The sequence below is a fragment of the Nannobrachium achirus genome (genome assembly GCF_963921795.1).
Source record: "Nannobrachium achirus genome assembly, chromosome: 23".
Classification (NCBI taxonomy): Eukaryota; Metazoa; Chordata; class Actinopteri; order Myctophiformes; family Myctophidae; genus Nannobrachium; species Nannobrachium achirus.
Genome location: NC_137830.1, coordinates 7,877,295 through 7,949,383, shown reverse-complemented (window position 1 = coordinate 7,949,383; position 72,089 = coordinate 7,877,295). Strand labels below are relative to the sequence as shown.

General features: G+C 43.4%; 2 protein-coding genes and 1 long non-coding RNA gene across 3 annotated transcripts; all 3 read left to right on the top strand.

Annotated features, from left to right (window-relative positions):
- Positions 1 to 29,083: 29,083 nt before the first annotated feature.
- Positions 29,084 to 33,833, top strand: LOC308308524 (uncharacterized protein; the record flags this gene model as incomplete). Its single annotated transcript, XM_080753935.1, has 5 exons — positions 29,084 to 29,140; positions 30,226 to 30,530; positions 31,374 to 32,150; positions 33,246 to 33,499; positions 33,540 to 33,833. The coding sequence occupies exons 2-5, from the start codon at positions 30,272 to 30,274 to the stop codon at positions 33,831 to 33,833; spliced, it is 1,584 nt and encodes a 527-aa protein (XP_080610061.1). The 5' UTR covers positions 29,084 to 29,140; positions 30,226 to 30,271.
- Positions 33,834 to 42,131: 8,298 nt separating this feature from the next.
- LOC308308522 (uncharacterized protein) lies at positions 42,132 to 50,866 on the top strand (the record flags this gene model as incomplete). The annotated part of the gene is made up of 9 exons (XM_080753933.1): positions 42,132 to 42,244; positions 45,794 to 45,904; positions 46,421 to 46,534; positions 47,285 to 47,398; positions 47,772 to 47,885; positions 48,906 to 49,019; positions 49,501 to 49,611; positions 50,128 to 50,241; positions 50,863 to 50,866. Exons 2-9 carry the CDS (start codon positions 45,813 to 45,815, stop codon positions 50,864 to 50,866), a joined length of 777 nt encoding a protein of 258 aa, XP_080610059.1. The 5' UTR covers positions 42,132 to 42,244; positions 45,794 to 45,812.
- Positions 50,867 to 50,993: 127 nt separating this feature from the next.
- LOC308308392 lies at positions 50,994 to 52,708 on the top strand. Its single transcript, XR_013963288.1, has 3 exons — positions 50,994 to 51,107; positions 51,481 to 51,594; positions 52,615 to 52,708. It is a non-coding gene; the product is annotated as an uncharacterized lncRNA (long non-coding RNA).
- Positions 52,709 to 72,089: the final 19,381 nt, after the last annotated feature.

The following is a 72,089-nucleotide window of genomic DNA, read 5'->3' as shown; positions in this document are numbered from 1 at the left end:
CTAAAAACCTGCGGGTGGGTCCCCAATGGACCGAAAGTCTCCTGGACTGGGCGCCTGGACTCCGAACAGGATAGACGTCGAGGGTCACCAGCTGAGATCTCCATAATGGGCATAAAGGGACACAGACAACAGATACAGAGATCTCCATATGGGCATAACATGGATGCAGACAGACAGATACAGATATCTCCATATATGAGTATAAATGGACACAGGCAAACAGATGGTCAATACGGGTCCTACAGATAACTCCATATATGGGCATAAATGGACACAGGCAAACAGATGGTCAAAACAGGAACTACAGAGATCTCCATATATGGGCATAAAATGGACGTAGACAGATATCTCCATATATGGGCATAAATGGACACACGCAAACAGATGGTCAAAATGGATCCTATGACAACAGGTATAATGGGGTTTGCATTAAAGGGCGGGGCATTAATTCCCTATTTACATTGTTCCCGAGTTGGCCAAGGCGCCGACTAGACGCTCGGCCGCCCATCTCCATATATGGGCATAAAATGGACGTGGACAGACAGATATCTCCATATATGGGCATAAATGGACACACGCAAACAGATGATCAAAACAGATCCTATGACAACAGGTATAATGGGGTTCGCATTAAAGGGCGGGGCATTCATTCCCTATTTACACTAGACGCTCGGCCGCCCATCTCCATAAATGGGCATAAAATGGACGTAGACAGACAGATATCTCCATATATGGGCATAAATGGACACACACAAACAGATTGTCAAAACAGATCCTATGACAACAGGTATAATGGGGTTTGCATTAAAGGGCGGGGCATTCATTCCCTATTTACATTGTTCCCGAGTTGGCCAGGGCGCCGACTAGACGCTCGGCCGCCCGAAGGGCGGCCGAGCTTCTAGTACTTCTAATTGTCCTGATAAACATTTTGAACCAGTATACATAGAATTTGGGTAATCATTAATTCATACGAGCACATTCGTGCACTTAATTCCTCTATTGTTTTCACATAACTGTTAACTTACATGTGGAGAGGGTTTTTTTTTTTTTTTTTTTTTTAATCACATATCCCAAATACATTAATTTTGCTTCTGAATGATTTCATAAATTATTAGGTGGGACACCATGGCCAAAATAAAGCAGTGATGAATGTTGGGGCCTGCAGTCCCCAACACTATAACACCCTCCATTCAATCTATAAAGTATAACAGTATCGTTATGTTGTTTGAATTTCACTCAATCATGCATTAACACTACACATACAAGGTTTTGTTAGTGACAGGAGGAATGCAAAGGAGTCCTCCCCCTGCTCTCTCTCTCTCACACACACGCATGCACTCACACACATCAGTAATGAGTGTCTCTCTCTCTCTCTCTCTCTCTCTCTCTCTCTCTCTCTCTCTCTCTCTTTCTTTCTCTCTCTCTTTCTTTCTCTCTCTCTCTCTCTCTCTCTTTCTCTCTCTCTCTTTCTTTCTCTCTCTCTTTCTTTCTTCATACCACTTGGACACACTCAAACACAAATACACACTCTGACTGTAGGCCTACACACACAAACATTTAACACTCAACAAGACTTTTACATGACAGACACATGTATTGTGTGTTCACCGATCTTCGAGATTCACATGTGAATTTCAGTTCAGATACCCAAAGAACCGTTCTCACCCATTTTCAAAACGCAACGACACAACGGATCTGGTGGCATTTGACCTTGCTAAACCTCTCCTTTTCTCCTGCGCTCATTAAATGCCAAAACCCTATCTCTTACTTCCAGCAATAAAACAAAGGGGCCACTATGCCCTTCTTGCCTGTCCTCCCAACAGCTGTGTCTCAGGGTTATACACCTACGGTACAGTCTACTAAAACAAACAAAAACGAAGGGAAAAAAATCACACCCAATGTGAAGCGAGCGGTGTTCGTGCCTGCATAACATCCTCAGACTTGGACCTAAGTCCAGGATGCACAGACTACAGGAAAAAGGCTACAGACATACGCACTGCCTCTTATAGGAGCGGTTTGCACCGCTCAAAAATACCAAAATCCTATAGAATCTAACCCATAAACATTTCCCTCGTCACTTACCCCTCAAAGGGACCACACCCTAAACTGGTTCTCTAAACAAGGTCAGGAACTCAGCATCAGGCATGTGCTTGTCTGAAAGGTGGAAGAAAAAACAGAAAGGAAAAGAGAAAAAAAAATATCACTTATCTTTTTACTTCGAGGCTGAGCGACTAGCAGTCTCACCGTTCGCACTTCATCTCCAACGTAAAGAGCATATGTTTTTGATCGAGACAACAACTTTAAACGTCTCACCGTTCGCACCTCTCCAACGTACAGAGCATATGTTTTTGATCGAGACAATAAGTCTCACCGTTCGCACCTCTCCAACGTAAAGAGCATATGTTTTTGATCGAGACAATAAGTCTCACCGTTCGCACCTCTCCAACGTAAAGAGCATATGTTTTTGATCGAGACAACAGTCTCACCGTTCGTACTTCATCTCCAACGTAAAGAGCATTTAACATCTGTTTTTGTTCGAGACAACAGTCTCACCGTTCGTACTTCATCTCCAACGTAAAGAGCTAAAACAATATATTATTGACACAGGAAGATTAAATGCCTTAGGTTTGCACAGAAGTTATTCAAATGCTGTAAAAAAAATCTATACCACACCTTGTCTAAGCATTTAACTCAAATTTGACCTTTATCTCAGACTTCACCGGGCAAATCTACACCCTATGACCTCAAAGCATTACTGGTAAATGTGATCTCAAACGTCACCATCCAAATCCACACAAGAAATCAGATGCTGTTCATAATTCATGTCATTATCTCTACACTTTAAAAATAATACTATCATTGACCTAAATTTGGTATAATGCAGTTTTCGTACAATACTTTACATGGTACAATTAACTATACTAAGCATATAACATGCATTTTTCAGGGATCCCTAAATTGTACCATCAAATATTGCTAAAAACCTGCGGGTGGGTCCCCAATGGACCGAAAGTCTCCTGGACTGGGCGCCTGGACTCCGAACAGGATAGACGTCGAGGGTCACCAGCTGATGCGTCGTTCTATATCCTAAGAGTCCAGTTATGAGACGTTACACAGGAGCACCAGTTCAGCTATTAAAACTCAGCATTGTTTAATGATTACACAGGCTAGGTTCCCCACATGAATATATAAACATATGAACAGCAAATGCATGAAAGTAAATAGAATACAAGCCTGATATTTCACAACATAAAGTTGCATCCACAGCAAGCTAGAAGACAGTGTCCAACCGAAACCAACAAGTTTCAGCTGCACTCCGGAGAGATCTCTGAGTCACTATCTAACAAAGTCTATCTATCAATGCTGTCCAGCATGTGTGCTGGAGCGGCCCTTCTTCCTCTGATTGGCCAGTAGTGCTCAGGGCACACTCTAAAGAGATATGGTTGTTTGAGGCTTAAAGGAATAGTTCACACATTTTTACACATTACTGCAGACCAGGGGGCAAGGGCGAGGAACCCGTTTGCCCTGGTGGTGGTGTAGCTGTTCCAATGGACACTGGAGCAGCCCAGTGCCACACTATAGTCCTGGTCGTGCGGGCACCTGGGCTGCCCGTGAAACCGCTCTTCCAGGGCGATTTCATACTGATAAAACTGCCAAGTTGCATCCAAGCCCCCCCCCCCCCCCCCCCCCCCCCCCCGTTGGGCCCTGGTCTGCAGCAAGTGCCTCAGCTCCTGAACCATGGGGGTCCCTTGACGCACATGGTGGGTCCCCTTGACCTTGTGGCAAGTGTGGGGGAGATGTCTGGCACCTCGTGGGTGCTGATGTGCGTCTGGTCAAAGTCATCATAGGGGTCCTGTTGGTAATCACACTGGGAGAAGCCCTCGCCAAACGTGCAACTCCCTGTCGGTATTTGTCCGGAGACGCTTCCGTTCGGCGAAAGAACAAACGCCAGTCCCAGAAACAGTAACAACGTATCCATGTTTGTTTGAAGTCGTGTCAGCGTTCTTTAAAAAAAAAGAAACAATAGTTTCCCCACAGAGTCCAGAGAGGGCCTCCCCCTGGACCTTCAACACCGGCACCTTCAGTTGAGGTGCTGGCTACAGGCTCTGCCTCGCTGCTTTCATCATCACCGTCTTCAGTGTCAGAGTCAGAACAGATATAAACTGGCAGAGTGTGTTAACATGGTGAACACTTGTTGTTTGTGATGCTCCACAGTCCTCTACACCAGCTTGTGTTTTCATGTGTTCAGTTGAGGTGCTGGCTGTCTCTCTGTTTTCATCATCTTCACTTCTCACTGCTAGTAATGTCAGCATTGACCCAGCAGCCTCCTCTGGTCTTTGAAGTAACTCGTCTTTAATCTGTGGAGTCTTTTAGCAGTGCGCCAAGCACAGGGTCAGAGGCTCTAACCATAGGCGGCTCCACAAGGGGGGCACTGGGGGGCAATGCCCACCCAGATTAGACTTTGTGCCATACCCCACTATTATTTTAAGATGTTTTGCTGGTGTTAATTATATATGTTCTTTTTATGTTCATTGTGATTATTATAAATATATATATCTTTTCAAATTAATTACTAGTTTAATGAAAATGCAATAATAAAAGGTAGCCTTCACTGTCACTGCACCGAGTTGGTTTTGTTTTGATGTCTATTCTTATGTTGTTGTGCATGCAGCATGGAAATGAAAATCTTATCAGTGAGGAAAACTTGTAATGGACATTACTAGCTTGGCTCAAAAAGCAGCAAAAAATCGGCTTGCTATATAAGGGTGTGTTGAAAAATAAAGTGCCCTTCTTTGGAAAATGTAAGGCCCCCTTGTTATTTTTTTCCTGGAGCCTCCACTGGCTCTAACGCTGTCCACCATGCGCCAGATGCTCTGGACCATCTGCTTGATGGCTTCCGTTGTGCCCCATTGCTCAAATCATTTTAAATGAGAGGTTAAAAAATCGGGCTTTGACACATCCCTTTAAAATGCACTCCACTATAAAAGGAGCACTGCCCCTTAGTCATTATAGAAAAGAAAAGATGAGTGTTTAAATGTTTTCATTTACTGCTTTCTATTGTTTTAGCGATTTTAGTATTTAGATTTCAGTGGTTGGGGGCATGCGTACAAGTTGCTAAATATGTCTTTGTAGACACAATAAGCTGACCATTTCTTTGTTACTATTTACACCAGCCCCCATAAGTCAAATCTGCCCATGAAAGATTTCGGTGCATCTTGGGAATGGACTTATTGTGTCTAAAAGTACATATTTAGCCACAAATCAAAATTGTTAAAATCACTAAAACGATAGAAAGAAGTAAATGAAAACATTTTAACACTCATCTTTTCTTTTCTCTATTATGACTATCCAAAATGTGAACCCTTGTTGTAAAAAACTAAAGTTGTCCTTTAAACACTATTACAATGTTCTTATTTTGATCAAACATCCCAATTACTGAATGTCAAGTCTACAGGTTTTCTTCAGAATATGAATGACACTGATTTACTATGACACTATGGCATATTAGGAGTCCACTAGTACTAGTTCTCAAATGTTTTATTTGCAAGGAGCACCATAACTCAGAGAGGGTACAAATGGAACCAAATGGACCAATGTGTACGCTCAGAGTTACTGGCCTCTCGTTAAGTGTTTCATCTCATTTTGTATGGATTTTGACATTTTCCACCACAAGCCAGCATAGCGATGACCCCTGATTGAACTATGTGTATAAAAGATTAAACTAGTTTATATTGGAGAGGGGCATTGACTGATAAAAGGGAATATGAAATATTTAAATATTGAATCAAGCGAGAAGCCACTTAAAAAAAATTACTGGGGTGAAACACAAAATTAAGTTAAATCTCCACAGAACAGTTTTAAAGTGGAGTATCTCTTTATTAAGTAGTACACCTATCCCCTCAGCTCTCACACTCGGTATTATTTATAGACACCTACATTTTGTGAAAGGTTTTTAATATATTTTATACACACCTACTGTACCTGGCTACATTTATCATATTACCAGTAAGACGCCCTAGAAGGGCCATATTATGATGCTGTTATTAGTGTATTGCCAACAAGGTCAGCAATACTCTTATTGCTCTTACTGTCAAAAGGGGGAAAAAAAGGTTCAAATGAAACTCTTAGCTAACACTGCCCTCTTGTGACGTAACATGGAACGGTTTGTGTTTGTATTACAAGTGCTGTTGCTGTAAGACTGTTTTATGAAAACATTCATTCATAACCATATCGGAGACATTTTTTTATTTATTTTTTCATTGGTCATGTTTTCAAACTCTCCTTGGGTGGTTATGATCTGTGGGAGAAGTATATGTCTCTGATGTCTTGGTACTAATGTATCTCTCTCTCTCTCTCTCTCTCTCTCTCTCCTCTCTGATTATATCAGAGGCCAGCGAAGAAGAGGATGATGACGAAGATGATGAAGATGATGATGAAGGTGAAGTGCAGCGCATGGCCACCATGCAGAGGATGCTGCACTCGGCCTCCTGTCCCAACCCGGAGACCCTGGGCCTGCGGGGGGGTCTCCCCCCACCACCCCTCCAGCCCCCCCTCTCCCCCCTCCTGCTCCTGCCCTCCCCCTCCTCCTCCCCCCGGCCCCTCCCCCACTGGAGCAGCAAGGTGCCCGGCCTGATGCAGGTCAGTGTGTTGCCATGTCTGCTTAGTATAAGCCACTTTGGGCTCGTTCGTTTTCGTGCCAGGCAAACTAACTTTACTAGAACCTCCAGAAACAATCACACCTGGTGAGTTGATTCGCGAAGTGTTCCGCAAAGCTTGGCCGATGTGACCCTGAGCGTGCAACAAGCTTTGAGCGCTTTGTGCCAAGATGTAGGCCTGATGTAGGTCAGATGTAGGTCAGATGTAGGTCAGATGTAGGTCAGATTTAGGCCATGCATGCTTCGTGACGCTTTGTCTGGGACGAAGCTTGGCCAATGTGACCCTGGGCGTACAACATACTTTGAGCTAAGGTGGAGTCTGAAGAGTGGAAGCTAGGGAGTGAGTCTGCCGTTCTTAAGTGCAACTGGGAGTTTATTCCACAGTTTGGGCCCCAAACTATTTGCCTTCCTGGCCCCCAAACTTTGGGGGCCAGGAGGGCGAAGAGTCTAGGGCGAGTGGATCGTTGTCCTGGGTTTTTTAGCGAGGGTCCAGTCAAGTCTGCATGGTCGGTCAAGGATATAGGTCAAGGGCTATAGGTCAAGGGCTATGGGCTGAGATATTTCATATGCAATGTGATGCGAGAGAGAATGTGGTCTAGCCAACACCAACTTGGGACAAATATAACATTATATATGAAATACATATTTCATATAAAAGCAAAGGTGATTTCTCCACCTGGTTGGCAGTATGTACAGTAGAACAGCAGGTACAAAGATCATCACAATTTCACATATTATTGTGTTAATTGTTTAGGAAACAGCGCTAGTTTGTTTGGGGACACATTCATTCATTCTGTTCACAGTTCCTACATTTTGCCTTGGCTGGGACATTTCGTTTAGTTTTTTTAATCCATGCTTATGTCCTTTATCTGATGTCCAATCAGCTCTCTAGGAGGAGAGGCTCCGCTCTGGCCAGTCTGCTGAAGAGACCCAAGGTGAGCGGAGGACAAGAAGAGACCAAAGGACAGGGGGACAGAGAGGTGGAGGCGGAGCTAACCAGGGAGGCGGAGCTTCATCTCTACTCCGTCTCCAAGACCTCCCACATCTACCTCCACCTCCAGAGCTCCTGGAGCAGCTACATCATAGTGAGTGGCCTCAGAGGAGGAACTTCACAAAGATATGCGGCGAAAAAAGAAAATAAGTTAACATAACTCCTTTTCTTAAAATAGCAAAAATAGTGGATCTACAAGATCTCAACGTGATGCCAAGCGGCATGTTGAGAGCTTGTAAATTATTACAGGCGGTAATGGGGCTTTTAAGCCGTGACATCATTTTGTAGGCAGAGGAGAACTCTGCCCCCAGAGCATTTTCTGTCCCTCGCTATTTCAACAGATCCGATACAAAAATAACGATAAAGTATAATTCTAACACTTTCCTTTCAACAACAAAGAGAAGAAAAATGTGTAAATAGTAAAAATAGTAAAAATATTCACGGAAACTGGGGGCAGAAATTCTCCTCTGCCTATGTAACAGGGTGGTATCTACTAGTCGCCAGACAACGCCACCTGGGGGATTACGCCCCAGGAAATAGTTAATTATGGAAGTATCTAATTCAACTACACCATGTACAATATAGTTACTCCCCGCCAGGTTCGTTCACATTGTATAAAGTAGGGCAGAAACGTGGTTTAAACAAGTACAAAAGCTTTATTTAATTAGTCTAGTGTTATCAAAATCATCATCATAGCAACAATAATAAGGAATGCATTCGCTGGTTTAAAAGTCAATCATCACATTGAGCACAAATAGATTAGAGATATAGATATACAGACAGGCCAACACTAGGAGGGAAGGAGAATTGGGATGGCCAATCAACCCAGGATAATGGTCCCCAACTTAAGACACAGCAAACTCAAAACACTCAAAATAAGTAAATAACAAATGAATAAAGCAAAACCAAAATACAGAAAAGGGGGGTTACCATACCCTAGGTGGCCGCCACCACATCCCAACAGAGAACTCTCAGTATTTAACCTGTTGGAGTACTATAAGCTAAACCAAGTACATCAATATAATGTAGTAAAACCGTTATTATTTGCAGTAGTCAGGGTGATGGGCACTGGACAAAAGGGCAGGCTATAGGTGCCCAGTGACGCCAAACAATTGTAAGCTAAAGCAAATATAAAACAATAAACAGACCATTGGGCAACAGCCGTTTGCAGCCCTAGTAGGCTAGGTGCACGCAACGGCCGAGAGCGAGAGGAGAGTGCCGTCCACACCGACAGTGGGTGGGAGACGTGAGTTGTGTGTGGCACTTCAGAATGGGCACTGTATCAGGAGGGTGAAACACCCGGACAAAACAGCAGACTGTGTCGCTGGCCCTGGAGGGACAAGCGGCCGTGTTACTACTAGTATTTATAATTAACATGAACACTGAGACAAGAGCAGAGAGAGAGACATTGAATAAACCTACCACGTTGTTGAGCGCCGAGCGCACGGCGCCGGTTATAATGCTCACCGCGGCGGAGACCAGGTAGGAGGAAACTGAAATACAAATTAAGCCCACGTTTACACTCGGTGAAGACACCGGAATAAACAATGCTGCGGAGAGGGAGGATTACCAACTTACCTAGTGTGCGTGGTGAGTTATCCTCACACACTAGTGCAGGAAGCTCAACAAGAGCGTTTGTAGCCGTAGCTATAAAGGAAAACAATAGAAGGTCAAGTTCAAGTCCAAAACATAGCAGTGCAGGAGATCTCTTGAACAACAAGACGGAGAGACATACCTGCGCTGAAGCAGAGTGAACATGGGCTGTAACCCAACGGGTCAGCCCGGTTCGGAAAGCCAAACTTTAATTCAAACACAGAGGCCAGCGTGGCGTGGCACCCACAGCAGACGGAGAGACAGACAGCTAACGCGGGCCGGAAATGCACCGCTTTAATACTGGTACAGGTTAGTTCACTGATAGGTGGAGGAGGGGCCGTGGGAACACACGCCCGTCCTGCCACAATCCACCCCCGACAACTGCATCGTCGCCCCGACGATGACTTGACTACCCCTAATTCCAGGGTCTGTATAAAGCGGAGACCGCATTTGATGCGGACACGGAATTAGGAACCGGACCTCTATCCACTGTCTGTGGGAGATGGTAAGGATTTGAGTGTTGTCCAGCTGTGGACCTCAACGTTCTCCGTTGTCCAGCCTCGCTACTACCAGCTGTATCGTCCAGTGATCTAGGGAGTGGAAGTGAACTGTTGGACTCTACTACCTTCGAGTCCACAGTCACAACCGCAGGTGGTTCGATCGCCCCCAGAGCAGTGGGGATCGAATCTCCATCGTAAGATTCCCCCTGCTCTGGACTCACCTGTTGATCACTGTCTCTACGTTCGAGTGGTTCGTCCTGAGAACTGGGTGGTTCGGAGGCTAATGTTGCCTGCGCCGTAGAGTGCTCCCTGTCGTCAGGCTCAGCCAAGATATGGTCTTCCTGGCCAGAAGGACCCAAGGGGGCCCCTGCTGGAAGTGGATCCGCAGGCAAAGGTAGATGGGTCTGCGGTATTTCGGAGTTCAGAAGGAACCAGTCCCCATCATTGCGATCTTCGTCTACCAAAGGGGATGACCTCTCGGTCCGTTGGTCACTTGGGGAGTCGCTGACCGGAGACTCTCCCCCAATCCGTTGTTTAAGGAGGGTGCGATGAACATGCTTCACTCGACTGGGTTCCTTCTCTGGTGCGATGGTGTACACTGCCCCGCCAGGCCCAGGAGCTCTAACTACCCTATACACTTCGGAGTGCCACAGGTCGTGGATTTTGTGGCGTCCTCTAACACCAAAGTCACGAAGATAAACTAACTGACCCTCCACCAAGGCCGGGTCACGGACTTTGGGGTCATGACGCGCTTTTCGACGTTCAGCCGCAAGCTTCAACCGATCCTGGGCCCCCTCAAAGGCTATCTGAAGTCTGGTCTGGTGTTCAGTGACCCAGTCATTCACACTACCTGCCACTGGTTCCGGGACCCTCCCCAACAGGAAGTCCACAGGTAGACGTGGTTCCTGACCGAACATCAAGTAGTAAGGTGTTTCGCCTGTGGCCTGATGGGGGGTGGTGTTATAGCAGAAGAGCTTCTGCGGAAGACAGTCCACCCAGTCCCTCTTACGGGAGGAGGGCAATGTGCGTAGGAGATTGTGTAATGTTCTATTGAATCTCTCGCACTGTCCGTTACCCTCAGGATGGTACGGAGTAGTGCGAGATTTCTGAATCCCGTATAAACTGCAGAGCTGTTGGATGAGGGACGCCTCAAAGTTCCGGCCCTGATCCGAATGAATACGGCCAGGGACTCCCAGTTTGTAGAACCATTCGTTCACAAGCACCTGAGCGACAGTGGATGACCGTTGGTCCCTAGTGGGAATGGCTATAGTGTATTTGCTGAACACGTCAGTTATAACCAAGACGTTCTCCACTCCCGTCCGAGACGGTTCCAAGATAGTAAAGTCGATGGCGATGATCTCGTTGGGCCGGGAAGCGAGTAGGTGACCCATAAAGCTTCGTGCAGCAGGTCGGGTGTCCTTTGCCACTTGACACCGCTCGCATTCCAGGCACCAGCGGGCGATATCCTTAGACATCCCCGGCCAATAACACCGCTGGCGGACCAGCTCGGTGGTGCGCTCGACACCTTGATGCCCATGTTCCTGGTGTAGCTGAGTCAGGACATCATCCCGCAGAACAGCAGGCAAGACCAACTGAAACCACTCCTCCCGTCCGTCTGGACGAAAGACCTTACGATGAAGCACCCCTTCTCTCTCCACGAAACGGTCCCATTGATCAAGCAGTGTCGACGTTGACTTCGACAATTGTTTGCGCTCCTTAGGACCTGGACGGGTCCCCTGCCTCCAGTATCCCAGAACCTCCTGAATGACCACATCCGCCATCTGTAAGCCCCGTAAGTCAGACACGCTCTGGCCAGGTAAGGCTGTCATCGTAGCCTGGGTAGCCAGCGCTACTTGCTCCGGTGGCACCACCAGCTGTAGCGCAGTTGGAAGGACTGTACCCGGCATCAACCCCTGCAGGTCCGTAGGCCCAAATGGGTGCTGTCGGGAAAGGGCATCTGCATTTCGGTTACTCTTGCCTGAACGGTACTTAAGCTCGAAGTCGAATTGCGCCAGTTCGCTGGCCCAACGCTGTTCTATCGCACCAAGTTTGGCCGAAGACAGGTGAGCGAGTGGATTGTTGTCGGTATAGATGACACACCGATGTCCCAGTAAGTATTCGCGGAACTTTTCAGTCATGGCCCACTTGAGCGCCACAAACTCCAACTTCATAGAACTGTAGTTTGACATGTTGCGCTCAGTGGGACGAAGACCACGGCTAGCGAAAGCTACCAGGCGCACCTCGCCTTCCTGCTCCTGGGAGAGGACAGCGCCCAACCCGCTGTGGCTTGCGTCCACTTCCAGAATGAAGGGTAAAGAGAAATCTGCGTACGCAAGAACAGGGGCGGATGTAAGCTTCTTCTTCAAAGCCTCAAAGCTGGATTGGCACTGCTTGGACCATAAAGAAGGAAATTTTCTTTCAGAGGTTCTAAGGGAGGCCCTCTTAGCCTTAGTCCCTGCCAGCTCGGCTACCAGAGCATGCAGGGGGGCGGCCATCTTGGCAAACCCCTCCACAAAACGGCGGTAGTAGCTAGCGAAGCCCAAGAACGAACGCAGATCAGCCACCGTGGCAGGTTGACGCCAGTCAGCAACCGCCTCGATTTTACTGGGGTCCGTGGCGACTCCCTTGCTGGAGATGACATGGCCCAAGTAATGAACTTCGCGTTGGAAAAACGCACACTTTGACAGCTTTGCTTTCAAGCCTTCGCGCTGCAGGCGACCAAGAACGACTTCCATCCGTTCCAAATGCTGAGCTACGGTGGACGAGAAGATCACAATATCATCAAGGTAGAGGAGTAAGGTTTGATATTGTTGGTCCCCGAACAAGCGTTGCATCAGTCGCTGAAAAGTCCCAGGAGCATTACAGAGCCCAAACGGCATACGATTCCACTCAAAGAGGCCGAATGGGGTGCAAAAAGCGGTCTTCGCTCGGTCCTTCTCAGCAACCGGAACCTGGTTATATCCGCTGGCTAGATCCATAGCCGAGAACCAACGAGCTCCGGCTAGGGAGTCCAGGGACTCCTCGATACGAGGCAACGGGAATGCGTCCTTCCTAGTCTTGCCATTAAGACCCCGGTAGTCCACACACATGCGGAGACTCCCATCTTTCTTCTTTACCAATACGATGGGGGACGCATAAGGACTGCAACTCTCACGGATGATGTGTGACTCAAGTAACTGGTTGATGTGTGCTTTAGCTAACTCATATTCAGAGGGAGGAATGCGCCGGTACCGCTGTCGAACAGGAGCATCATCAAGTAATGGTATCTCGTGGGAGATCAAGTCAGTGCAACCCAAATCGCCTTCGTGAGTTGAGAAGACTCCACTGTACCTTTGAAGAAGGTCTCTGGCTGGACCTTGGTCTTCACTCGATAGAGCTCCCAAGTCAAGTGCCTCAATCTGTTCCGAAATGGAAGTCGACATGGTTTGAGAAGAGATCGTAGCTGTGACCAATCCGACCTCGGTAATGCCTGAAGGCAGGGTGACCACCTGAGTATTACTCACGTGGCCCACAATAGTCCGTGGATACAGCAGCACGTCTACAGTCCCTACGTTGACTACTGGGACGTAGACTGTGCCTCGAGTGACCCTAAGCAGTGCTGGGGAAGCCAACAAGCCAGCAGGTAGACCCGACTCGGGGGGCTCAAAGAGAACAGAGGTGGGAGTTTGTTGCTCGGTGCACGTTGCGGCAACCAGCTTCATCGTGCCCCCAGGGATGCGGCATGCACGCTTACCACGGACCATCACTCTCCCAAGGCCAACGACAGTAGGTTGTGTTTCAGCCCGATGGCATTGTTGTAAAGCATCTACAATGGGACTAGGGGCCTGTAAGACAGAACGTGTTTTAAAGAGCGCAGTCCCATGTTGCCCAAAGAGCTCCCGATAGCGCCGGACCAAGACATTCATCCCCAGAACTCCAGGTGCCTGAGACGTGAGGGTAGTTGGGGGATCTTTGACGATTAACACCCCGCACTGTGGTACAGACTTCCCACAAAGCTCAACATCCAGTTCTATGTAGCCAACGTAGGGGATAGGAAGGCCATTTGCGGCGCTCAGCCGCAACCAGTGACAAGATCGAAGACGGTCCTGACCCAATGGTTCAAAGTGCTGGAGAAAGAAGGACTCGGTTATTGTAGACACCATGGACCCAGTGTCGATCAAGCAAGGAACCCCTACCCCACCCATACAAACATCCAGGTGTGGACAAGATGACATCAAGCTTGATATCATCCCTGCATCAGTAATAACTTTGGAGCCGGTAGGGTCCCCACCCGAACTGTGGCTCTGCAGTTCGGGGGGTGTCAGTTTTCCGCCTGGTCACGTGGACGAGACTGCCTACCCCCATTAGGGGGAGGCTGAGGATAGGGGGGACGCCATTGGGACCTACACTGGTTCGCATAGTGTCCAGGCTGCTGACACTTCCGACAAATCACCGGTCCACCACTGGGTGGATGACTAGGCGGTTGAGTGCCATGTAGGAGCGCCACCGTCTGTGTGAGCTGGTTCAACTGCTCCTGTTGTCTTTTAAGCATCTCTTTCAACTCTGTGAATTCTGAGCGCTGTGGTGAGTTACTGTCCGATGAACGCGCGGTGCCATGAACAGCGTACTGAAGACCATGTGCCGAAGGAACGGAATAGCTACGACCCCTTGCACCCCCTGGCATGCCCTCTCGTTCCCACCGAATGGCTTCCTCTCGAACCTCCAACAAAGTACTGGTGGGGCGACGACGTACCAGTTGCTTCAGTTCCCGACGAAGGGAGCTGTCCAAGACGTGTTCAGTGAACTGATCACGCAATAAGACCTCGGCATTGGACATGCCGGCCGGCGCGCGCTGTCTGACTCTCTCCATTAAGCTCATGAGAGCAAGAGAAAATTCTTGCAGTGTCTCTCCGTCTTGCTGTTTCCTGCAGAAAAATGCCTCCTGCAAAGCTACGTAGGACTGTGAACACCCATAAAGGTCTCTCAAAATGGAAATGATTTTCTTGGGATCCTCCCTCTCCACAGCAGGGCGATACTTTATCTCCTCTCGTGCCTCCCCCTCCAGGTGATCAAATAGAAAAAAAGATTGGTCTATGGCCGAGAGATATCGAGCGCGCATGCAAGCCTGTGCTTCCTCAACCCACTCGTTGATACTAACACCCGACTTGCCGCCGAAGTACGGGCACTTCCTATCTCTCGGGACAAAGACCAGTCTCTCGGGTATAGCACTAGCACCACCCAAAGAGGGTGTAGGAGGTGGGACGGGCACATTAGAGGTAACTATACTAGTACCTGGTTCTACTTCTCTCTGCTCTTGTCTCAATGAACAATTGTCTGCTTTTAGCTGAGCTACCAGCTCTCTGAGCTGTTGTAGCTCCTCCTCCATAGCAAACACTGAAAAGTTTCAAGACTTACGACCAATTTGCGAAGTACCTCCAGGACCTGAGGCGGAGACCAGGGATCCAAGTTAGTTGACCAATGGGTACTCACACGTCCACTGACACAGACTGCTGCTTTGTTTCAAATAAAGAAGATAACAAATTATCCAAAATACACAACACCACAACTCCTCTTCTTTTTTTTCTTTTTTTTTTTTTTTTCTTTTTTTTTCTTTTTTTTTTAACTAAACAACTGGTCTAATAGAACAATAATAGTAATAATAGTGATAATAATAATACCAATAACCAAATAATATAAGGACAAGGGGGAAGAAAAAAAAGAAAACAAAGAAAAAAAAATGACCACGTCTCTGCCTTTTTTTTTCGTTTTGTGTCTCCTGCCGACCCACGTCAATTTGTAACAGGGTGGTATCTACTAGTCGCCAGACAACGCCACCTGGGGGATTACGCCCCAGGAAATAGTTAATTATGGAAGTATCTAATTCAACTACACCATGTACAATATAGTTACTCCCCGCCAGGTTCGTTCACATTGTATAAAGTAGGGCAGAAACGTGGTTTAAACAAGTACAAAAGCTTTATTTAATTAGTCTAGTGTTATCAAAATCATCATCATAGCAACAATAATAAGGAATGCATTCGCTGGTTTAAAAGTCAATCATCACATTGAGCACAAATAGATTAGAGATATAGATATACAGACAGGCCAACACTAGGAGGGAAGGAGAATTGGGATGGCCAATCAACCCAGGATAATGGTCCCCAACTTAAGACACAGCAAACTCAAAACACTCAAAATAAGTAAATAACAAATGAATAAAGCAAAACCAAAATACAGAAAAGGGGGGTTACCATACCCTAGGTGGCCGCCACCACATCCCAACAGAGAACTCTCAGTATTTAACCTGTTGGAGTACTATAAGCTAAACCAAGTACATCAATATAATGTAGTAAAACCGTTATTATTTGCAGTAGTCAGGGTGATGGGCACTGGACAAAAGGGCAGGCTATAGGTGCCCAGTGACGCCAAACAATTGTAAGCTAAAGCAAATATAAAACAATAAACAGACCATTGGGCAACAGCCGTTTGCAGCCCTAGTAGGCTAGGTGCACGCAACGGCCGAGAGCGAGAGGAGAGTGCCGTCCACACCGACAGTGGGTGGGAGACGTGAGTTGTGTGTGGCACTTCAGAATGGGCACTGTATCAGGAGGGTGAAACACCCGGACAAAACAGCAGACTGTGTCGCTGGCCCTGGAGGGACAAGCGGCCGTGTTACTACTAGTATTTATAATTAACATGAACACTGAGACAAGAGCAGAGAGAGAGACATTGAATAAACCTACCACGTTGTTGAGCGCCGAGCGCACGGCGCCGGTTATAATGCTCACCGCGGCGGAGACCAGGTAGGAGGAAACTGAAATACAAATTAAGCCCACGTTTACACTCGGTGAAGACACCGGAATAAACAATGCTGCGGAGAGGGAGGATTACCAACTTACCTAGTGTGCGTGGTGAGTTATCCTCACACACTAGTGCAGGAAGCTCAACAAGAGCGTTTGTAGCCGTAGCTATAAAGGAAAACAATAGAAGGTCAAGTTCAAGTCCAAAACATAGCAGTGCAGGAGATCTCTTGAACAACAAGACGGAGAGACATACCTGCGCTGAAGCAGAGTGAACATGGGCTGTAACCCAACGGGTCAGCCCGGTTCGGAAAGCCAAACTTTAATTCAAACACAGAGGCCAGCGTGGCGTGGCACCCACAGCAGACGGAGAGACAGACAGCTAACGCGGGCCGGAAATGCACCGCTTTAATACTGGTACAGGTTAGTTCACTGATAGGTGGAGGAGGGGCCGTGGGAACACACGCCCGTCCTGCCACACCTACAAAATGATGTCATACTTAACAGCCCCATAAAAGTGTGTTGTGTGTGTGTGTGTGTGTGTGCGTGCGTGCGTGTGGACATCTCTCTCTCTCTCTCTCTCCAGCGAGCCACTCTGATGTTAGACCCCCTCTACAGGAGAACATGCAACATTGCATCCAGCCCTTCTTCACACAAACAACCTAACATAAGGTAACAACCTCCTAGCATCATGCTAACAACCTCCGCTCAGGGGTAGAGTTGCCGTCTTAGAACACAGAGTGTTCCCAAAGGGGTCCCAGTTCGATCCCGGGCTCCCCCAGAGTTAGTGTTGAAGAGTCCTTGAGCAAGACTCTGAACCCCTAGTTGCTCCCGGTGAGCAGGTTGGTGCCTTGCATGGTTTCCTCTGCCATCTGTGTATGAATGTGTGTGTGAATGTAATGCACAATCTCTGTAAAGCGCCTTGGATAAAAAGTGCTATATAAATGCACCATTTACCGTGTGTGTGTGTGTGTGTGTGTGTGTGTGTGTGTGTGTGTGTGTGTGTGTGTGTGTGTGTGTGTGTGTGTGTGTGTGTGTGTGTGTGTGTGTGTGTGTGTGTGTGTGTGTGTGTGTGTGTGTGTGTGTAGCTGGGAGAGGACGTGTCATCTCTTCAGTCAGCTGAGAGGAGAGCTGCTTCAGGAGAACAACAGTGTGGAGAGTGTGTTTCTGCTGCTGCAGGAGCTGCACACTGCTGCCCTGAGAGACCTGACGCTGAGGACGCTGTTCTGGAGGGTTAGAGCACGCACACGCACACACACACACACACACACACACACACACACACACACACACACACACACACACACACACACACACACACACACACCAATCATCACTAACACACATGCACAAACACGTGCACACTCTCTCTCTGTCTGTATTATTTTTTATTTTATTATTTTATTCACTTCTCTGTCCTTGTTTTTTTTCCCCAGTCCAGTGACCTGTGTGTGTTCCTGGTCCAGACACTAGAGGGCGCTCTCCACAGCTGTACAGATGACAGTCCTAGATGTGTCAACACTGAAGATCAGCTACTGTAAGTGTGTGTGTGTGTGTGTGTGTGTGTGTGTGTGTGTGTGTGTGTGTGTGTTAAATGATCTGTGCTGCTGGTCTGAAGTTACCTTGGAGTGTAGGGTCTAACTCTGACCCCAGTATAGTGGGTAGGGTCTAACTCTGGCCCCAGTATAGTGGATAGGGTGTAACTCAGAGGCGATAGCTGTCTCAGAGGACTGACCTCAGGATCTCTGACTGTGTGTGGAACAGAACACCAACTCCACTGACAAATGCCCCTGGTCACCCCCTATGGGCACAACAGCAAGAGTGCATGTCTCCCTGCTGTGGACCACTCTGTATCTGTTTTCTTTTTTTTTTGTTGCTATAGACATGTGCATTGTTGTCTTTACTCTGAAAGCGAGGTTTCAGTTTTTACCATCTAAACTTGTTCTCAAATTCTGTCAGAACCCGATCTTACCCTACTTGACATTTAGGGTAGTGCAGGGCCTAAAATGTATGCTGGGCCTCAGGCTCCAATTGTTCCCAAACTCGACCCGACGTTTTCGGGCCGGGTAGGGCCTAAAATGTAGGCTAATTAGTCAGGCAGTTAGGACTCAGTGGGGCCGGGCCTTAATTTTCATGCCTGTTGAAAACTCTACTCTAATCTCTCCATTTGGTTTCCAGACAATCATTCCTCCTTACTGTATACATCATGGTCACGAACACATAGCTGAAACCATGTCCAACATCTTAAATGGGTGCCATACATATGTAGGCATGACAGAATAGTGGATTTGATATCAAAATAGCTCTTCCATCGTCAGGTCCTCCATCATATGCTCTATAAGCATTCTAATGACAATAAAACAGTAGTAACGTCATTGTTAACGTCATATTTAACCTACTGTGTGTGTGTGTGTGTGTGTGTGTGTGTGTGTGTGTGTGTGTGTGTGTGTGTGTGTGTGTGTGTGTGTGTGTTACAGATTGTGTACTGTGGTCGTTCAGACTCTGGCTCTCATGTTCAGAGAAACGGAGGTGGAACCAAGTAGACACGCCATGCTGACCTGCAAGAAGTGAGTCTGTCTGTCTGTTTGTCTTTCACTCTTTCTGTCTTAAGACTGTTTTTTTCCCCTTCCCTTTAGTCCAACATAGTAGCCCTTCATAATAATAGTAGTTCTTCATAATCTCATTTGTTTTATTTATTGTTTAACCCCCTTTTTTTGCTCCCCAATGAAGTTAATGCGCCGTTAATTCCTGGCATAATGAGTTCCACTCACATTTCACACAACAGTTGTCAGTGCTGTTGTATCCTATATACTTACTGATATACTGACTCACCTGCCAGTGAGGAGCCCCCACCGGGAGGACGTAAGAACTCCGCCCCCCCTGCCTGTATAGTCGGGGGCCTTAGGGAGATAGAATGGTAATTTCGCGCTAATCAGTCTAAAAGCGCCAAATTTTGCACAGATGTATAATAGCCCAGGGCTTGCTCTAATGATTTAGCCAGGGCTACATCTGTCCAAAATTTGGCGCTTTTAGACTGATTAGCGCGAAAAAACCCTGAGGCCTCCGACTAGTATGTGCTGTGATAATTATCACTCTCCTCCCCGCCCGGCTTCCCTTCCCCGAACACCGATCGATTGTGTTCGCATAGACGCCCGACAAAGCCGGATGCACCACGGTGGATTGGAACCCACAACCTCCATGCATGCTGGTGGGCCCCTGGGTAAAGAACACATATTTTATAAGTTAAATGAATTACTGTTATTTTTTACAGCGGTGGTCTGACCAGCAGAATGCTGCTAGCGTTGGTCTGTGATCCTCACTGCTACCACAACTCTGCTCTGAGCGCTGAGGTGAGACAGCTGTCTGTCTGTCTGTCTGTCTGTCTGTCTGTCTGTCTGTCTGTCTGTCTGTCTGTCTCTGTCTGTCTGTCTGTCTGTCTGTCTGTCTGTCTGTCTGTCTGTCTGTCTGTCTGTCTGTCTGTCTGTCTCTGTCTGTCTGTCTGTCTGTCTCTCTCTCTCTCTCCGTCTCTCCGTCTGTCTGTCTGTCTGTCTGTCTGTCTGTCTGTCTGTCTGTCTGTCTGTCTGTCTGTCTGTCTGTCTGTCTCTCTCTCTCTCTCTGTCTGTCTGTCTGTCTGTCTGTCTGTCTGTCTGTCTGTCTGTCTGTCTGTCTGTCTGTCTCTCTGTCCACTCCGAGTTTAGACATCATCTTCATTCATGCAACACATTTAAAAACAACAGTCATTGACCCAAAGTGTTTACCAATTAAACATCAACCAGCAACAGCATTACATCCATAAAAACAGTAGCAAATCACAGCGAGTAATACTAGGTCCTATCAATCGCTATATTCCTTTTTCCCACCTCTACGTCAAATATCTTTGACGTAAAATAACCGATCTAGACATCTGGCAAAAATAGCCAATCTTTGACTATTTTGCCGGATGTTTGCTACTGTGACAGGGAATGCTATGGTTCATGTACAGTACTTAAACTACTGTTGACCAGTATTTACTGTAATGTATGTTATGTGCCATTCAAACTCTCTCTCTCTCTCTCTCTCTCTCTCTCTCTCTCTCTCTCTCTCTCTCTGTCTCTCTCTCTCTCTCTCTCTCTCTCTCTCTCTCTCTCTCTCTCTCAGTATCAGGATGCTGCTTGTTCTCTGTTATTTGAGTTGGTGCTCTTATGCCAGGAGGTGAGGTTCTGCACACACACACACACACACACACACACACACACACACGCACGCACTGAATACTACAAATGATGGAGTTTTCAGAACAAAATAATTTCACCCATTTCTTAACACCCGTAAACTTTTGTGATGTGACAATACAACTGATGGTGTGTGTGTGTGTGTGTGTGTGTGTGTGTGTGTGTGTGTGTGTGTGTGTGTGTGTGTGTGTGTGTGTGTGTGTGTGTGTGTGTGTGTGTGTGTGTGTGTGTGTGTGTGTGTGTGTGCGCGTGCGTTCATCAGGTCAGTAGGTGCTCCTCCGTGGAGAACTTCCTGACTGTGGCTTGGATCCTCCGAGTTCTACAACCTCATCCACACCTGGTAACACCTGTGTGTGTGTGTGTGTGTGTGTGTGTGTGTGTGTGTGTGTGTGTGTGTGTGTGTGTGTGTGTGTGTGTGTGTGTGTAAATGGATATAGATTGTGCATTACATTCACCCATTCACACATACATTCATACACCAATGGAGGAAACCATGAATTATAACAGCTGAAATCAATACTATATCAGTATTCCCATATTAACCTAGTGTTAAGTGAAGGTGAGGGGCCGCATGTGGCCCCCGAGCCGCCAGTTGCCCATGTATAAACTAGAACAAGGGGTCCTTGGGATGTACGGTACGTAGTTCCAGGGGATCCCTAGCACAGATCTGACAGATCTTATCTCATGATGCTCCCATGGAAAGCTTTTCAGATGAGGATCTGAGGCAAAATGAATACATACGTTTGGAGGTCCTTGACATGAAAATGTTTGAAAACCACTGACCGACAACACCTCCCCTGCCCCCCTCTCTTCATCCCACTCTCTCTCTCCATCTTTCTCTCTCTTTATCCATCTCCCCCCTTTCTCCATCTCTCTCTCTCCACCCCCCCCCCCCCCCTCTCTCTCTCTCTCTATCTCTCCATCTCCAGTGTAGTTTCCTGGACTACCAGGCCCAGCAGGTGGTCAGGGTGTGGTCTGACGGTGACCACCAGGGGGCGCCCCCGCTGAGCCCGGCGCAGGCTGTGCTGCTGTTCCAGCGCTGCAGGGTGCTGGTGGTCTGTCTTCAGCACGGAGGACGGCTGGCCGAACACCTGAGGAAGAGCTTCAGGGAGGAGTTCAGGTTAGTGCTGAAAATAGCCGATCTACAAGCTCACATAAGAAGCGGCCTGCTCACTCCTCATGCACTGAAGGAAGCATGAGCTCAGTTCGGGGCTCTCCCCAGGTTGGCAGAGGGAGAGCAGAGCCCAGGATTACAGCTTAGGCAATTGGCACTGAGTGGAAAATGGGTTACAAAATCGTGAAAATACATATCATTTTGGGGGTCCTTGCCTTGGCATGAAAAGGTTTGAGAATCACTGATTTAGAAGGAACTTGTAGAATGGAACCAAATTAATGGACCCTTACGAGTCCATTTGGTTCAATTTGTACACTTGAGTTTGAGACTTGACGTTCAGTAATTGGGTGTTATGGTCAAAATAAGAACATATAATGGTGTGTAAAAGAGAAGGCCGATATAACGGACAATAAAGTGTCTCTTCATCTTCTTTCTCGATGTTTTTCAGGTACTATGTGAAGGGGGCGTGTCTCAAGGAGAGGTTGTTACATCACTACCCCATCAGCCAACCGGCTGCCAGATTAGTCACCCAGCTCCAAGCACTCATGCTGCAGACATGACTGCACGCGCACTTACATGCACACCAGACCTGCCAACCCTGGCAAATTTTTTTGAGTACTCATGCGCGGGCCCGCGCAGCGCCCGCGGTGCAAATTTTGTGGTTTTCCCGCACAAAACAGTGTATATTTTGGGGGGTTCCACGCGCCTTTTTGGGTGGGACCTTTACAGTTATGTTAACAAAATTTCACACTAGAAATGTAGCACATTGCATGTCTTGACTTACACTAATAGGAGGAGGCAAGATCAACCTTTTAAATAAAAATGCCATTTGGTCTGGAGAAAAAGTAGGCTAGTATTACCAGGCAATACAGTAATGTTGCTTTGGCAATATTGTTGACAAATCCTTAATAAAATATATTAACTGCACTTGCTCAGAGTTAGTTAACAATAGACTAGCAAAACAGTCTCACCAGTGACTTAATGAATGAACATACATCAACATAATCATGTTATTCAAATAGCAAAATAGCTTTACATTGTCAGGTAGGCTATTTACCTTTAAATATTTACCTGTGTCTTTGTTAAACATTGTTAATTGAGCAGCCTAAATAAAACCACCTTTCTGTGCATGATTTGCATGAAGTTGAAAGTATTCAACTCATGTAGGTTTCTATTGCATTCATTAAAATAGGCCTACATTGTGTATAGATCAAATACCGTCTAGTCTGTATATTCATTCATAGAGGATTAGTGGGGCTGTTAACCAAACCAATTGTGCATTTTATGACAGAAGCATGAAACTTTCTACAGTGTTTCTATATACTATGAAGTTTGTTTTCAGACGTGGAAGCACTTCTGAATTGACCTCTGCGGCCCCCGAAATCCAAGATGTCCGTCCAAAAAAGTGTTTTTACCTTTATAACTCCAAATGCATTGATTTTAAGACCAATAAATGTATTAAAGTTGAATATAAAATCAGGCATTGCGGACAATTTGGTACCAGGTACGTGTCTGTATCCATTTCAGTTCTTGAGATACAGCATATAGGTACACCTGAGTCTGTAAACGTACCTATATGATGTATCTCAAAAACTGTAATAGATACAGACACATACTTGGTACCAAAATATCCGCAATGCCCAACTTTATATTCAACTATAATATGTTTATGGGTCTTAAAACCTATGTTTTTGGAGTTATAAAGGAGAAAACACTTTTTTGGACGGACATCTTGGATTTCGGGGGCCGCCATCTTTGATTTTCACATGGCTCGGCTTCTTAATTCAAAGAGTGGCCTCCAAAGATGATGTGTACCAATTTTCACGCTTGTATCACCGAGTGAACGATTGCTCTTATTATTTCCTGTACTATGAGGCAGTTTCTTCATTGTCAAATTTGTTTTTTGTACCAAGCTGCACAGGCACATCCATATGCTCCACTTCAGTAAAGCCCTCTTTTATGACAGAGACAATGCCCTATACTGCACTGGTTTACACTTGCCTGTAAGTGGAAACCACTGCACAAACTGTTCCAAGCATCTGGCCTGAAGAGGTTCTTAAGTTAAGGTTCTGGGGGACCAACCTGCCTTCTACCATGTGCCAGCCACAATTCATTGGTGAGGGGTTTGTGAAATTCCAAACGTATTACTGCTAATGTGGTAGTGAAATGAAAATGCAAGTAGCAAAGCAAATATTAGTTGATGCTGGCAAAAGTGATAATGAATATAATTGTCTTTGGGTGTGATGGAGGATATGGCTGATTCTGTGTGTGCAGTCATACCTGGTTGTCAGGGGGCCAAAGCTGATATTGACTTGACCTAAGATAACACCTCCTGGTTGTATTCTGACAAATCAGTACTGACCATTTATTTTAAATTTGCTGCAATAATGTTGAGCAAAGTTGCATATGTAAATGTACTGCTAATGTGGTAATGTAATGGAAATGCAGGTAGCAAAGCTAATAATAGTTGATGCTGGCAAGAGTAATGGTGAATATTATTTCAAGAGCATGATGCCCTTGTTTGCTGCTTATGATCACAGACATGAGACACATTATAAACCGTTGGTCCATCACCTACAATGAAGGTGTTTGTGCAACCTTGGCAGAGGATACCAGATCATGTTTTGGACTGACACATGATGATGAAGACACCAAGAATCAAAAGATCACATCTTCCAATAGGAGAATGTTTATGATCTAGTGTCTCTTACAACTGGTGATGTTGATTCAGAAGATACACTGAAGGACCTTGGAAATGCTGCAGTCTGGCGAGATAATTATCACTTAATTTGTTGGTAACCAACTGGTAATAAAGAATAAAGACTTCCACGAAAGACTTCCACGACAGCCTCTCCAAAAACGTCCTCAACCCCAGTGCAGAGTGCTCTCACTACCAGTTCACTATAGGAAAAAAGAGAGCCTGGAAATTGTTCCAGCCCTCAACTTCTCCATAACTTTGGTGAGGATGAAGTACCAAGTACAGCTACTATCTCATTGGCAGTTTGTATGCACACTCTATGACCCCAAATCAACAGCAAATCAAGGGTATCCAAAGCCCTCACCAATGAATTGTGGCTGGCACATGGTAGAAGGCAGGTTGGCCCCCAGCTTTAAACTTAAGAACCTCTTCAGGCCAGATGCTTGGAACAGTTTGTGCAGTGGTTTCCACTTACAGGCAAGTGTAAACCAGTGCAGTATAGGGCATTGTGTTGTCTCTGTCATAAAAGAGGGCTTTACTGAAGTGGAGCATATGGATGTGCCTGTGCAGCTTGGTACAAAAACTAATTTGACAATGAAGAAACTGACAATGAAGAATTAGATCTTGATCAGGAGTCTTGCCTCATAGTACAGGAAATAATAAGAGCAATCGTTCACTCTGTGATAAAAGCGTGAAAATTGGTACACATCATCTTTGGAGGCCACTCTTTGAATTAAGAAGCCGAGCCAGGTGAAAATCAAAGATGGCGGCCCCCGAAATCCAAGAGGTCCGTTCAAAAAAGTGTTTTTTCCTTTATAACTCCAAAAGCATTGGTTTTAAGACCCATAAACATATTATAGTTGAATATAAAGTTGGGCATTGCGGATATTTTGGTACCGAGTATGTGTCTGTATCTATTACAGTTTTTGAGATACAACATATAGGTACGTTTACAGACTCAGGTGTACCTATATGCTGTATCTCAAGAACTGAAATGGATACAGACACGTACCTGGTACCAAATTGTCCGCAATGCCTGATTTTATATTCAACTTTAATACATTTATGGGTCTTAAAATCAATGCATTTGGAGTTATAAAGGTAAAAACACTATTTTGGACGGACAGTCGGACATCTTGGATTTCGGGGGCCGCAGAGGTCAATTCAGAAGTGCTTCCACGTCTGAAAACAAACTTCATAGTATATAGAAACACTGTAGAAAGTTTCATGCTTCTGTCATAAAATGCACAATACCTTCCATATAATGAGCTTAACAGCTGCACTAATACAGGCTACTCATTGTTAACAAACCATTAATGTCTTCATATATTCACAGGTGATAAATAACTTGTTCACCTTTAATGTTTTTGACAATACACATAGTCCCCCTAATTCCTTCATTCATACTCATTTAAAGATAGTGGAACAGGGAGCCCAGTATTTTATTTTCATTCTTTTGGATCTTTACTCTAAAGCCTAATCATGGTCAATGTATGCTACAGTTCATTGTACATGGTCACAAGTTTTGACATTTCCCGACTTCGCTCACGTGCAACACCGTCGTATGACGAAGTATAACACAGGCTTCATACACAACAAGCTGTCGCGGGGGCGACCGCAGTTTAATAGTATAATATTATTGATTCACTTGATTAAAACCCTGAGTGTTATCTTAATATATTACCTGTTAGTCAGACTACTACTCGTTGCACGGCAGCATTGTAGGGGCGACACCGACGACTCGCACAACACGGCCATTCTCCGTTTATCTTCTTTATAAATTAATCGTATTAATATCGCCGTTGTACAAACCGGGCGGCGATAGCTATGAGATGAGTAGCTTCTTATTATAACTCTATGATGAGTAGCGTAACTGTACATGCTGCACCGCGCTGAAAACCCAAAACAAACTCATGGCATCCGGTTCAATTCTTCTTCTGCCGAAAAAAACGAGCATATCTTCTGTTCTAGTGCTCCCCAGCGCCATATGCGCCCCATTCACACACCATTCAAGTGGTGCCTGGGAGGAACTACACGGCAGGTTGCAAAAATCTTCACCTCGTTTGCTGCTGCAGAATGTGTTGTTATACCACGCCGCGCCCATCCCCCGATTAAGTTGCGTAGCAATGAGGGGAAATATCGTACCTGCGTACAGAGCCTTAAAATGCGTGCTTACTACGCAAAATGCGTATGGGTTGGCAGGTCTGGCACACGTGCACGCATGCACGCACACGCACTAGATGTTCAGCCGTTGCAAATGATGCTGAATGTTTGGTCTTCTTCAACCATCATATCCTGTATGTGTAAAATAAACAGTGAGTGTGTGCCTTCAACCAGAGTGATTTCATGTGTATAAAACTGGACCATGAAACAAGGGGCAAGTTTCGTTCGCTGTAAAAGAAGCCACTACAGGGTTCTAGGTGAAGTTGCTGTTCCTGTTAATGGCCCAATAGATGTCACTATTACTACGTCTATGAGGATTTGGCGAACTTTTCTTTAACACTTTGTTTTCATTCGCTAGTTTAAAGTCTTAAGTAATTTTTCTTTGATAAAGTAGTCTCTGTTTCTAGGATTTTTACTGGTTCCAACTTCCACGGAGTGAAGACCCGCCTTCCAGCCAATAGTATTCATTTGATTCATTTCCGTGTTAATTTCTAAGAAACATGGCGCTGAAAAAGGCTTAATTTACGGTCTGTAGAAGAAGCCAATGGTGTGGCGCTGTCCATTTATCTTTTTATTTATCAGTGTTGAACTGAATAAACTTCACATCACCACGAACAACACATATAAATATGTTACAGCTAAATATAGAGCACAGATTTTTTTCTGTACATTAACAAATCTGTTGCCATAGCCAAGCCATTCATTTTCTGTTGTTCTGGGGGTGCTGTGAGGTAAAAAAGCAGCACATTTACTGAAAGCAAAGATCTTTAATATAGCATACATCATGTGCATGTTCTCAATTGGAGCCACTATAGAGGCAAATGGTCTCCTAAGTGGGTGCAGGCATCTGACAGAAAGCTCGCCCACATCCTGTGTTTACTGGTTGCGACCGTCAGTTTGCAAGTTACTATGTAAAGCTCCACCGGCTGTCCGTCCGTCTGTCCGTCATGTCACACTACCCTTATCTCTGCCACTGTTGTTGGCTCTATCGATGCCAAACGTTGCACACACACTCCTCGGATGGCAAATCACAACCTCCAGCCCTGATTTCTCACATGGCCCTCTTCTAGCGCCACCATGAGGCCGATTCTTGCAAAACACACCGATTTTGGCCTAAAATCACGCAAAGCGGTTCACAGTATCTCAACAGTCATGTCATCAACATGGATCTGTCCCATTTCCCATATTCCCTCCTGATTGGCAACCATTGCCTTCTAAAGTTTGTGTATGCAACGTGACAGTCCTTTATCTCCCGATTAGGGAGTCTTACTGGTGCTAGATTCAGCGAGAGTGTGTTGCAGGGACAGGGAAAAGTCAATAACAAAGTAGATATTCTCTTGATTATAACGCATGAGTGCTTTCTCACTGTTCTCAAAGGGAGATGGAATGGAAAATAAAATTAGTAAAACATAAGGGGAAACATAAGAAATATGCAAAGTAAATACAGAATATAATTTCAATGTATTGAATATTATAAACCCTAACTTAAACAGAAATGAAAACGAACAGATTAATGTAAATATTATTAACAATCACAGCCTAAAGCAATGACTGTACATTATAAGGACAGTATTGAGTTTTAAATGTGTTGTAAAGTGTCATAAATGAAGGACCCATCTTATGTTATGCATGCCTAAACCTAACTGAGTTCCCAGAAGTTCCTTTTTAGCCTAAACCTAACCTCAAAACCCCGCCCACCTGGGCGAAACACCTGGGAAAGAGGGAGGCGTGTATCTATTCTGCATCTAGCATAAGGCAAGACCCACATTCAGAGTGAATATTTTGAACTCAAATAGGCTACTTGCTTCTGGGGGTCCCTGGAACAAACTATTTTGAGATGGGGGTCCGCGGCCAAATACATATCAAATTGGGTGTCCTTGTATTTTGCCGCGGACCCCCATCTCAAAATAGTTTGTTCCAGGGACCCCCAGAAACAAAGATTTTTGTTAAAAATGTTCACTAGTCTGAATTTGTCTTGCCTCAAGCTAGATGCAGAATAGATACTCCCTGCCCAAAACGTCACTTGCAGCGCGACTTTTTGATTGATTGAAGAATTTATTAGAAGTTTGCAATAGAAAAAAGTACAGTTTCATGACAGTACAAATCACTGGTACAAGGTCAACTAAAAGGAGATCCTAGAAAGCCGAGGCTTATTTCCACAGGAACCACACTTTAAGTATCTGACTGCTGCCTCTCTGACGTCATCACAGAGCGCGAGGATCGCACACGGGGTGTTGTTAAAAGGTAAACAAAACAAACAGTCTCAGATGAGCTGCTCCATGGAAGCAGAGAGTTTCACAGAAGCAGACATGATGAGCAGCAGCAGCAGCAGCAGCAGCGTCGGCCGCTTCAAGAAGTGGAGAGACGGAGGTGGAGAGTCTCCTAGCGCTGTGGGGGGAGCCCTCTGTACAGCACACTCTGATAGCAATATACAGGTAGGGCTGTCACCATTATTAACATTTTACATGACAAATAAAAACACTGTTAGGAATATACAGATACAAAACAAGAATAGGCCTATTGTGTAAAAGCACATTTTCTTGAAACTTAAAAGTAGAAGTAAAAGTATTGGAAATACTCAAGTAAAGTATACATAGTACCTCACAGTTGTACTTAGGTACGGTCACCTAAAGGGGTACTGTCACTTTAAAAGGTAATCTTAAAATATGAGTTAATATGTTTATGATGTCATTGTGAGAATGTGCAATTAGAAGCCAATCAAATTAATTGACTGTACTTAGACTGCGTACTGGTCAGCTGTTGTTGGGGGGCGAGGGGCAGATACTGTGACATGAGTTTCAGACTGTTTTAGACCGTTTTCAGAGAGCCCACGTGACCTACTGTATCATACTAGTATCATTTCGGGGCGTGTCAGCGGGCCTTGAAGTACAGTAACTCTACTTAAGCCCCTTTTCCACTGGCCCAACTCCACACCACACCGCCCACTTGTGCCAGGTTTTCCACCACAAGGACCTGGGTAGAGTGGTGTGAAAGCGGTACTAAACGTGGTACTAAAAAGTATCCAATCTAGAGTAGGTCTGGATATATTTGTAATACATGATAATAGATTCTATTGTGTTATAATAACCACTATCATAATCTATTATAATGTATTATAATTATCATAGTAATACACTAATACTTTACATTATAATCACGGTTATAATCCATTATGGTGTATTATAATTTAGGATAGTTGTAATACAAATTTATATTGTATTATAATCACAGTTAAAAGGGTCAATTTGTTTCTTACCGATAGGGGTAATTTTGTGTAATGGAAAATGTAGATATTTTTATGCTGTGCGGTGTGGTGTGGTGTGGTGTAGTGTGGTGTGGTGCTAAAGCTACAGTCGAAAAGGGGCTTTAGTTACTTTACGCCACTGTGAATAGTAATACCTCGTTTGAAAATATGGAGACTGCCCATAAGTGGAAAAAAATATGAAAATCTTTCAACGATTATGACAAAAATAATCACCATTAGATGATCATGTAATCATTGTGACTGGCCTATATGCAGGAAGAACCACCTGAAGAGGGCGCTGTATGAAGACATATCTCGCGGCATGGCGGAACAGGGCTTCACCAGGTCCTGGCAGCAGTGTCAGAGGAAAGTCAAGGATCTGAAGAACACGTATAGAAAGATAAAAGACGGCAACAAGAGAGGGGCAGCAGCGCCGGGACGAATCGACGGTTACCAGTTCTACGAGCTGCTGGACGTCATACTCGGAGACGAGAAGAAGCCGTCGCCGCTTAATAACGACGACAGTGAGAGAGATGATGACGCCACCGATGATGCGGCGGTGATCCCCAGCGAGAACACAGGTGAGTAAAACATAGCCCTTTATACCATTGGTATTATATCTAAGTGGGGTCCGGGGACCCCCCAGCGGTCCTTGAGGGAGTTCCAGAAATGATAGATGGTTAGGAACCAAATGGACCCTCGTGGATCTGTAACTCGAAGAGTGTACAGTACAAATGTACCGATATTATGAGCCGATTAAAATGTATTTATTCATTAAAATATATAATTTCCCTGTAAAAAAAATATACATAATAATGAAATTAATTAAATAATAATAACTAATCAACTAAATCAGTACAACTTAAACTAGAACTGCACTCTGTCGAGGTGCCAACTTGCCGCTTTTGTGCAAAAGTAGGCCTACTTGTGAGTCTGCAGAGCGCGCCATGAGTGATGCCAGTGACATCGATCACCAGGAATGCTGGTCCCTCATTGGCTGTTAATGATGATTTAGCCAGAATAGCTGGTCCCTGATTGGGCTACGGGCTTAAAACACACACGGCTACCTACCTACCTACCTACATACGCAGCCGAAAGCAGAACTTGCACGCTCTGCTGGCGCAAGTAATAAAAGGGAAACTATACTTTAAGACTATATATATTAGCTTTTTATAGGCCTTTATCAGTCACTATTGTTGTGCTGGGGTGTTTTCTTGCAGAAAGACACATCCCCTGGCTGTATTTTAGTTCTGTTCCAGTGTTTATGTTGACATTCATTGCTTAGAGGGATGTTTTTGACCGTGAGGGGAGGGTGGAGCTCAGCCAGAGCCAGAGTGCTATATTTAAAAAATATATATAATATCGAGGTTGATAATCGCCCGTTTCGATCACCGGTCGATTGTTTCCGTGTAATGTCTTTCCAGATGTCGGTTGCCTCCCCCCACCGGGGCCGCTGTACCCGTGCTGTCTGTGCGCCTTCTCTCACAGCCAAGAAGACGGTCTTCTGCAACACGTCATACAGGAGCATGGCCCCAGAGAGCCGCTCACCGCGGCGGCCGACAAACACAGCGATCTCCTTCACACGCCTAACCTCAAAACCCCGCCCACCTGGGCGGAACACCCGGGGGAGAGGGAGTCCCCACCCGAAACGGCACTCGCAGCGAGACCCGACCGCTCGCCGAGCGCGAGAATTGCGCGCAGGGCTGTCGTCGAAAGTAAACAAAAGGATAGCAGCTCTATGGCCGGGAGTTTTACAGAAGAAGAAACGTGGAGCAGCAGCCTCTTCAAGAAGTGGAAAGACGGAGAGGTTCAGTGTCTCCTGTCGCTGTGGGAGGACGCCTCCATGCAGGACACGCTTCTTGGAAAAGGCAGGAGGAGCAAATTGAAAAAGTCGTTGTACGAAGACATATCTCGCGGCATGGCGGAACAGGGCTTCACCAGGTCCTGGCGGCAGTGCCAGAGGAAAGTCAAGGATCTGAAGAACACGTATAGAAAGATAAAAGACGCCGGCGGCGACAAAAGCAGGGCAGCGGTGGCGGGACGGATCGACGGTTCCCAGTTTTACGAGCAGCTGGACGTCATACTCGGAGACAAGAAGAAGAAGCCGTCCGTCGCTCGGCCGTCGCTGCTTAATAACGTCGACGGTGAGAGAGAGGAGTACGCCACCGATGATGCTGCGGTGGTCGACGCCGAGAACTCAGGTGAGTAAAACATTACATTTGTCAGTGAATTGAGTACAAAGGACCCCAATGTAAACACGCCATAGTCCTATCTTGGTTTAGTTTAAAACCAAGAAAATACAATGGCTTGTTTACATTTAGCCGCAAATTACAACTTTAGAATTTATTAAATATGTTGAATCTAGAGTTGCAACACCAACATTTGGCATCCAAACAGAAAAGTACTGTATCTGATAGTGTTAAACGATGTTAATCCCACCAATATTGCGGCTCTTTGGGAAGATTGAATTATCCTCTTTCTATCTGCAAAGTGTCTGTTTCATAAAGATCCACGTAGACATGTTATGAGCTACTTTCTGTGAAGACATTCTGTTTGCAGTTTTTTTCTAAGAATTGGAGTTTAGAAACACTCGTTGGAAATGGCTCAACGGTCCTGGGTCCTGTGTTCTCTAAATGTCACATAACGCAGGAGGCAGCAGGACATTGCGTTATAGAAAACGATGGCTTCCAAAGTTCAATATCATGTACAGTATGCTTTACATGACTTCATAACATGACCATTTAATTTAGAATTAACTTACTGCCAGATTAAATGAATAAATAGTTCACCCCCGCCAGTGATTTTTTGTTTTTCCTCATCTTTTCAAGTAGTCACAGAATATTTATCTCCAGTATGTTCCCTGATCGTTGGTAAAGATGGAGGTTATAACTCTGTGCTTCCATGCAAAAAAAGGTTTTGTGCTGAAAATAGCCAATCTACAAGCTCAAAGTGTCGCAGCGTGACCTGTTGTGAGCTTGTAGATCTACTATTTTCAGTACAACACCCAAGCGCCGCCAAACCAACTTGCTTCTTAGTTCCACTAGTCCTTCCCTTACATTTTAGTCTATTTTTTATTTTGTCGAAGGAATTATCAATATATCGAAGGAAGCATGAGCTCAGTTTGTTGCTCTCGGCTTGTTGCTCTCCCCAGGTTGGCAGACGGAGAGTAGCGCCCAGGATTACACTTGGGTACTGGGTTATAAAAACTGTGGGATAAAAATTGAGTTAAACAAAAAACAGAAAGAAAACAAGCGTCCTTTTTTTATCTTATACTTTTCCATGTAATGTCTTTCCAGGTGTCGGGACGCCTCGCCGCCGCCGACACACACCTCGACCTCCTTCATGCTCGCGTGGCGGCGGGAGGCCAGCCCTACGTCTGCGAGCGCTGCGGCCGCGGCTTCTGGCTCCCCGCCGCGCTGCAGGCTCACGTGCGCGCCGCCCACGGCAAGGACGGGCCGCGCCGCGTCGCGTGCCACGTCTGCGGCAAGACGTTCACGCGCCAGTCTCACCGGAGGCACGTGCTCACGCACAGCGGGGAGAGGAACCACTTGTGCGCGCAGTGCGGGAAAGCCTTCCTCACGTCCGGGGAGCTCATGCTGCACACCAGGACGCACACGGGCGAGAGGCCGTATTCCTGCGAGCTTTGCGGGAAAGGCTTCGTCCGCAAGGTCTTCCTCACGGTGCACATTAGGACGCACAGCGGGGAGAGACCCTTCGCTTGTACGCTCTGCCCCGGAGCCTTCACCGCACGGAAGTACCTGAAGAGACACATGCTGGGTCACAGCGACAAGAGGCCATTCCAGTGCGTCGTGTGCGGCAGCGGCTTTGTGGAGTCGTGCGATCTGAGAAGGCACCTGCGGAAAGCTAACTGTAAAAAGAAGTAGCGCTGTAATACGGCTAGAGGGCATAGCCGTGGCCGTGGGGGTTTACTGGTGCCACACAAAAAAAAAGAAATCAGCCATTACAGATCAATCTCAGAAAATGTTTATATTGTGTAAAAAAAGCATTGCAGATGCTTTTGCACCCATAGCACCACAAATCATACGTAACCTTCCCACTGGACTTCAAGTAACTCTGATCTCAGAAGGTTGACATTTCTCTATTATACATTTTTGTTTTTCGTGCATTGCGCAGAAGGAGCAGACAGCTTGCGGTGCCGCAGCCGAGTGTGATCTACAAGCTCACAGCGGCTGCAACTGCGACGCGACGTGAGCTTGTATGTCTGTTGTCTGCTATTAACCGGAAGTGTCCCGCAAATAATGCTACAGTAAGTTCTGGCGGAAACAGGTGAATACTTTTGGCAATTTGAAAATAGTAGAGCTGCGATTTTCAAATGATTTTGGAATGATTCTTATACAGTTTGAAAACTTGAAATGGGACATTCCCGCTTAGTGAGTACTCTTATTATTGGTAATTTAAAGGAGTAGCTCACCCAAAAAATTACTTATTTTCTGTCAGTTGCACACCCCCATGAAGCCTTGAATTCATGTCAGGGTAGTCGCCCTCGCTGCTGGTAAAACCCCCGATCACCCAGTGCACGTTTTGAAAGTGAAATGTAATATAATACTTGTTTTATGTTATTTAAAACACATTTTGCTAGATATTGTTCTCAATTCTTATAACATTAAAATTATGCAAATATTCCAATGTTTGCTCCTGACAGGTCCGGTGCATATGGATGTTTTTTAGTTTAGTTTACCCTGAGGGAGACTGTTAAAGTCGAAACATTGGTTATTTAAATAAATTATGTGAATAGTGGCTGACGAGCTGTGCCGACTCTTTCTTTTCAACTAGTTTATCGTTTTTAAGTTATTTTTGGTTTGTACATTTGTTTTAACTGTTCTGTTTAGTTGGAAATACAACCATTATAATTGTAAAGCTTTTGCTGTTCAAATAAAACTGAACTAAATTCTAATTCTAAATAACTGAGTTCAGGAACAACAAGCATGTGAATCAGTGTTGATTTTTACAGGAAACTTTGGTTTACTTTTAGTCATAGTCTTTAGTTTCAGTGATATTTTAGTCACGTGAAATGTTTTACTTTTAGTCTACTAGTAGACTCGATATCATAAGGTTTTAGTCGACTAAATCTACAGTTAATTTAGTCAACTTTTGGCGCTGGCCGTGATGGCATCGAAGCGGCTGATTTTCACGTACTGTAGCTGCATGCTCACAACGTGCTGCAGCGCTTGTAGATCGGCTATTTTCAGCATGCATCCGGGTTTAAAAGATCAGCCACTGTAACTTGGACCCTTACAGGTCTGTAACTCTGAGAGTGTCCAACTGAACCATTACAGGTCAGTAACTACAAATGGAACCAAATGGACCCATAAAGGACTTTTTCAAAGTAACATTGTTGCTTTATAGCACCTTACATTTATGTCATATTATGGTACATAATACACAACCCCCCCCCCCCCCCCCCCCCCCCCCAGAACATACAGTAGTATGTCACAAGGATAACCTGAGAGAATATCTGTTTCCATTATACAGTACGACATTGAAAATAACTTCATTCTAGACTACTTGAACCCCAGCAATTGAGTTAAAATGACCACAAGGGGGCAGCTAGACCCCATTTGTGTCAGAGTATTCTTTATTGTCCATGGGCCATATGAGATGTCGGTATCCGAAAGGTGGCAAAGGTTACTATGCATTTTTGAAAAGCTCTATATCTGTAGATTATATTTTGGTATGATAACCCTTTCTGAGACCTAGCTAAATTGGTGTTATCAGCTGCTAGATTTGGTGTCCCATTAACTTTAAGTAGCATATGAGGGGTCAAACTAGTTTTAATTTTTCATGATTCTGAATCCATTGCAAGCATCTGTTTTGTGAAAAACATTCCGCACAAAAGTGTGAAAAGTGATGACTCATCACTTTTCATCACTAAACCATAGTCTTGTGGCTCTGTTTTTAGCCCAAGGAATGTTTCTCATGCAAAACAAATGACACCAATTTTGCTGTCTCAGAAAGGGTTGTCATAACAAAATATAATCTACAGATATAGAGCTCAAAAATGTACCTTTGCCACCTTTCGGATACCGACATCTCGCATAGCCTGTATATATATATATTATATATCATATATATTTGCTATTGCTTCTGCCCACTCTGCTGATCACAGAGTAGTGGTTCTCAATGTGTGGTCCAGGGACAGAATGGTCTTCATTGGTGTGGTCAGTGTTTTGTTTGGAGCTATCAGTTCATTTATGACAACAGAAAGGTCTTTATTGGCGTTTAGGAGACCAAAGTTTGTGTTCAGAGACCAAGCAAGTCCATGTGGTTGTGAAAGGGTGAAGTTATCCGCTGTGTGTGTCGGTAACATTTTGTGTTGACAAGGTGAAGGTGAGGGTTGTGCGTGTCGGTACCATTTTGTGTTGACAAGGTGAAGTTGAGGGCTGTGCGTGTCGGTACATGTGGAAGTGCTGTGGTGAATTGAAGGAGAAGTAAGCAATTTACCCCGAGTGAGAGGACATTATGCTCTCATAATGTCCGCAGTGAGGGTGTTATCGGACGAGGCGCAGCCGAGTCCGATAACACCCTCACTCAGGACATTATGAGAGCATAATGTCCGACCCCGAGTGGTAAATAGCTTTTCTACCACTTTTTCCCGTATACATGAAAGAAAACACATAGTTGTAACTTGCAAGGATCTTAAGTTACAATCATTATTGCCTATAAAACTTCCGCGAGACAGCAGATAGTTCCACAAACAACATCTTCTACTCACCAACAGATGGCGCCAACTCCATACTAATCCATGCGTCTAGCTTACAGCTAAGCTAACGTCAGTTAGAAGTACCGTTCCGGCCGTAAATAGAGGCTGTTCGCTTCCAGAAAGGCATAGGTTCAGAGAAAAGGGGCTTTAAAGTTGGCGGATTGCATTGGATCCAAATAAATCGGCGACGATAGTACGCACGTTAGTAAACATAGGACCGCTGCGACCTTCATTTGTTGGTTGGGGGAAAGGTGTTCCGACTACCTCCTGAAGTCCCCGGATGTACACTGAGGCGCATTGATCTCGGACACACAACTTTGCGGCAGTTGTCCTCTCATAACCTCCGGAATTTAGCCAATCAGAATCCAGTATTTGAACACGTGACTCGAAAAAGTGGTAGAACTTTGAATATGAGCCCTCCCCTGCTCTCTTTCTCTCTCTCGGTCTCTCTCAAGCTCATGCTTCAACTCACGCGTGTGTGTGTGTGTGTGTGTGTGTGTGTGTGTGTGTGTGTGTGTGTGTGTATGCGTGCGTGCGTGCGTGCGTGCGTGTGTGCGCGCACGCTGGTGTAGTCAGTGTGGAGGCGGATAGGCGGCCGCCTCCCCAAGTGTGATCTGATCATGCCTAAATTAGAAAAATGGAAGAAAAAAAAAACAGTCCAACTCCCGACAAAAGTTGCTCGATCAGTTCCTTGTCCATTCACAGGTAGGCGGCCAAATAATTGACCCGCTCATAGTGTGTCGGAATGTTGGATACGATTATGTCCACAATTACATGCTGTACAATTCCATTCTTCTTTAAACTGAGAGGGAGACGGTGTCTGTCTGTATGTCTGTCTCTCATAATAACCCTCCCCCCCTCCCCTTCTCATCATCAGTCATCAGAGAACAGATTGAGGAAGAGAGAGAAAAGACTAGAAAAGAAAGACATTTTAAGTGTGCCTGCAGCTCGCTAAGTGTGTGCAACCTTGTGAAGCAGTTGGTGTTAGCATTAGCATTGTTGCATTAACATTAACATCGATATTAGATTTTTTTACATTAGCATATTTATCATTAGCTTTAACATTAAAATTTTTATTAGCATTAGCTTTAGCATTATCATTTGTTAACATTAACATTTGTTGGCAGTTTTTTACGAATTACGTTGCCATGGCAACGCGGATCGGAAAGAAAAGTAATAGCACCCCATTCCCGGCCCAGCCGCACGTTTTGATATATATATATTGCGTGGGTGGCATAATTGTGCGGCAGTTATTACGTGCCGAAAGTATGTACTTAAGTATGGCGGATTACAATAAGTGTTTTGCCATTGCATTGCATGGCAGGCACACTTAAAAAAAAAAGATGTGACACCATTGTAGAGCAGAGCAGAAATGAAGAAACTTCCCCTTAAGGGTTAGAATGAGTCAAGATGTGTTTCATGTTTTTGTGTGTGTGCGTGCGTGCGTGTGTGCGTGTGTGTGCGGGAGCGTTTCGCTGTTACTATGTGTCATCTTTTCGACAATCAAACCTAACCTTTAGCCTAACCCTAACCTCCGTGGGGTGAGTCGCTAACCCTCGTCGTTCAAAAGAGCGAGATTTCCCCTGTGTGTGCATGTGCGTGTGTGTGCACAGCTCAAACTGCTATGATGAAAAGGATAAAGTTAGAAGTTTAGCCTGATAAAATGGTTGAAAGAAGAAGGTTTAGCAGCTCAGAGAAAACAATGACAGGAAGCATGGGAGTCTGCTTCCTGTTCACTGAGGTCAATGAAATTGAATGCTGCCCTCAGGTCACATTCCAATCCTTATAAGTCATATCTGCTTCCTGTTCACTGAGGTCATTTAGGGTCATCTGTTATTATGTTTACTGAGTCAACCACCATCAACACACATGATGTTAGCTTTAGATCACTAGGTCATTTAAGGACAGCTTTTATCCACCTGTTTCAGCGGAAATTTACTGTAGCATTATCTGTGGGACACACCCGAACAGCTGACATACAATCTCACGTCGCGTGGCAGATGCAACCGTTGTGAGATTGGAGATCACACTCAGCTGTGGCGCTGGAAGCTACCGCACACCTTCTGCGCAACGCACAATGGGATGTTGGAAAGTTGTGGATATGAAAATATAAAAGTGTCTTTTCATGATTTCACTGGATTACAAGAATTCTCCTGTTTAGTACTGGAGGCTTGTGGGTCTATAGATCTGTTTAGTGCAGGCAGGAAGCGTGTGGGTTTAGAGATCTGTTTAGTGCTGCTGGAGGCTTGTGGGTCTATAGATCTGCTTAGTGCAGGAGAATTGTGCCTGCCTGCAGTTTAAACATGTGCAACATCATCAGGTGTGTGTAAAAACACAAAACTAAACTAAAATTAGATATTAATTACGGGTCAATTTGGTTACATTTTACGCTCTCAAGAGTTTAATTATTGTTTAACATCTGCATTATTTAATTTACAAGAAGTCTACACAAGAAAGTAGTAGTCCATAAAGCATGGAATTGTGGATAAAATCTTATCCAACGATAACAAAATAATCTAGGTTTGGGTTATTCGGTCAGAGATGTTTTTGCCAGCTAAACTTTTGCATGAAAGAAAGCTTAATAGTGTAAAGTTATTATAGTCCTACCGAAGAGCGGCAGTCAACCTGCGGGTCGAGAGTCGAGACCCCCTGGCGGTCACCCCTCTCCCTCACGGCATCTTACTGGTATAAAAGTATAATGTGTGTGTGTGTGTGTGTGTGTGTGTGTGTGTGTGTGTGTGTGTGTGTGTGTGTGTGTGTGTGTGTGTGTGTGTGTGTGTGTGTGTGTGTGTTTGTGTGTGTGTGAGTTTGTCTAGCTATACTTATGGGGACTAAACGCATGTTCACACAGTCACCTGCAGGAGACCTCTGACAGTGTGGGGACAAAATAGTAGGTCCCCACAACGGCTTAAGGCCACTTTTAACCGCACAGATTCGGCGACGATTCGGCGGCGGAAGGCGGCGGAAAGCGTCTGTTGCCGAACGGGAGCTCATCGTCAGGTTTTCGGCAGCGGGTCGGGAACCTTATCGACCGAAAACTGGAAAACTGGACTTGCTCAGTTTTGTTCAGTCGCCCCTCGCCGTCGGTAAGATTGAGGGAGTTGTAGAATAGTTTACTACTGCTCCAAAACCAAGCCAAAACAAGCCAGAGACATTTTCCCGTCGCATATTTTTACTAAATACCATATTCTCAATCTCAACTCTCAATTCCTATTCCAATCGGATCCAAAGCAAAGCTAGTAGTAGGCTAGTAATAGTCCATCAAGTGCCCGTGTTGTTGTTTTCTTTTTTTCCCTCCTCTGCACGGAGAACAGAGCTGCCTCCGGCCGGGTTAGGGTTGCCAGATTCTGTGAGTGAAATACGCGACCAGGTCTATGAAAATAAGCCCAAAAGCGCGACCAGTTTCACCTCTGAACTCTATTACATTAGTTATTTTATAAAATAATGTTGAAAGCAAGGCCAAATAAGCAACTACACTTCAGAAACAAGCCCAAACAAAAGCAACCCACATCTAGCAACATTATAGGAAAACAGGATCAACGTTGCTTATAAGGAGCAGACCTGGCACCACTGCCATACAGTAACTACAGTCGGCGTTGTCTGAAAAAAATAAAATAAAAAATAAGTGCTTAGTTTTTTGCAGTTCTTTGCAGTCTGTGTACAGTCAGAAGGAGTCTCCTGTAGGCTGTTTGGTGTGTAGACACCTTTAGGGTTAGGTTTAGGGTTAAGGTTAGGGTTAGGGGTTAGGTTTAGGGATAGAGGTTAGGGTAAGGCCACAGGACTTGCAAAAAAAAAGTGATGTATATATATAATTGCGACCGTCAGGTCGCAGTTACTGTCAAAACCTCGACCAGCTGTCTGTCTGTCTGTCAGTCTGTCAGTCTGTCACACGTCACACTTTTGCCTTGCTCATACCTACGCAACCGTTGCCCCGATCCATGCCAAATTTTGCAAACACACTCCTTGCCTGCCAAACCACAACATCCACCCATCAATTCTCACATGGCCCTCTTCTAGCGCCACCATGAGGCCGATTCTTGCAAAACACATTTTTGGACACAGATTTTGCCCTAAAATCACGCAAATCGCTACACAGTATGTCTACACTCATGTCATCAACATGGATCTGTCCCATATAGCGCCACCATCAGGCCGATTTTTTCAAACACATTTTTGGACACTACTCCTACAAATGTTGCCCTAAAATCACACAAATCGGCACACACTTGCTCTACACTCATGTCATCAACATGGATCTGTCCCATTTAGAGCCACCTTCAGGCAGATTTTTTAAAACACATTTTTGGACACTACTCCTACAGATTTTGCCCTGAAATCACGCAAATCGCTACACAGTATGTCTACACTCATGTCATCAACATGGATCTGTCCCATATAGCGCCACCATCAGGCCGATTTTTTCAAACACATTTTTGGACACTGCTCCTACAGATTTTGCCCTAAAATCACGCAAATCGCTACACAGTATCTACACTCATCTCATCAAAATGGATCTGTCCCATATAGTGCCACCATCAGGCCGATTTTTTCAAACACATTTTTGGACACTGCTCCTACACATTTTGGCCTAAAATCACGCTGCGACCTGACGGTCACTTATCTCCCGCTTAGGGAGTCTTACTGGTATATATATTGTGTGTGTGTGTGTGTGTGTGTGTGTGTGTGTGTGTGTGTGTGTGTGTGTGTGTGTGTGTGTGTGTGTGTGTGTGTGTGTGTGTGTGTGTGTGTGTGTGTGTGTGTAGAGTCTTATCCTGATAAAATGGTTGAAAGAAGAAGGTTTAGCAGCTCATAGAAGACACAGGAAGCATGGGAGGCTGCTTCCTGTTCACTGAGGTCATTTAGGGTCATCTAGATGTCCCTAAATGACCTCAGTGAACACATATAAATATAGTAGTTTTAGGGACATCTGTTATTATGTTTACTGAGCTCATCCACCATCAAGACACATGATGTTAGCTTTAGATCACCAGGTAATTTAAGGACAGATATAAAAGTTTCTTTTCAGGATTTCACTGGATTACAAGAGTTATTCTGTTTAGTGCAGGAGGCTTGTGCCTGCATGCAGTTTAAACAGTCATCCAGTGGGTCTAAAGTGCTATTATTAATTAAGAGAGAGAGAGAGAGAGAGATTTTGAACAAAAGGCAAACAAACAGAAGACCGACATTTTGCTGTTAAAAGAGGAAGAGAGAAGAGGAAATGAAAGGAGAGGGGGAGGGGATGTACTCACACACACACACACACACACACACACACACACACACACACACACACACACACACACACACACAGCTCTAGAGTCAGTCTCTGCTCAGCACAGTTACTGTAAGTCACATGACAACTTGTATGAAATAGAAAAACAGTTCTCTCGGTAGAGGAGGGACTTCAACAGTATCATAAACATGAGTTTCAGAGGAGGGACCAGAACTACTTCTACCAGATGGAAGAAACAGCGTAGAAACTGAACCATTTTGAGACCACGATGAATCCATCTCATTCTGGAGTCACTATGAACTCCCTTTGACACAACACAGCTAAAGGATTAAAGCTTGCAGGTAAGAGTCTGCATTATACTGCAACCACATGTATGTATTGTATGTAGACATTATAAACTACATGTATGTATTGTATGTAGACATTATAAACTACATGTATGTATTGTATGTAGACATTATAAACTACATTGTATGTAGACATTATAAACTACATGTATGCATTGTATAGTAGACAGTGTGTTGTTATGTGCACGTGGTGTGTGTGTGTGTGTGTGTGTGTGTGTGTGTGTGTGTGTGTGTGTGTGTGTGTGTGTGTGTGTGTGTGTGTGTGTGTGTGTGTGTGTGTGTGTGTGTGTGTGTGTGTGTGTGTGTGTGTGTGTGTGTGTGTGTGTGTGTGTGTGTGTGTGTGTGTTCTCACATGCACGACTATTTGGCAACTTTTGGGGTGTTGTCTCTGAACATCAGGAAATGCTTAACTGGAATAATTTGTACACTCTTGGAGATCTGTAAGGGTCCATTTGGTCTAGGGATGGCCAAATGGAGATTTTTTTCTTAACCGATAACAATAAGGCCTTATCAGTTAATTAACCGTTAAGGAAATGTGTTAAAAATGCACTATTTTAGCGATTTAAAAAAGTAAAATACACCCGTTTTTCCCCATAATAAAGTGCCATATTTACACATTAAAACAATAAAACTAGGAGAAACAAGAATACAAACGTTTTCTAAAAGAAATGTGTTTTTGCAAAGAAACGGTGGGATTGAAATAATCAGTCTGTAATGTGATGCGCTGTCGCCAGGCTTGAGCCCTTAACTTTTATCAACAGAATTGTCCACCAAAAGGCCCTACTTTTATCAACAGAATTGTCCACCAAAAGGCCCTTCAGCCCGTGCCTCTCTAACATTCTGTGCACTCCCTGGCTGTCGCCTAACAAAACAGCAGTAGCGAGATGCTCGCATGTAGAGCAATAACTTCCAATCGTATGACTTTTGGAATGGTTGAATCGGCTAAATGTGATGTCCATTTCATTCATTTTCTTCTCTCTCGCCCGTGTTTTGTGTGTGCTGATGCAGCGATCATTGAATTTGCGACTCTGAGCTTTGTTATTTTCGCATAGCCTACTGTAACCAAGACGACTTTAGCGTTCCTCACGTCATCAACATGTAACATTAGAAAGTTGTGTTTTAAGCTTCAATGTGACGGGGGTCTGTTTTGTAAAATCCAATCGACGACGGAGCATTTGTTTCCTGATGAACAAGTCAGCGTGTACGATTCCAAATCAAGCAGCGTAGCAGACTCGCAGTTGCGTGAATGCATGGATGTTACACAGACATTGGTGTCCAGAAATGTGTGACCACAGTGCATATAGTTGCATGGTTGATGACTTGATGTTGCGTAGATATTGGTGTACGGGGCTTTGGGTGTGACACATGGGTTGATTTCCTTTTTCTTTTCTTTTTTATCGGTCAAAATTAACCGTTAGTGCTTACCGGTAACCAATTTCTTATCGGTTTAACGGTAACGGTTAACCGTTGGCCATCCCTAATTTGCTTTCTCACATGGCCCTCTTCTACGCATCAGGCCAATTTTTTGCAAAACACATTTTTGGACACTGCTCCTACGGATTTTGCCCTAAAATCATGCAAAGCGGTGCACAGTATCTCTAAAGTCATGTCATCAACATGGATCTGTCCAATTTAGCGTCACCATCAGGCCTAAAATCACGCAAATTGGAAGGCAAATCACAACCTCTGCCCCTGATTTCTCACATGCCCCTCTTTTAGCGCCACCATCAGGCCGACTTTTGCAAAACACATTTTTGGACACTGCTCCAACAGATTTTGGCCTAAAATCACGCAAAGCGGTACACAGTATCTCTAAAGTCATGTCATCAACATGGATCTTTCCCATTTCCCATATTCCCTCCTGATTGGCTACGATTGCCTTCTAAAGTTTGTGTATGCTTATCTCCCGATTAGGGAGTCTTACTGGTATCATGTGCAACATGATCAAGTGTGTGTGTGTGTGTGTGTGTGTGTGTGTGTGTGTGTGTGTGTGTGTGTGTGTGTGTGTGTGTGTGTGTGTGTGTGTGTGTGTGTGTGTGTGTGTGTGTGTGTGTGTGTGTGTGGGTGTGTGCGTGCGTGCGTGCGTGCGTGCGTGCGTGTGTCATGGTGTGGCGCAGAACAGAACCACAGTTTGTTCAGACTACCATTTTGTCACAACACAACTACAATGATATAACGATATAACTTTATCATCATCTCTCTGTAACGTTATCATCTTTCTGACAGTTTTCCATTTGACACAAACACACAGAAACTTAACTAATGACAACAGTCCTCCTCCATTATGAGACAACATGTTTCTCTCTCTCTCTCTCTCTCTCTCTCTCTCTCTCTCTCTCTCTGTTACTATACTATACTGTGCTTGTTTTTTATCGGTCAAAATTAACCGTTAGTGCTTACCGGTAACCAATTTCTTATCGGTTTAACGGTAACGGTTAACCGTTGGCCATCCCTAATTTGCTTTCTCACATGGCCCTCTTCTAACGCAACCATCAGGCCAATTTTTTGCAAAACACATTTTTGGACACTGCTCCTACGGATTTTGCCCTAAAATCATGCAAAGCGGTGCACAGTATCTCTAAAGTCATGTCATCAACATGGATCTGTCCAATTTAGCGCCACCATCAGGCCTAAAATCACGCAAATTGGAAGGCAAATCACAACCTCTGCCCCTGATTTCTCACATGCCCCTCTTTTAGCGCCACCATCAGGCCGACTTTTGCAAAACACATTTTTGGACACTGCTCCAACAGATTTTGGCCTAAAATCACGCAAAGCGGTACACAGTATCTCTAAAGTCATGTCATCAACATGGATCTTTCCCATTTCCCATATTCCCTCCTGATTGGCTACGATTGCCTTCTAAAGTTTGTGTATGCTTATCTCCCGATTAGGGAGTCTTACTGGTATCATGTGCAACATGATCAGGTGTGTGTGTGTGTGTGTGTGTGTGTGTGTGTGTGTGTGTGTGTGTGTGTGTGTGTGTGTGTGTGTGTGTGTGTGTGTGTGTGTGTGTGTGTGTGTGTGTGTGTGTGTGTGTGTGTGTGTGTGTGTGTGGGTGGGTGGGTGGGTGGGTGGGTGGGTGGGTGCGTGCGTGCGTGCGTGTGTCATGGTGTGGCGCAGAACAGAACCACAGTTTGTTCAGACTACCATTTTGTCACAACACAACTACAATGATATAACGATATAACTTTATCATCATCTCTCTGTAACGTTATCATCTTTCTGACAGTTTTCCATTTGACACAAACACACAGAAACTTAACTAATGACAACAGTCCTCCTCCATTATGAGACAACATGTTTCTCTCTCTCTCTCTCTCTCTCTCTCTCTCTCTCTCTGTTACTATACTATACTGTGCTTGTTTGCATAGGAAAAGCACAGGACCCGTAAATGAAAAGATGTTGTACCAAGGACCCCCATATGATAATATGTTTTACCAGGAGACCCCCTAACCTAAGATTTGTGCATTTTCTTTGTAGAAAATAGTAGATCTACAAGCTCTGTTTTCTGATCTATTTCATTGACTGTAACCCTGACAGGTTTAATAAAGACCTCGAGATGAGTGAGAGTGTGGAGAGAGAGGAGGAGGGAGCTGACAAACATCACATCCAGTCTCCAACATCTCCTCAATCTGGACCTCCTCACACTAAGTATGTCTCTACAATGTTTATCTATAGATTATAAGTTACTATGTGTACAGTTTGTGAATGAAGTGCTACAAATCACTATAAGCTGTTCAGCAGTGAAGCGTACAGACTGTTTTGTTGCTGCAACGTCCAGGAGTTGAAACTCCATTTTTCTTCACCCTGCTATACTTTCATACAGGGGTCATCAATGTGTTCATACACGGATAAATGTGTCCGTGGCAAATCTTTTATTTTCTTTTTTTACACATTATAATGTCAGAATATCAGAACCAATATTACAACATTGTTGTTAATGGTCATTCAGGGCGATCTCTTTATGTGTTTCTGGTAATATTTGTGTCCACTCATTTTGTATGTTTGTGGCAGAAATGGAATTTCAACAAAAATGTCCACCACAAGCCCGCATGGCGATGCTTTCAAAATGTGATACAACAATAAAGAATCTTGAACAAACTGACATTTTCATTCATTCACATATATTTATATAGGCTAATTTATAAACATGTATTATGATTCCAGAAGTGTTCACCACAGAGCAGAGTCTCCAACACCCAGCTGTGTGTCTATGAAGAGTGACTGGTCTAAAGGAGGACTAATTAACTTCAGTGATGAACCTGGACCTCCACACACACAGTATGTCAATGCATTACATTATACACAACACTGTAACGTGGCACATGTGTGCACATTATATATATATATATAAAAAAAACAAGAGTATTATAATAGTATGCCCTCCCTGTCCAATCATTCATTACCTATAGAATGAAAGTTACAATATGTGCAGTTTATGAATAATAATTCAACCTACGGCCACTGTGACCCATACTGTAAGCTCCACTTATTTGCCATTTACTTTATAAACAAACCACTTAAAACCGGGGATGTCTTTAGAGTTGTTAGTAGTTTACAGTGGTTGTATGGCCCCCTCTAATGGCCAATGGAGGAATATGAAGCTACTGAACATAATGCTGTTGTTATGTTGTGTTAAATATATGAATCTGACAGACCATGCTGTTGCTATGGTGTGTTGAATATAAATATGAAGCTAGCTGATTGACCATGCTGTTATTATGGTGTGTTGAATATGAAGCAACTGGGGTGGCATTTCATTAAATTAATGACAACATGGCCACCATGTTAATATGGTCTATGGTGTGTTGGGCTCAGTGCTGCTGCTTGGACCCCAGTGTTGCTGCTTGTCTTTCTATTATTGTATTCATTAGTTCACTGTTGTTGCAATGTTGTGGAGCTGAAACCCATGGAATTTTACTCTCTTACGCTTGAATAATGGGATGTTACAATAAAGAATATTGAATAAACTGACTTTCCAATCACGTGATAATTAAAGACATGTTTTTTGTTGTTTTTGTATGATTCCAGAAGTCTTCACTACAGAGCAGAGTCTCCAACACCCAGCTGTGTGTCTATGAAGAGTGACTGGTCTAAAGGAGGACTAATTAACTTCAGTGATGAACCTGGACCTCCACACACACAGTATGTCAATCCATTACAATATACACAACACTTTAACGTGACACGTGTGTTGCAAAGTGTGCAAATTATATATACTAGTCCTTACCCATAGACCACCCTAACCTGTTGCTTGACCAATCCTCAAGCTTGCATAAAGGTCGCTCACTTCACACTTGGCGGACAGACAGACAGACAGACAGACAGACAGACAGACAGACAGACAGACAGAGATTTTCTTGATTAATAGTTAGATATATAAAAATCACACCTAGTGTGAGGTGAGCGGTGCTATTTGTGTTAATTTCATTAACCCATTTAGGACTGAGGCCGATTCTAAAAACGACATCTAAATCCTGACATGAAAAACTGTGTAAACATTTTGTTATGATTCCAGAGGTCTTCACCACAGAGCGGAGTCTCCAACACCCAGCTGTGTGTCTGTGAAGAGTGACTGGTCTAAAGGAGGACTAATTAACTTCAGTGATGAACCTGGACCTCCACACACACAGTATGTCAATCCATTACAATATACACAACACTATAACATGACACACGTGTTGCACAGTGTGCAAACTATAAAAAAAACAAAAAACAAGACAGAGTATTATAATAGTGTGCCCTCCCCTCCCTGTCCAAGCATTACCTATAGACTGAAAGTTACGATATGTGCAGTTTATGAATAATAATTCAACCTACGGCCACTGTTACCCATACTGTAAGCTCCACTTATTTGCCATTTATTTTATTTTATAAACAAACCACTTAAATCCTGGGATTTCTTTAGAGTTGTAGTTTACAGTGGTTGTATGGCTCCCTCTAATGGCCAATGGAGGAATATGAAGCTACTGAACATAATGCTGTTGTTATGGTGTGTTGAATATGAATCTGAATCTTACTGACCATGCTGTTATGGTGTGTTAAATATATGAATCTGACAGACCATGCTGTTATGGTGTGTTAAATATATGAATCTGACAGACCATGCTGTTGTTATGGTGTGTTGAATATGAATCTGACTGACCATGCTGTTGTTATTAGGGTGTGTTAAATATATGAATCTGACAGACCATGCTGTTGTTATGGTGTGTTGAATATAAATATGAAGCTAGGTGACTGACCATGCTGTTGTTATGGTGTGTTGAATATGAATCTGACTGACCATGCTGTTGTTATTAGGGTGTGTTAAATATATGAATCTGACAGACCATGCTGTTGTTATGGTGTGTTGAATATGAAGCAACTGGGGTGGCATTTCATTAAGTTAATGGCAACATTGCCGCCATGTTAATATGGTCTATGGTGTGTTGGGCTCAGTGCTTGCTGCTTGGACCCCAGTGTTGCTGCTTGTCTTTCTATTATTGTATTCATTAGTTCACTGTTGTTGCAATGTTGAAGAGCCGAAACCCATGGAATGTTACTCTCTTATGCTTGAATAATGGGACGTTACAATAGAGAATATTGAATAAACTGACTTTCCAATCACGTGATAATTAAAGACATGTTTTTTGTTGTTTTTGTATGTTTCCAGAAGTGTTGACCACAGAGCAGAGTCTCCAACACCCAGCTGTGTGTCTATGAAGAGTGACCGGTCTAAAGGAGGACTAATTAACTTCAGTGATGAACCTGGACCTCCACACACACAGTATGTCAATCCTCGTCTAATAGACTGTGGATCTCCAAATTTGGGCACTGTAGTGATGTCAGTCAGTGATGTCAGTCATCTTTTGTCACAACACAACTACAATGATATAACGATATAACTTTATCATCATCTCTCTGTAACGTTATCATCTTTCTGACAGTTTTCCATTTGACACAAACACACAGAAACTTAACTAATGACAACAGTCCTCCTCCATTATGAGACAACATGTTTCTCTCTCTCTCTCTCTCTCTCTCTCTCTCTCTCTCTCTCTCTCTCTGTTACTATACTATACTGTGCTTGTTTGCATAGGAAAAGCACAGGACCCGTAAATGAAAAGATGTTGTACCAAGGACCCCCATATGATAATATGTTTTACCAGGAGACCCCCTAACCTAAGATTTGTGCATTTTCTTTGTAGAAAATAGTAGATCTACAAGCTCTGTTTTCTGATCTATTTCATTGACTGTAACCCTGACAGGTTTAATAAAGACCTCGAGATGAGTGAGAGTGTGGAGAGAGAGGAGGAGGGAGCTGACAAACATCACATCCAGTCTCCAACATCTCCTCAATCTGGACCTCCTCACACTAAGTATGTCTCTACAATGTTTATCTATAGATTATAAGTTACTATGTGTACAGTTTGTGAATGAAGTGCTACAAATCACTATAAGCTGTTCAGCAGTGAAGCGTACAGACTGTTTTGTTGCTGCAACGTCCAGGAGTTGAAACTCCATTTTTCTTCACCCTGCTATACTTTCATACAGGGGTCATCAATGTGTTCATACACGGATAAATGTGTCCGTGGCAAATCTTTTATTTTCTTTTTTTACACATTATAATGTCAGAATATCAGAACCAATATTACAACATTGTTGTTAATGGTCATTCAGGGCGATCTCTTTATGTGTTTCTGGTAATATTTGTGTCCACTCATTTTGTATGTTTGTGGCAGAAATGGAATTTCAACAAAAATGTCCACCACAAGCCCGCATGGCGATGCTTTCAAAATGTGATACAACAATAAAGAATCTTGAACAAACTGACATTTTCATTCATTCACATATATTTATATAGGCTAATTTATAAACATGTATTATGATTCCAGAAGTGTTCACCACAGAGCAGAGTCTCCAACACCCAGCTGTGTGTCTATGAAGAGTGACTGGTCTAAAGGAGGACTAATTAACTTCAGTGATGAACCTGGACCTCCACACACACAGTATGTCAATGCATTACATTATACACAACACTGTAACGTGGCACATGTGTGCACATTATATATATATATATATAAAAAAAACAAGAGTATTATAATAGTATGCCCTCCCTGTCCAATCATTCATTACCTATAGAATGAAAGTTACAATATGTGCAGTTTATGAATAATAATTCAACCTACGGCCACTGTGACCCATACTGTAAGCTCCACTTATTTGCCATTTACTTTATAAACAAACCACTTAAAACCGGGGATGTCTTTAGAGTTGTTAGTAGTTTACAGTGGTTGTATGGCCCCCTCTAATGGCCAATGGAGGAATATGAAGCTACTGAACATAATGCTGTTGTTATGTTGTGTTAAATATATGAATCTGACAGACCATGCTGTTGCTATGGTGTGTTGAATATAAATATGAAGCTAGCTGATTGACCATGCTGTTATTATGGTGTGTTGAATATGAAGCAACTGGGGTGGCATTTCATTAAATTAATGACAACATGGCCACCATGTTAATATGGTCTATGGTGTGTTGGGCTCAGTGCTGCTGCTTGGACCCCAGTGTTGCTGCTTGTCTTTCTATTATTGTATTCATTAGTTCACTGTTGTTGCAATGTTGTGGAGCTGAAACCCATGGAATTTTACTCTCTTACGCTTGAATAATGGGATGTTACAATAAAGAATATTGAATAAACTGACTTTCCAATCACGTGATAATTAAAGACATGTTTTTTGTTGTTTTTGTATGATTCCAGAAGTCTTCACTACAGAGCAGAGTCTCCAACACCCAGCTGTGTGTCTATGAAGAGTGACTGGTCTAAAGGAGGACTAATTAACTTCAGTGATGAACCTGGACCTCCACACACACAGTATGTCAATCCATTACAATATACACAACACTTTAACGTGACACGTGTGTTGCAAAGTGTGCAAATTATATATACTAGTCCTTACCCATAGACCACCCTAACCTGTTGCTTGACCAATCCTCAAGCTTGCATAAAGGTCGCTCACTTCACACTTGGCGGACAGACAGACAGACAGACAGACAGACAGACAGACAGACAGACAGACAGAGATTTTCTTGATTAATAGTTAGATATATAAAAATCACACCTAGTGTGAGGTGAGCGGTGCTATTTGTGTTAATTTCATTAACCCATTTAGGACTGAGGCCGATTCTAAAAACGACATCTAAATCCTGACCTGAAAAACTGTGTAAACATTTTGTTATGATTCCAGAGGTCTTCACCACAGAGCGGAGTCTCCAACACCCAGCTGTGTGTCTGTGAAGAGTGACTGGTCTAAAGGAGGACTAATTAACTTCAGTGATGAACCTGGACCTCCACACACACAGTATGTCAATCCATTACAATATACACAACACTATAACATGACACACGTGTTGCACAGTGTGCAAACTATAAAAAAAACAAAAAACAAGACAGAGTATTATAATAGTGTGCCCTCCCCTCCCTGTCCAAGCATTACCTATAGACTGAAAGTTACGATATGTGCAGTTTATGAATAATAATTCAACCTACGGCCACTGTTACCCATACTGTAAGCTCCACTTATTTGCCATTTATTTTATTTTATAAACAAACCACTTAAATCCTGGGATTTCTTTAGAGTTGTAGTTTACAGTGGTTGTATGGCTCCCTCTAATGGCCAATGGAGGAATATGAAGCTACTGAACATAATGCTGTTGTTATGGTGTGTTGAATATGAATCTGAATCTTACTGACCATGCTGTTATGGTGTGTTAAATATATGAATCTGACAGACCATGCTGTTATGGTGTGTTAAATATATGAATCTGACAGACCATGCTGTTGTTATGGTGTGTTGAATATGAATCTGACTGACCATGCTGTTGTTATTAGGGTGTGTTAAATATATGAATCTGACAGACCATGCTGTTGTTATGGTGTGTTGAATATAAATATGAAGCTAGGTGACTGACCATGCTGTTGTTATGGTGTGTTGAATATGAATCTGACTGACCATGCTGTTGTTATTAGGGTGTGTTAAATATATGAATCTGACAGACCATGCTGTTGTTATGGTGTGTTGAATATGAAGCAACTGGGGTGGCATTTCATTAAGTTAATGGCAACATTGCCGCCATGTTAATATGGTCTATGGTGTGTTGGGCTCAGTGCTTGCTGCTTGGACCCCAGTGTTGCTGCTTGTCTTTCTATTATTGTATTCATTAGTTCACTGTTGTTGCAATGTTGAAGAGCCGAAACCCATGGAATGTTACTCTCTTATGCTTGAATAATGGGACGTTACAATAGAGAATATTGAATAAACTGACTTTCCAATCACGTGATAATTAAAGACATGTTTTTTGTTGTTTTTGTATGTTTCCAGAAGTGTTGACCACAGAGCAGAGTCTCCAACACCCAGCTGTGTGTCTATGAAGAGTGACCGGTCTAAAGGAGGACTAATTAACTTCAGTGATGAACCTGGACCTCCACACACACAGTATGTCAATCCTCGTCTAATAGACTGTGGATCTCCAAATTTGGGCACTGTAGTGATGTCAGTCAGTGATGTCAGTCATCTCCAAATTTGGTCACTTGTTTCATCATGTCAGACAGACAATATTTGGGCATTGTTTCTGCATGCAGCTGTTACCATGGTGACAACACTGTTTAGTATCAGTGACGTCAGCAGGCAGACTGTTTCTTTATGCCCATATATGGTGTTCCTCTGTGATGTCAATCATGTGATGTTGGGCATTGTTTCAGCATGCGGCTGTTACCATGGTGGGGACACTGTTTAGTATCAGTGACGTCAGCATGGGGACAGACGGCAGACGGACAGACAGACATTCAGTAAATGAATAGTTAGATTATAAATTCTATCGATTATAAATTACTATGAGTACAGTTTGTGAATGAAGTGCTACAAATCACTATGTGCTGTTCAGTGGTGAAGCTGCACTATACAGACTGACTGTCTGCATGTTTTGTTGCTTCAACGTCCCAAGACCTTTCACTCTGTTATACTAAACTAATATACTGACATTTTCATTCACATGCTAACCGTATAAACATTTATTATGATTCCAGAAGTGTTGACCACAGAGCAGAGTCTCCAACACCCAGTTGTGTGTCTATGAAGAGTGACTGGTCTAAAGGAGGACTAATTAACTTCAGTAATGAACCTGGACCTCCACACACACAGTATGTCAATCCTCTTCTATGCAATAGACCATACATGGGCAACTGGCGGCCCGGGGGCCACATGCGGCCCCCACCTTCACTTAATGCGGCCTGCAAAGTTAATATCAGAATACTGATATATTATTGATTCCAGCTGTTACAATTCCAAACGTGCAAACATGACCCACTTTAATTCCTTCAGTCTATATTAGTAGCTAAATGACTAGTGTAGTAGCACTAAAATGTTAGTCTTTTTTTTTATGTCCAACGTATTTGTATTTAAGTTCATAAAGTTAACAGGATTATAACTAAATGCATTTGAAATTAAATCAAAATGTTACATTTCAGGATTCCAATTAAAACATAACCAAAAATAATTCAAGAATCCAATTCAAAGGAAGTAAAAATCGCACCCGTGCGAAGTGAGCGGTGCAAACTAATTCCTGCGCGAATCAGTGTTGATAGGCATGCATGGCAATATTGTTTTTGTTGTGTATGATGTCAGTCTAGAGGTCTGCTCAGACTATATAAGTCTTTATCGTCATTTCTCATCAGTTAGTTGACCAAGCTATGGATTGTAACTTGTAAGAGTGTCATAGTGTAATGATAAGTGACCTTATTTACCTCCAGAGAGGCCTCCAGAGAGGCGAGAAGAGGCCAGAAGATGAATATTTTAGTTTTTCAAAGTCTGTTCATTTGTATTTTAAACTTGTATTAGCTGCCTATCATTTATAACCTGTAAGATCTTCCACAGTCTGTCTAAAAGTTTGGTTATTTTATCGCTTATAAGTGATATTCATCTAATACAATTTTGAAATTCAAGGTTAGCACCGCTCAATAATTTTTTATGACGTATTTTACGCGGCCTAAACGCGTTATGACGTATTTTACGCGGCCTAAACGTGTTATGACGTATTTTACGCGGCCTAAACACGTTCTAAATCAGGGTTAACCAATCGGGTGCCTCTGTGACTATGACATCATGGACAGATCAACAGAATCGAAGTGTTTCATTGGTCTAGCGAACTCATGTCATCATCATTTGTGACATCATAGTTTTGGTAAAAAAGCGGTCTATAGGAGCGGTTAGCACCGCTCAAAAATAGCAGATCTACAAGCTCAAAACGTGTCGCGCTGCATCACGTTTTTGTGGCTGTTACCATGGTGACAACATAATATCAGTGATGTCATCAGGCAGAATGTTTCACCCATTTATGCCCATTAATGGTGTTCCTCTGTGATGTCAGTCAGTGATGTCAGGCATTGTTCCAGCATGCGGCTGTTACCATGGTGGCAACACTGTTTAGTATCAGTGATGTCAGCATGCGGACAGATGGCAGACAGACAGACAGACATTCGGTAAATTAATAGATATTATAAATTACTATATATTATAAATTACTATAGATTATAAATTACTATGTGTACAGTTTGTGAATGAATTACTACAAATCTACTATGTGCTGTTCAGTGGTGAAGCTGCACTATACAGACTGACTGTCTGCATGTTTTGTTGCTTCAACGTCCCAAGACCTTTCACTCTGTTATACTAAACTAATAAACTGACATTTTCATTCACATGATAGGGGGGGTCATCAATTTCTCCATACACACCGAATCAAATGGACCTGTTAGGGTCCATTTGGTTCCATTTTACTCTCTTCAGAGTCACAGACCTGTTAACGGTCATTCAGGGCTATCTTCTTTATGTGTTTCTGGTAATATTATTGTCCAATCATTTTGTATGTCGGTGGCAAAAATGGCATTTTTACAAAAATGTCCACCACAAGCCAGCATGGTGATGAGCCCTGCTTTCATAATGTGATGCAACAATAAAGAATCTTGAACAAACTGACCTTTTCATTCATTCACCTATATTTATATAGGCTAATTTATAAACATTTATTATGATTCCAGAAGTCTTCACCACAGAGCAGAGTCTCCAACAGCCAGCTGTGTGTCTATGAAGAGTGACTGGTCTAAAGGAGGACTAATTAACTTCAGTGATGAACCTGGACCTCCACACACACAGTATGTCAATCCATTACAATATACACAACACTTTAACGTGACACGTGTGTTGCAAAGTGTGCAAATTATATATACTAGTCCTTACTCGTAGGCCACCCTAACCTGTTGCTTGACCAATCCTCAAGCTTGCATAAAGGACGCTCACTTCACACTTGGTGGACAGACAGACATTTTCTTGATTAATAGTTAGATATATAAAAGTCACACCTAGTGTGAGGTGAGCGGTGCTATTTATGTGTTAATTTCATTAACCCATTTTGGACTGAGGCCGATTCTAAAAACGACATCTAAATTCTGACCTGAAAAACTGTGTAAACATTTGTTATGATTCCAGAAGTCTTCACCACAGAGCAGAGTCTCCAACACCCAGCTGTGTGTCTGTGAAGAGTGACCGGTCTAAAGGAGGACTAATTAACTTCAGTGATGAACCTGGACCTCCACACACACAGTATGTCAATCCATTACAATATACACAACACTTTAACATGACACGTGTTGCACAGTGTGCAAACTATAAAAAAAAAAAAAAAAAGACAGAGTATTATAATAGTGTGCCCTCCCCTCCCTGTCCAAGCATTACCTATAGACTGAAAGTTACGATATGTGCAGTTTATGAATAATAATTCAACCTACGGTCACTGTGACCCATACTGTAAGCTCCACTTATTTGCCATTTATTTTATTTTATAAACAAACCACTTAAATCCTGGGATTTCTTTAGAGTTGTAGTTTACAGTGGTTGTATGGCCCCCTCTAATGGCCAATGGAGGAATATGAAGCTACTTAACATAATGCTGTTGTTATGGTGTGTTGAATATGAATCTGAATCTTACTGACCATGCTTTTATGGCAGGGGTGGGCAACTTTGATGATGGTGAGGGCCACTATATTTCCACCTTCACTCCAGAGGGCCACATTGCATATTGCTACGTCCTACGTTGTCATTCTAGTATCTCATACAAAAGAGCGATGCGTTTTGAGCTTGTAGATCGGCTATTTTTGCTTCTTTTGAATTGAAATCCTGAATTATTTTTTGTTGTTTTTGAATTGGAATCCTGAAATGTCACATTTTTATCTAATTTCAAATGCATTTAGTTATATAGTCATGTTAACTTTATGAACCTAAATACAAATACATTGGACATAAAAAAATACATTTTAATACTACTATACTAGTCATTAAGCTACTAATATTGACTGACGGAATTAAAGCAGGTCATGTTTGGAATTGTAACAGCTGAAATCAATAATATATCAGTATTCCGGTATTAACCTGCGGGCCGCATTAAGTGAAGGTGGGGGCCGCATGTGGCCCCCGGGCCGCCAGTTGCCCATGTATGTGTTATGGTGTGTTAAATATATGAATCTGACAGACCATGCTGTTGCTATGGTGTGTTGAATATAAATATGAAGCTAGCTGACTGACCATGCTGTTATTATGGTGTGTTGCACTCAGTGCTTGGACCCCAGTGTTGCTGCTTGTCTTTCTATTATTGTATTCATTAGTTCACTGTTGTTGCAATGTTGAGGAGCTGAAACCCATGGATTTTTTTCTCTCTTACGCTTGAATAATGGGACGTTACAATAAAGAATATTGAATAAACTGACTTCCCAATCACGTGATAATTAAAGACATGTTTTTTGTTGTTTTTGTATGATTCCAGAAGTGTTGACCACAGAGCAGAGTCTCCAACACCCAGCTGTGTGTCTATGAAGAGTGACCGGTCTAAAGGAGGACTAATTAACTTCACTAATCAACCTGGACCTCCACACACACAGTATGTCAATCCTCCTCTATGTAATAGAATGTGGATCTCCAAATTTGGGCACTGTAGTGATGTCAGTGAGTGATGTCAGTCATCTCCAAATTTGTCAGACATTATTTGGGCATTGTTTCACTCAGCATGCAGCTGTTACCATGGTGGCGACACTGTTCAATATCAGTGACGTCAGCAGGCAGACTGTTTCACCCATTTATGCCCATACATGGTTTTCCTCCATGATGTCAGTCATTGCATTGTTTCAGCATGCGGCTGTTAACCATGGTGGCAACAGTGGCAATATCAGTGATGTCGGCGGATGGATGGACAGACAGACAGACATTCTGTTAATGAATAGTTGGATTATAAATTATTATCGATTATAAATTACTATTGATTATAAACTACTATGTGTACAGTTTGTGAATGAAGTGCTACAAATCACTCTGTGCTGTTCAGTAGTGAAGCTGCACTATACAGACTGACTGTCTGCATGTTTTGTTGCTTCAACGTCCCAAGACCTTTCACTCTGTTATACTAAACTAATAAACTGACATTTTGACTGGGTGTTGGAGAGCAGAGTCTCCAACACCCAGCTGTGTGTCTATGAAGAGTGACCGGTCTAAAGGAAGTCCTCCTGTCTTCAGTGAACCTGGACCTCCACACACACTGTATGTCAATCCATTACAACACAACACTATAACATGACACACGTGTTGCACTATGTGCAAATTATTAAAAAAACAAGACAAGTATGTGCCCTCCCTGTCCAATCATTACCTATCGACTGAACGTTACTATGTGTGGAGTGAATAATTAACCTACCTTAACCTGTGAACCTGTATCTATTAGTGATGCGTTGACCGCGAGGCCAGCTGACCAGCCCGCAGTGCGGGCGGGCGTTCAAGACTTCAGGCTCAATTGGCGTGCGGCGGGGCGGGCGGGTTATCGCCACTCTCATGTGCAAAAAATAAATATGAATAATCACCTGCTGTTATTTGCCTTTTATTCTTTATAAGAGTAGGCCTATAAGAAACGCAACTTTCATAAGTGAGGCGGATTTTTGACTGAATTAAACACGCTCACCTCGAGTCGCCCCATCTCTCGTCTCGAGGTGATTAAATCAATAACTAACAGGATTTAATATTATCTGTCTTTTGCTGTCTGTTTGAAGTGCGAGGCGCTGTATAAATATGATTGACATAAACCTGAAACGCCATTCATACCCCGACGATGCCCCCGATTTAGAGAGAATGAACGTCTTTGTCTTTTTTTCTGTCAAATAATAGTTAAGAACCCCATTTTGAACACCACGTTTGTTTATTTAGCCTATGACAATATTGTGCTACTGTAGACCTTTCTGTAAAGCGACTTTGGGTTCTTAGAAGAGCCGTAAATAAAGATGAGCTTTTGTGGAGATGATATATCATCTTTTTTTTAAATGCGGGTTGCGGTGCGGGCGGATTCGTTGATTTGTATATTGTTCTGCGGAGCGGGCGGGCGGGTTACGTTCCGTGCAGGCTGTGGGCCATGCAGGTTATGAAAAAAACCTGACCCGCACATCACTAGTATCTATATATGTAACACAATATGGATAAATATGAATGATGAATATATGTATCACTGCAACTTGTATTGTACTGTATTTGTGGTACATTTTAGTGGTGATATTATTTCTTTCTTATTTGTTCTTTATCTTCCTGTAACTGCAATGCTGTGAGAATGAAACATTTTGACTAAATTACCTGTACTGTTAATATTTACTTAACCAATCAAAAACCAATCTGGACCTCCAGAATCCAGATACACACACAGTAGACATCAAAAGGGTCTCAAGCCAGTAGGGAAATGAAGTACATCCCTGCAATATGTATTCTTTCATTGAGAAGCAGCAAAAAAAAAACAAAAAAAACAGTGACATTAGTACTTTGCCCCCCCCCCCCCCCCCCCCTCTTTTTAGGGGGGGCATTATAATCACAGCAGCTTCCAAAAAAACACATTCATACTTTTTTTCACAGATACTTTTTTCAGACAGACATTCGGTAAATTAATAGTTAGATTATAAATTACTATCCATTATAAATTACTATTGATTATAAATTACTATAGATTATAAATTACTATAGATTATAAATTACTATGTGTACTGCAGTTTGTGAATGAAGTGCTACAAATCACTATGTGCTGTTCAGTGGTTAAGCTGCACTATACAGACTGACTGTCTGCATGTTTTGTTGCTTCAACGTCCCAAGACCTTTCACTCTGTCATACTAAACTAATGAACTGCCATTTTCATTCACATGCTAACCAGTGTTCAACCCAGAGCAGAGTCTCCAACACCCAGCTGTGTGTCTGTGAAGAGTGACCGCTCTAAAGGAAGTCCTCCTGTCTTCAGTGAACCTGGACCTCCACACACACAGTATGTCAATGTGATGTGAATCTTCCTATACAATGTTATGCTAGGTTACGTGTGCAAGTTACTACATAGTCAGACATAGTATAATAACGGTGTGTCCAATGTTTATCTATAGATTATAAATGACTATAGATTATACATAACTATTGACTAGTCCTGTGCCCGGGGGTGTGCAGTATATGAGGGATGAGGAGTCTCAGAACTAATGTTGGAGAACCCAGACCGGTGCCCGTTGGGCAGAATAACCACCATTGACATCCAGTTGTGCAATAATACCCATTGTATCCGTCTGTCTGTCTGTCTGTCTGTCTGTCTGTCTGTCTGTCTGTCTGTCTGTCTGTCTGTCTGTGTCCCTTTCATGCCCATACAGTATATGGAGATCTCTTATCTCTGTCTGTCTGGCTCTCTTTCATGTTCCGTGTCCAGGCCAGTCTGTGATGTCATCTCCAAATTTGGGCACTGTAGTGATGTCAGTCATCTCCAAATTTGGTCACTTGTTTCATCATGTCAGACAGACATTATTTGGGCATTGTTTCAGCATGCAGCTGTTACCATGGTGGCGACACTGTTTAGTACAATTAAGACGCCTCCTAGGTCACGCCAATTCTTGGCTATCTGGCCAGTGATGTATACCCAATCTCATATGTTGAGATTGGCAGAACATGCCCATATATGGGCATTACCAAATATGGGCAGGGACATCAAGCCAGAGCATGAGGTCAGAGCAGCAAACCCATTCTGTTAAGAGTGGTTCCCCTGACATCACAGTGACATCAGAGTGACAAGGGAACCAAAAAATGTGTACGGACTGATTGACTGACTGAACGTTCGCAATCAGTGATGTCAGCATGCGGACAGACGGCAGACGGACAGACAGACATTCGGTAAATTAATAATTAGATTATAAATGACTATCGATTATAAATGACTATAGATTATACATTATTACTATCAATTATAAATTACTATAGATTATAAATTACTATGTGAACAGTTTGTGAATGAAGTGCTACAAATCACTATGTGCTGTTCAGTGGTGAAGCTGCACTATACAGACTGACTGTCTGCATGTTTTGTTGCTTCAACATCCCGAGACCTTTCACCGTTCACTCTACTAAACTAATTAACTGACATTTTCATTCACATGATAACCGTATAAACATTTATTATGATTCCAGAAGTGTTGACCACAGAGCAGAGTCTCCAACACCCAGCTGTGTGTCTGTGAAGAGTGACCGCTCTAAAGGAAATCCTCCTGTCTTCAGTGAACCTGGACCTCCACACACACAGTATGTCATTCCATTACAATATACACTATAACATGACACACGTGTTGCAGTGTGCAAATTATTAAAAAACAAGACAGAGTATTATAATAGTGTGCCCTCCCTGTCCAATCATTACCTATCGACTGCACATTACTGTGTGGAGTGAATAATTAACCTATCTTAACCTTGAACCTGTATCTATTTACACAATATGGATAAATATGAATGATGAATTGAATATATCTATCACTGCAACTTGTATTGTACTGTATTTGTGGTACATTTCAGTGGTGATATTATTTCTTTCTTATTTGTTCTTTGTCTTCCTGTAACTGCAATGCTGTGAGAATGAAACATTTGGACTAAATTACCTGTACTGTTAATATTCGTGTTACTATTCAATCAATCAATTAACCAATCAAAACCCAATCTGGACCTCCAGATAAACACATAGACATCAAGGGGGGCTCAAGCCAGTACGGAAATGAAGTACATCGCTGCAATAGATTTTTTTGAGCAAAGCTAAACGCTCTTTTGTTGAGAAGCAGCCAAAAAAACAACAACAAAAAAACAAAAAAACTCGCAGAACAGTGACATTCGTACTTTGCCCCCCACTGCCCCCCCCCCCCCCCCCTCTTTTTTGGGGGGGAGGGGGGGGGGGCATTATAATCAACGCAGATTCCAAAAAGAAAATCATAATACTTTTTTTTACGGATATTTTTTTCTAATTACAATGTTTACCAGTAAAAAAATGCCAGACACTCATTATTTGGGTATTGTTTCAGCATGCGGCGCTGCTACCATGGTGGCGACACTGTTTAATATCAGAGACGTCAGCAGGCAGACTGTTTGAACCATTTATGCCCATATATGGTTTTCCTCCGTGATGTCAGTCAGTGATGTTGGGCATTCAGTCCAGGCATGCTTTGAGTTCTTCCTTTGCAGTGTTATAAACATAATATTATGTCTCAGATCACAATACAATAATAGAAATTTCATGGCTAATCCACCAACCACCATTCTATTTCGGACTGCAACGTGTTAATATAATATAATATATAATATTTGGTCTTCAACATATTTTTTCCCAAAATGATAATTGAAAAATAGGGGTCGTCTTATAATCAGAGTCGTACTAAATTCGGGCTAATACGGTACTATCGATTATAAATTACTATAGATTATAAATTACTATGTCTACAGTTTGTGAATGAAGTGCTACAAATCACTATGTGCTGTTCAGTGGTGAAGCTGCACTATACAGACTGACTGTCTGCATGTTTTGTTGCTTCAACGTCCCAAGACCTTTCACTCTGTTATACTAAACTAATAAACTGACATTTTCATTCACATGATAACCGCATTAACATTTATTATGATTCCAGAAGTGTTGACCACAGAGCAGAGTCTCCAACACCCAGCTGTGTGTCTGTGAAGAGTGACCGCTCTAAAGGAAGTCCTCCTGTCTTCAGTGAACCTGGACCTCCACACACACAGTATGTGAATGTGATGTGAATCTTCCTATACAGTATTATGCTAGGTTACGTGTGCAAGTTACTACATAGTCAGACATAGTATTATAACGGTGTGTCCACTCTGTCCAATGTTTATCTATAGATTATAAATGACTATAGATTATACATAACTATTGACTAGTCCTGTGCCTGGGGGTGTGCAGTATATGAGGGATGAGGAGTCTCAGAAGTAATGTTGGAGAACCCAGACCGGTGCCCGTTGGGCAGAATAACCACCATTGACATCCAGTTGTGCAATAATACCCATTGTATCCGTCTGTCTGTCTGTCTGTCTGTCTGTCTGTCTGTCTGTCTGTCTGTCTGTCTGTCTGTCTGTCTGTCTGTCTGTCTGTGTCCCTTTCATGCCCATACAGTAGATGGAGATCTCTTATCTCTGTCTCTCTGACTCTCTTTTATGCCCATATATGGTGTTCCGTGTCCTGGCCAGTCTGTGATGTCATCTCCAAATTTGGGCACTTATTTCATCATGTCAGACAGACATTATTATTATGCATGGTAGCAAACTGCAGACTGTTTCACCCATTTATGCCCATATATGGTTTTCACCCGTGATGTCAGTCAGTGATGTTGGGCATTGTTTCAGCATGCGGCTGTTACTATGGTGGCGACACTGTTTAGTATCAGTGATGTCAGCATGCGGACAGACGGCAGACCGACAGACAGACATTCGGTAAATTAATATGATATGATAATACTGTAGTACTTTATTGTCAGTTCACACTGAAATGTGTCTTGCGACACAGCAGCCATGTATGCGAAACATATATACAAACATTTGACACAAGGGAACAAAAACAAGACAGGTTTACATACATAAGGATAATACAGACAAGAGCAATGTCCACCGCCAAGCCTACCTACTGTATGGAGAGACAGCCGCTGACTCTCTGCGTCCACGTCTGAAGACGCGTCTTGACTGTATGGCCAAACTCCTGATTAAGCCTTAAAGTCGACTGAAGGACAAAGGACCTTTTTAGTCTGACCTTATTGTATTCTGAAACACCGTATCTCCTTCCTGAATGCAACCACCTATATTCTCTATGCAACACATGGCTACTATTAGAGGTAATATTTCTTGCCAACCTTAGAATGCTGTTATCATGCGTAGTCGTATATAGCCTCTGAAGTGGTTGTCCAACTATCTTTGAACAAATGTTCAGTTGTTGCAGCAGTTGTGACTTAAGGGCTGCAGACAAGCATCCATACCATTCCAAGACAGAGGAATTGTGTGTGTGTCTACAGAGGTTTGAAATATTGGTTGCCAAACTGGAGCCAACTCTGACGTATATGTGCACTTATCTGGCAAAGAATGTATTAGGTCATTGGCAAAGCCAAGTTCATTCTCTGTCAAAATAGGTTTCGTGGGGGATGACATTCCTGTCATGGATTTCATCGTATCCCACACCCTTTTGTGATTATTGGCATTAAATGTGTCCTCCAACCGCTGTCTATGTGCCAATTTAGCATAGCTGCCTCATTTTGATTTTTATCTTTTTATCTGCCAATTTCAGAGCACCAAAATCTTTGTTTACAAAGGCCGTTTTCCTTGCATTTATTATTTCTTTAATGTCTTTGGTCATATGTTTTGTTATTTGGGTAGAGTTTTATCTCCCTTGTGGGGACAACCAACTGTACACAAAAGTTAATGAAATTGTTTGTAACGGTGGCGATTTCATCTGATGAACCGTTCTTAAAAGTGTCCCAATCTAAGAAGTCCAGGCATGCTTTGAGTTCTTCCTTGCTTTCATGAGTCCATGTCCTAACTACTTTCTTCTCAGGCTTTCCTCTCTTTAGCTTTGACTTATAGACTGGATTCAAACACACAACATTGTGATCAGAGGTCGTTGTAGGTGGCCCAACCTTGACTACATAAGCATTAGGAATGTTTACATAACACTTATCCAAAATATAATTTTTCCTCGTCGCGTCCTTGACGTATTGTTCAAACCCCGGCAGCACAGTGTCCAAATAACACTGGTTAAGTTCTCTTAGCACGATTGCTGGTGCATCTGGGTACTGCAGCTGGAGTCCATGCACACAGTCAGCAATGGTTTTCGCTGCTTGTGCAGCACGTCCTGGCCCTTTTGGGGGCACATACGCAGTAAACAGCAGAATGCAGCCGAATTCACAGGGCAGGTAGAAAGGTCTTAGAGTCATAGCCAGGATTTCAACGTTGGGATCGTCGAATATCCTGTTTTTTATTGTAAAGGCTCGACACCAGCAATCATTGATGTACACACACACGCCACCGTATCCACCTCTGTCTAGTAGGACCAGAGTGAAACCGGGGACTTCATACAGTGAGTCTGGTTTTGATGGCTTTAACCAGGTTTCAGTGAAACAAAACAGCGATGCCGCACAAAAGTCATGACTGTACCTTGCATAGGTCCGTATCGTGCCGATTTTGTTGTGAATGGCTCGTACATTGGCCAGAACGATAAAGGGGAGTGGAGGGCGAGTCGACCTTCTCCTGAGGTGACTCTCTTTGCCCCCCTTCTTCCCTCTTTTCCTCCTCCGCTGTCAGATCAACTCCGCAGGGATGTTATTCAACACCGGTAGGTGTCGATGTGGCTTGCGGTCGTTGTTTTTGGCTCTGGTCGTAGTGCCAGCAGCTCCTCTCGGCTGTAGCTGTACACATAGCCGAGCCTGGACGCCTCTCCACGCCAGCTGTTTGTGTCGCTGTTGCGTAGATTAGCTCCACAGTCAGGTATAATCCACAGATGTTTATCCACAGGATCAGCAGAGTGATTTCCACGGCCCTCATCTTAAACATCCTTACATATAACGACTCACAACATAACTTAGGCACACGGACAAAAAAAAAAAAAAAGGCATACATGACCTGCTGTGTCGCGGTGCTGCCCCTGTACCAGCTCACCGGAAGTGACGATCTGACGATAGTTAGATTATGAATTACTATCGATTATAAATTACTATAGATTATAAATTACTATGAGTACAGTTTGTGAATGAAGTGCTACAAATCACTCAAATCACCCAAGACCTTTCACTCTGTTATACTGTTATACTGACATTTTCATTCACATGCTAACCGTATAAACATTTATTATGATTCCAGAAGTGTTCACCCCAGAGCAGAGTCTCCAACACCAAGCTGTGTGTCTGTGAAGAGTGACCGGTCTAAAGGAAATCCTCCTGTCTTCAGTGAATCTGGACCTCCACACACACAGTATGTGAATCCATTACAATATACACAACACTATAACATGACACACGTGTTGCACAGTGTGCAAATTATTAAAAAACAAGACAAAGGGGACTCCTCTCGGCTGTAGCTGTACACATAGCCGAGCCTGGTCGCCTCTCCACGCCAGCTGTTTGTGTCGCTGTTGCGTAGATTCCGAAGCTCCACAGTCAGGCATGATCCACAGAAGTTTATCCACAGGATCAGCAGAGCGATTTCCACAGCCCTCATCTTAAACATCCTTACACATAACGACTCACAACATAACTTATGCACACAGACAAAAAACAAACAAACAAGGCATACATGACACGCTGTGTCGCGGTGCTGCCCCTGTACCAGCGCACCGGAAGTGACGATAGTTAGATTATGAATTACTATCGATTATAAATGACTATAGATTATAAATTACTATGAGTAAAGTTTGTGAATGAAGTGCTACAAATCACTATGTGCTGTTCAGTGGTGAAGCTGCACTATACAGACTGACTTTCTGCATGTTTTGTTGCTTCAACATCCCAAGACCTTTCACTCTGTTATACTAAACTAATAAACTGACATCTTCATTCACATGCTAACCGTATAAACATTTATTATGATTCCAGAAGTGTTCACCCCAGAGCAGAGTCTCCAACACCCAGCTGTGTGTCTGTGAAGAGTGACCGGTCTAAAGGAAAGCCTCCTGTCTTCAGTGAACCTGGACCTCCACACACACAGTATGTGAATCCATTACAATATACACAACACTATAACATGACACACGTGTTGCACAGTGTGCAAATTATTAAAAAAAACAAGACAGAGTATTATAATAGTGTGCCCTCCCTGTCCAATCATTACCTATCGACTGCACATTACTATGTGTGGAGTGAATAATTAACCTATCTTAACCTGTGAACCTGTATCTATATATGTAACACAATATGGATAAATATGAATGATGAATTGATCTATCACTGCAACTTGTATTGTATTTGTGGTACATTTCAGTGGTGACATTATTTCTTTCTTATTTGTTCTTTGTCTTCCTGTAACTGCAATGCTGTGAGAATGAAACATTTGGACTAAATTACCTGTACTGTTAATATTCGTATTACTATTCAATCAATCAATTAACCAATCAAAACCCAATCTGGACCTCCAGATGCACACATAGACATCAAAGGGAGCTCAAGCCATTACGGAAATGAAGTACATCGCTGCAATACATCGCAGAACAGAGAACATTCGTACTTTGCCCCCCCCCCTCTTTTTTTTGGGTGGGGGGGGGGGGGGGGGGGGGGGGGTGGAGGGGGCATTATAATCACCTCAGATTTCCAAAAAAAATTATACTTTTTTTTTTACGGATATTTTTTTCTAATTACAATGTTTACGAGTAAAAAAATGCCAGACAGTCATTAATTTGGCATTGTTTCAGCATGCAGCGCTGTTACCATGGTGGCGACACTGTTTAATATCAGAGACGTCAGCAGGCAGACAGTTTGAACCATTTATGCCCATATATGGTTTTCCTCCGTGATGTCAGTCAGTGATGTGGGCATTCAGTCCAGGCATGCTTTGAGTTCTTCCTTGCTTTCATGAGTCCATGTCCTAACTACTTTCTTCTCAGGCTTTCCTCTCTTTAGCTTTGACTTATAGACTGGATTCAAACACACAACATTGTGATCAGAGGTCGTTGTAGGTGGCCCAACCTTGACTACATAAGCATTAGGAATGTTTACATAACACTTGTCCAAAATATTATTTTTCCTCGTCGCGTCCTTGACGTATTGTTCAAACCCCGGCAGCACAGTGTCCAAATAACACTGGTTAAGGTCTCCCAGCACGATTGCTGGTGCATCTGGGTACTGCAGCTGGAGTCCATGCACACAGTCAGCAATGGTTTTCGCTGCTTGTGCAGCACGTCCAGGCCCTTTTGGGGGCACATACGCAGTAAACAGCAGAATGCAGCCGGATTCACAGGGCAGGTAGAAAGGTCTTAGAGTCATAGCCAGGATTTCAACGTTGGGATCGTCGAATATCCTGTTTTTTATTGTAATGGCTCGACACCAGCGATAATTGATGTACACACACACGCCACCGTATCCGCCCCTCCACCTCTGTCTAGTAGGACCAGAGTGAAACCTGGGACTTCATACAGTGAGTCTGGTTTTGATGGCTTTAACCAGGTTTCAGTGAAACAAAACAGTGATGCCTCACGAAAGTCATGACTGTACCTTGCATAGGTCCGTATCATGCCGATTTTGTTGTGGCTCGTACATTGGCCAGAACGATAAAGGGGAGTGGAGGGCGAGTCGACCTTCTCCTGAGGTGACTCTCTATGCCTCCCTTCTTCCCTCTTTTCCTCCTCCGCTGTCGGATCAACTCCGCAGGGATGTTATTCAACACCGGTAGGTGTCGACGTGGCTTGCGGTCGTTGTTTTTGGCTCTGGTCGTAGTGCCAGCAGCTCCTCTCGGCTGTAGCTGTACACATAGCCGAGCCTGGATGCCTCTCCACGCCAGCTGTTTGTGTCGCTGTTGCGTAGATTCCGAAGCTCCACAGTCAGGCATAATCCACAGAAGTTTATGCACAGGATCAGCAGAGCGATTTCCACGGCCCTCATCTTAAACATCCTTACATATAACGACTCACAACATAACTTAGGCACACGGACAAAAAACAAACAAACAAGTTTTTTTCACTAACGACGGAGTGCCTTGGAAATTCCTTCTCTGTAAGTCTGCTGTCTATACCTTGGAACTTAGCAGTACTTCATTGAAACCTTTTTTGTTCAAGTCATACATGACACGCTGTGTCGCGGTGCTGCCCCTGTACCAGCGCACCGGAAGTGACAATCTGACGATAGTTAGATTATGAATTACTATCGATTATAAATTACTATAGATTATAAATTACTGTGAGTAGAGTTTGTGAATCAAGTGCTACAAATCACTCAAATCACCCAAGACCTTTCACTCTGTTATACTAACATTTTCAATCACATGCTAACCGTATAAACATTTATTATGATTCCAGAAGTGTTCACCCCAGAGCAGAGTCTCCAACACCCAGCTGTGTGTCTGTGAAGAGTGACCGGTCTAAAGGAAGTCCTCCTGTCTTCAGTGAACCTGGACCTCCACACACACAGTATGTCAATCCATTACAATATACACACCACTATAACATGACACACGTGGTGTACAGTGTGCAAATTATTAAAAAACAAGACAGAGTATTATAATAGTGTGCCCTCCCTGTCCAATCATTATCGACTGCACATTACTATGTGTGGAGTGAATTATTAACCTATCTTAACCTGTGAACCTGTATCTATGTATGTAACACAATATGGATAAATATGAATGATGAATATATCTATCACTGCAACTTGTATTGTACTGTATTTATGGTACATTTCAGTGGTGATATTATTTCTTTCTTATTTGTTCTTTGTCTTCCTGTAACTGCAATGCTGTGAGAATGAAACATTTTGACTAAATTACCTGTACTGTTAATATTCCTGTTACTATTCAGTCAATCAATTAACCAATCAAAACCCAATCTGGACCTCCAGATACACACATAGACAGCAAAGGGGGCTCAAGCCAGTAGGGAAATGAAGTACATCGCTGCAATATTTTTTTTTGAGCGAAGCTAACCGCTATTTCATTGAGAAGCAGCAAAAAAAAAAAAAAGAAAAAACTAGAAGCAGTGCTCTTCCGAGCACAGGTCTCCACCAGGCCAGGCGTCCTGGTGGTGCTACTGTATAATAGGCCAGTGTAAAAAGGGTGGCATATGTTCTTCACCTTAGACCTTTCATGGCAATCGGACGCTGCATGCATGATTTGAAGCATTGTGTTCCAAAAATGTGTTTTGCTGAAGTCTACCTGCTGGTGGCGCTATAACAGCCCAATGTGAAAAAGGTAGCATTTGTTCCTTGACCTAGTGGGAATATGTGTGGCAAATTTCACACTAATCGCAAGCTGCGTTGTTGATTTGAGGCATTTTATTCAAAAACTGAGCAATCCTGCTAACTTTGGAAGCCAATATTAGCCAATTAGGATGGAATATGAAATATCAGACGGATCGGACTTGATCACATGACTATAGAGATACTGTGTACCGATTTGCATGATTTTTGGATAAAATCTCAAGGAATAATAGGAAAAATGGTGTTTTACATAAATCGGCCTCCTGGTGGCGCTATAAAAGGCTGATGTGAAAAATGTAGGGAAAGGGTTTTTCCTTGGCCTCTAGGGAGTGCGCTTACAAAGTTTGAAACTGATCGGTGGAGTTATAGGTAAAACCACAAATTGGCCAGTTATAGCGCCACCATGAGGCTGATTTCAAAAATTTGAAGTGGCATTTCTTCCACGACCTAGTGGGAACGTGTGTGCGCAATTTCACGATAATTGCACTTTGCGTTTGGGATTTGAGGCATTTTGTTCAAAACGGCTCAATCCTACAAACTTTGGAAGCCAATCTTAGCCAATCAGGATGGAATATGCAAAATCGGACAGATCCGTGTCGATCACATGACTGTCGAGATACTGCCTACCGATTTGTAGGATTTTTGGACAAAATCTGTAAGAGTAGTGCACAGAAATGTGTTTTGCGAACATCGGCCACTAGGTGGCGCTAGAAAAGGCCCATTTGAAAAAATTAGGGCAGAGGTTCTAGATTGGCATCCAGGGAATGTGTGTGCTCACTTTTGCAGCGACCGGGCCAACGGCGACTGAGATTAGGTGCACACAAACTGCGAGGACACACGGACGCACGCACGGACGGACGGACGGACACACGGACGGACGAAGGGGAAAACATACTCTCCCCCATGCCTTCGGCTGGTGGAGACAAAAACGCAGAACAGTGACATTGGTACTTCCCCCCCCCCCCCCCCCCTCTTTTAGCCAGGATTTCAACGTTGGGATCGTCGAATATCCTGTTTTTTATTGTAAAGGCTCGACACAAGCGATCATTGATGTACACACACACGCCACCGTATCCGCCCCCTCCACCTCTGTCTAGTAAGACCAGAGTGAAACCGGGGACTTCATACAGTGAGTCTGGTTTTGATGGCTTTAACCAGGTTTCATTGAAACAAAACAGCGATGCCACACAAAAGTCATGACGGTACCTTGCATAGGTCTGTATCGTGATTCGTGCCGATGTTGTTGTGAATGGCTCGTACATTGGCCAGAACGATAAAGGGGAGTGGAGGGCGAGTCGACCTTCTCCTGAGGTGACTCTCTTTGCCTCCCTTCTTCCCTCTTTTCCTCCTCCACTGTCGGATCAACTCCGAAGGGATGTTATTCAACACCGGTAGGTGTCGACGTGGCTTGCGGTGGTTGTTTTTGGCTCTGGTCGTAGTGCCAGCAGCTCCTCTCGGCTGTAGCTGTACACATAGCCGTGCATGGACGCCTCTCTACGCCAGCTGTTTGTGTCGCTGTTAAGTAGATTCCGAAGCTCCACAGTCAGGCATAATCCACAGAAGTTTATCCACAGGATCAGCAGAGCGATTTCCACGGCCCTCATCTTAAACATCCTTACATATAACGACTCACAACATAACTTAGGCACACAGACAAAAAACAAACAAACAAGGCATACATGACACGCTGTGTCGCGGTGCTGCCCCTGTACCAGTGCACCGGAAGTGACGATCTGACGATAGTTAGATTATGAATTACTATTGATTATAAATTACTATAGATTATAAATTACTATGAGTACAGTTTGTGAATGAAGTGCTACAAATCACTCAAATCAACCAAAACCTTTCCCTCTGTTATACTGTTATACTGACATTTTCATTCACATGCTAACCGTATAAACATTTATTATGATTCCAGAAGAGTAGACCACAGAGCAGAGTCTCCAACACCCAGCTGTGTGTCTGTGAAGAGTGACCGGTCTAAAGGAAGTCCTCCTGTCTTCAGTGAACCTGGACCTCCACACTCACAGTATGTCAATCCATTACAATATACACAACACTATAACATGACACACGTGTTGCACAGTGTGCAAATTATTAAAAAACAAGACAGAGTATTATAATAGTGTGCCCTCCCTGTCCAATCATTACTTATCGACTGCACATTACTATGTGTGGAGTGAATAATTAACCTATCTTAACCTGTGAACCTGTATCTATATATGTAACACAATATGGATAAATATGAATGATGAATATATCTATCACTGCAACTTGTATTGTACTGTATTTGTGGTACATTTCAGTGGTGAAATTATTTCTTTCTTATTTGTTCTTTGTCTTCCTGTAACTGCAATGCTGTGAGAATTAAACATTTTGACTAAATTACCTCTACTGTTAATATTCGTGTTACTATTCAGTCAATCACTTAACCAATCAAAACCCAATCTGGACCTCCAGATACACACATAGACATCAAAGGGGGCTCAAGCCAGTAGGGAAATGAAGTACATCGCTGCAATACATTTTTTGAGCGAAGCTAACCGCTA